We start from the raw sequence: 72,089 nt of genomic DNA, 5'->3' as shown, positions 1-72,089 counted from the left end.
TTATACCTTCTACCAAAAGACCCCTAAGGTTCCTGCTTTATTTAACTTTTCGTAGTCCTAAAACAAGTACATTAACCAGCCAAGAAGGGTGCCATGAGTCCCAAATTTATCATAGAATTATAGACATCTACAATATCATCTGCGCACTTCAATTTCACCATTACTTGATGCAACATATTGAAATACAGAGGGACGGCAGCAAATGAAAATCAAAACGCAAGCATCTAAGGGTACGATCCAGGAGTCAATGAAATGGTTGAAAACTATGGTAAATCAGAGTCCAAGAGACAAAATATGTTAAGATTTGTTCCCAGTAAGCTATGGCGGCAAGAGTACCTGTACTGATATAAGTTTAACAAGTATTCAGTAGTATAGTCGAGGTATTCACAAGCTTGACATAAACACTACCTTGAGACGGTAATACTCTACATTTTCCTCAATAATCCATCAAATCCCAAAGTTGGCCACCGTATACACAGAACTATGATCTAGTATTCACCAAAATCCTAACCTCTCACTCCATGCTAACACCATTTTGATTCTATAGTTAAACAACTAGTAGTATTATCAAACAGTGTTTTTGAATCTCATGTTTCCACAATCAGTAGTATCTGGGACGAGGTGGAGCGTATACCCCGGGATGCTGTGCTCCGGAAGGAAAATTTCCATATGGTGGCCTTGGAGCAGGAACCCCTTGAGGAAAGCCTAACAGAAAGCCAAAAGTGGTAAAATAAGAACTTGTTTGTTCTCTTTCACAAGAAAGATTATGCAGAAATACATGGTGAGCCTATGCTACATGAGTCTCAATCCAATAAGCTAAATTATTGTTTGAAGAGTTTTCTCCAATAAAGTTTCTGCTGCAGTTTTTTGGCTTTTTTCCCTTTTAACATTGTTTTCTACATTCAAGGGGACACTAGTAATTAGAGCACAAAGTCTTAATAAAGCAGAAAATTTGCACACCAAGTCACCGTCAAACAGTCTCTAGTTCCTACTTAGGCAAATAATGCAATACACCACACTTTCTCACTTTCTTCTTACAATCGTGTGAACGATATGTCACCACAAGTTATGCAAAGCTTACAGCGCCATACTACCAAAAGCATTCTAGACTTCCAATGTTTTTTTTTTTCATTCCTAGATTCTTCATTTTTATCGGGAAAAGCTATAAAAATGCAAGTAATATGAAGATGGAGTCAGAAAAAAGGCAATAGATTAAGTTACCATATGGTGTTGGCATCCTCAAGTCAAATGCAGGTCCTCTCAAGTCAGGTGGCAGATATGTAGGACCACCAGACGTCCTCAGGTAGGGATCATTCATGGTGCTCTGGTGTAACTCAGCTGCATTCCAAGCTCCAGAACCCACATGAGGCTCATAGATCCCTCCATGGCTAGCTGATCGAGCTTCCATGTCATATCCTCTTGAATTACCATAGGCATTGTGACTTCCATGGTGACCAAAATCACCCATGGGGTTGTAACTGGAAGGGGTTGAGTAAAAGGTTTCATGAGATACTTGAAGTGGAGGCTGAGCATACGAACTATTTGAATGTCCACCTATCCAAGGTAAAATGGATAAGCGTGGGTGTTCCAAGAAATACAAGCAAAACATCAATACAAGTGTCCACAACAGAAGCAGCAAAAGACCTGGTAAGTTTCTGAGACTCTGCGATGAAGAACCACTATACGACTGCTGGTATGCCTCACAAGGGTACTTCATCGACGGGCTATTATGTGACTGCACAGAACTTTCACGAGAATAAGGGGTAACTTCCCTCTTTGAATTCAAATTTGCTTTCAGCTCATCCAAGCATCTCTGAGCCTCCGCTCTGTCAAGTTCTTCAAACCGTACCTATGACAAGCAAAACAGAGGACTGCATGAATGAGAAACATGAAAGCAAAAATTTACAAGACTGATATTGCACTTCTGAAATCATTCACCTCATCAAAGTACTCATCTGCTCGAGGCATATCTTTGCTTGTAGGTAAAACAAAATTCACTGCAAAGTAAATATTATAGGTTACAACAGAAAAGGGGGGGAATATATCAGAGAGCTAGAAAGTGTGTGCAAAAGCCAAACTCTGTGGTACCTAACATTTGATTTACTGCTTCGGCGGGAACTTCTTTCCCCATTTCTTTGAATCGCTTCTCACCACGGAGCTTGAGCTCTTCAGGTGTTGGAACAATCACAACAGCAATCTGACACAGAGGCAAAACAAACAGAGAGGATTGGTATGATTCGTTAAAGGCCTGTTAGGAGAGTAGTCTGCACAGACTCTTGTTAACCTAAAAGTGCTTCCATTGTGATAACAACTTATGTACCTTCTTATAGTTGGCAAAAGGCTTCAATTTGCGCTTCCGAGCATTTTTGTAGACATTTGTCTGATCAATTATGAAATTGCGAGGAATCTGGGAAGCCCTAGACAAAAGAGTGTTGAATATACCAGTAGCACGGTCCATTAAACGGTCAAATCTTTCACCATAGTTATGTTTGCGCAGCAAACCAGGAACCTGTAAGGAGATGAACTATTTGTCACGGAAATAGCGACTCAAGCACTTCCCTATTTCTTATAAATGAGAAAACACCAGCAACACTCTAAAGGGCAGCCCGGTGCACTAAGCTCCCGCTATGCGCGGAGTCCGGGGAAGGTCCGGACCACAAGGGTCTATTATACGAAACCTTACCCTGCAATTCTGCAAGAGGCTGTTTCCACGGCTTGAACCCGTGTAAACACCAACATCACTCTCTTTAAAAGAAAAAAAGCAGCAGTAAAGTATGAAACCTTCATTAGATCCAAAGCTAAATTAGTTCCCAGCAAAACATATCGCTTTTCTGGATGTTCCGTGACCCATTTCTCAGCCCAGGTGCTCTTTCCGGAAGCAGGCAGTCCTACCAGCATCATAACTTCACAATCGCACAGATTTGAGAAAGTAGGGCCCGGAATGGCTTTCCCATCTTCCATGGCACAAGACCACGGCTTATATCCTTCTACAGGAGCTAGTCCATCATCTATGCTAAACTGCATATGCACAACTACATTTTTAAGCAATATATGAGGGAAAAGAGCTGAATGCCATAGTAGATTTTTCATTGGACAATCCACCACTTCAAGACCAGTTGGACCTGCATTAAATTGCTTTGCTATTCCCAACCACTTTCCATTTTTAGAGAAACCTATGGAAGCCAGAGGGCTAGACTGAAGGTCAACACAACAAACTATTGTGTCACCAACCCCAAATTTTTCGCCATAATCAGAAAACCTTCCTTGACTTGAAAATTTTCCAGTACCCCCAAACCCAAAACTGTGCAGGGTTTCGCCAAGGTTTCCCACTGCATCATCTCCCCTTGAGATGCCAACACGACAGACATGTTGTTGATCTAGTGGTGTGTCTTCCATGTCTACGGGCTGATCTAAAACGATTTTGCAACCAAAGCAGTACTTTCCTCCAGTGATTCCCATATTGGCTCGAGCACCTGACCAGCAATAAGCAAATCCTTGCTCATAAAGTGCTGAACCTTGTAGGCCATTTCCTTCAACATTGAAATCTGAAAGATAACCCACTCGGCATCAAAACACGATACATTGATGATAGACTAATAAATAACACCTACAAAATAAAGACACACAGCACACAGATATGCCATTGGCTAATTGGCTTCTCTAATATTTTCTAGTTCTCCCATCCCCAATTCCAGTCTCAAGTTTAAAGAAGTTGTCCAACTATAACTCAGGGGAATCCATCCAAGAAAATTACACACGGGCAACATATACGGACCCAAACATGGACAATTGTTATAGGACAAAATCAGAGTTTTGTTCAACGATACAAAAGGTAAGTCACAAGGAAGCGCCATAGAATATATGCTATGATTCGTTGAACAGCTAACTCAAAAGAACACACGCTAAGTTATAGAAAAACTGACAAGACCTTTCAGCCGAACCAGATATTCATGCAAATCATAAACTACATCGTTGGAAGTGTTTCAAGCACATAACTCAAGATAGTAACTTTTATGGCAAATTTAAATCCAAACAGGAATTATTGTAATCTTTTCTATTCAGCAATTGTAAGGATACTAGGGTTTGGAAGAAATTAGGGAAATAATCGATCAGAATTGGGAAAGTGAAGACATCGACTTAATAAAATGGGACGACATGTGTATGGAAATAAAAGCTCAGTCGTAGACAAAGGTAAGGAAGGGCAATTTGGCAACTTGCATACGGACGGCTTTGATTAAAATTCATTTAGTAAGATCAGACGGTAGAGACTCAGGTTGACTGCATTAAATAGGGGAAATAACAGATCGAGAGGCATTAACTGAAATCTGGTAAATTTTCCTAACTACTTCTCCTCTCTTCGACTCATCTTCTTCCTCTCTCTCTCATTTCTGCCCTGATTCTCACTTCTTCTCTTCTATTCTTTACAGGAAACCGCCATTGAAGCTCATTTCCATTACACTTCTTCACTAAAATCCTTCCGCTGTTGTAATTCTTGTTCGGACAGTAGTTCGTTGGACTATTGTAATCATTGAGCTAATAAAACTTCCATTTCAGTTGCAAATTCCTATTTTGCTTTCTAGTTCATTCCAGCAACTATGCACCTATGCCCCATCCTTTAGGAAAGAGGAAATGTTGACTATGCTTATGCACACTTTAAAAGTTAACAACAAGATATAACTTCTCCAAGCTTCAAGCACTAGCGTTAATCCACATTAAACGATCGTATTCATGCCTTTAAAGGCGACTTGTCAAACCTCAGCAAAATTCCATCTTTAATCTCTGACCATATTGACATTCGGGATTTATACCACAATTCTATTAGATTACAGTATGTCATATTTAAACCTCCTAGCAAAGGTCACAAATGACCCAGGATACAGGAAAACCAAAGATAATTCAACATCTTACTCCCGCAAGATGAGACCTAAAAACGAAAGATTACCTGTTCTTATGACAACACAACATCAAGGATGAAGGATGAGTTTCGCAATACAAAATTAAAGTGACATAATAAGTTTTTGGTGATAGGTCTTTTGAGATTATTGATAATATTTTCTTTATTGGAAATATATAGTACTCCCTCTATCCCATTTTAGATGATGTAGTTCGAATGGCCAAGGAATTTAATATGTTAGTTTCACTTATGCATTATATCAATGGTACTGGAAAGTATTACTAGTAATTCAAAAGCTCATTTTGATATAACCAAAACCAGACCCTCATGCCAATCTTCCACTTCTAACCACCTTAGGCATCTATCTTTATATCCACCAGATAAGATTTTGACAAACAGCTTCTGTGTAAAGAATGAATTTTGGGCCTAGCCTATGTGGGACACTCTAACGTTCTGAGAATAAAATTAGCATCCCTTTGAAAGGAAAATTTTAATCATACCAATCGAAACCAATAGACACAGGTTAAACAAAAAACACATACAGAGTTGTAAAATTTGGCATACGAAAAGGGTATACAAAAAAAAAAAAAAAGGGAGTGGTGATGTTCTTGCCTAAGTCACAATCGGCGGGGTTAAGGAGTACCCTTGGTGTAGATACTGATGGCCCTGCATCAAATTTTGCTTTTTTGGTATTAGTTTCATCAGTTATACAATAATCACGTTTCTTCGACGCCATTCAAAGGACTTGAGAGAGTATACTGAATATGAACTGAAGTACTTTGGATGGTGGAAATCCCAAAAGACACGTATTATATAATATATTACTTTACTTTACTTTATATTCTATTCTAACTATTTAGAAGAGTGAGTTTCTCACTTCTTCATTGTCAGGTTTGGTCGTCCGTTCGTGGGCCCAAAAAAATTATGAGCCCCACATATTTTAAATAATTATTAATATTTAAAAACAATTACTAATATTTTTAAAAAAAAATTGTGGCTTCTAACTATTTAGAAGAGTGAGTTTCCTCACTTCTTCGTCGTCCGTTTGTGAGCCCAAAAAAAATTATGAGCCCACATATTTTAAACAACTACTAATATTTAAAAAAAAAATTGTGGCCCACATATTTTAAATAACTACTAATATTTAAAAAAAAAAAATACCAACCAGTAATTAAAAAAAAAATGGAGCCCACCACATCCAAACTCACGGGAAAAAAAAAAAGTGGATCTCATATTAACAAAATCAAACAATATTAAAAAAAAGTGAATCCCATATTAAAAAACAAACAATGTTAAAGCAAAAGTGCTTAGAAAATCAAACAATTAAATCAATAATGATGAATTCATTGCCACGTGCGTATCAACCCATTAGAGAGAGCAAATGAAATTATTGTACAGCAACATACTTAAAATATAAAAATGCTTAAAAAATCAAACAATTAAATCAATAATGATGGATTTATTGTCACATGCGTATCAACCCATTAGTGGGAGCAAATGAAATTATTGTACAACATACTTAAAATACTTATATATATACCCGTTTTGCAATTTTTGAGAGGGAGAAAATGAAATTATTGTACAGCAACATACTTAAAATACAAAAATGCTTAAAAAATCAAACAACTAAATCAATAATGATGGATTTATTGCCACATGCGTATCAACTCATTAGTGGGAGCAAATGAAATTATTGTACAGCAACATACTTAAAATACTTATATATATATATATATATATATATATCCGTTTTTCAATTTTTGAAAAAAAAATTGTGGGCCCATATAGCCTGACGGATTCATTGCCACATGTGTATCAACCTATTAGAGGGAGCAAATGGAATTATTGTACAGCAACATACTTAAAATACAAAAGTGCTTAGAAAATCAAACAATTAAATCAATAATGATGGATTTATTGCCACATGCGTATCAACCCATTAGTGGGAGCAAATGAAATTATTGTACAGTAACATACTTAAAATACTTTAAAAAAAAATGTGATCCCCATATTAAACACCAACCAATATTAAAAAATTCAAAAAAAGCACCAACCAATTAAGCATTTAAAATAAAAGTGTGGTCCCCGTATTAAACATCAACTAATATTAAAAAATAAAAAAAACACCAACCAATATTTAAAAAAAAGTGGAACCCACCATCTCCAAACTCACAGGAAAAAAAAGGTGGACTCCATATTAACAAAATCAAGCAATATAAAAAAAAAGTGAATCCCATATTAAAAAAACAAACAATGTCAAAAAAAAGAGTGCAGACTTTGTATTCGTAGCAAACACTAATATAATAAAGTTTTAGATACGGAGCACAAATTACAATGTTATATTAATCGTTTTTTGAACATAGTATCCCATATTGACAAAATCAAGCAATATAAAAAAAAAAAGTGAATCCCATATTAAAAAAACAAACAATGTAAAAAAAAAGTGCAGACTTTGTATTCATAGTAAACACTAATATAATAAAGTTTTAGATACGGAGCACGAACTATAATGTTATATTAATCGTGTTTTGAACATAGTATATATATAAATAAATTATGGGCCCACATATATATATATAAAGCATGGGTTTCGACCTATGCTTCGTCATCTGTTGTCCCTTAAAAAAAAGGGGGTGGGCCCCATACTAAATAACACCAAGCAATAAAAAAAAATGGAACTCACCATCTCCAAACTCATAGAAAAAAAAAGTGGACCCTATATTATCAAAATCAAGCAATATAAAAAAAAGTGAACCCCATATTAAAAAAAATAAAATGTTAAAAAAAAAGAGTGCAGACTTTATATTCGTAACAAACACTAATATAATAAAGTTTTAGATACGGAACACAAACTACAATGTTATAGTAATCGTGTTTTGAACATAGTATATGTATATATATTATATGCATAAAAATAGTACAAACTAATAATGTCAAAAAAAAGGTGCACCCCATACTAAACGACATCAAGCAATATAAAAAAAATGGATCCCACCATCTCCAAACTCACGGTAAAAAAAATGGACCCCCTATTAACAAAATCAAGTAATATAAAAAAAAAATGTGAACCCCATATTAAAAAAAATAATGTAAAAAAAAATGCAGACTTTGTATTCGTAGTAAACACTAATATAATAAAGTTTTAGATACGGAGTACAAACTACAATGTTATATTAATCGTGTTTTGAACATAGTATATATATGTGCATAAAAATAGTGCAAATTAATAATGTCAAACAAAAAGTGCACCCCCTATTAAAAAATCACACAATATTCATATAATTTTCAATGTATCTCATTAAGTCAATAATGATGAATTCATTACCACGTGTGTGTCAATCCATGAAATTGCTTTTCTTCAAAAGGTTAAGTAGTCAAACCATACAATTTTCTTTCTTTTTTTACATTAGCCTGAGATCTAATCTAGATATTAAACTGTTGTATTTGCTATTCCGCCATGTCATTTATTTGTTATGTTTACTAAAATAAATATACTTAAAATATTTATATTTTAAAATAAGATAGAATTTAATTACTTTTTTATTTTTATTCTTACTCTAATAAATGTGAAAAGAAATTAATATCGTAAAAAAATATATATCAAATGCAGATCAAATAATGAATAAGGTAAATTAGTCAAATTATAATTCTAACCGACGTTTTCTTAAAAAACCATGCAAAAGATAACATGACAAGTAAAATGAGCTAAACCGAGAATATTTACTAAAAATTAAAAAATAGTATTTCTTCGTTTAAATAAAAAATCAATTTCTACTTTGTTTCGTTTTAAACATGTAAAATTAATTTAATAATTTGAATTAGAATTGTCCAAATCAAAATTTGATAAAAAAAAATAATAAGTATTTTACACCTTTAAATTAATCAAATTAAAATTGAAAGTATCAACTGATGCTTAAATATTGCTATTGGTTTATCTCAAAGAAAAGAAAATAGTTTTCTTTTAAACAAGTCTTCTCTTTTAAAAAAATATTAATAAATTTGCCGATTTTGTTTTCATAGCGAACATTAATATAATAAAATTTTAGATACGGAGCACAAACTACAATGTTATATTAATCGTGTTTTGAACATAATATATATATATATTATCACTATTCAAAAACAACTACATACACATAAATGCACTATAATCTAAGGTGTTGGGCCCGTGCGCAACACGGGCATAGGCCGTCTAGTACTATTTAGAAGCACCAGTTGGTGCCCCTTCGCCGTCCATTTGTGGGCCCACATATTTTAAAAAACTACTAATATTTTAAAAAAATTATGGGCCCACATATTTTAAACAACTACTAATATTTAAAAAAAATTGTGGCCCACATATTTTAAACAACTACTAATATTTAAAAAAAAATTGTGAGCCCCATATTAAACACCAACCAGTAATAAAAAAAAAGAGAAGAAAAATGAGTGGAACCCACCACATCCAAACTCGCGGGAAAAAAAAATGGATCCCATATTAACAAAATTAAGCAATATTAAAAAAAAAGTGAATCCCATATTAAAAAAACAAACAATGTTAAAAAAAAGTGCTTAGAAAATCAAACAATTAAATCAACAATGATGAATTAATTGCCACATGTGTATCAACCCATTAGAGGGAGCAAATGAAATTATTGTACAACAACATACTTAAAATACAAAAATGCTTAGAAAATCAAACAATTAAATCAATAATAATGGATTTATTGCCACATGCGTATCAACCCATTAGTGAGAGCAAATAAAATTATTGTACAGCAACATACTTAAAATACTGTAAGGCTTGCCTTAGGCGAATCCCACATCGGTTTAGGCGAATCCCACATCAGTAGGGAGGAGAACGAAGAGTGCTTTATAAGTGCTTGGATACCTCTCCCTTGTAGACGTGTTTTAAAGCCGTGCGGGGCGAAGGCTCCAAAGCGGACAATTTCTACAAGCGGTGGCCTGAGCTGTTACAGTTGGTATCAGAGCCGGTGCCGGGCCGGTGGTGGGGCAAACCTCAGCGAGGACGCTGAGTCCTAAGGAGGGGGGGGGGGGGGGGGGGGGGGGGATGAGTGTAAGGCTTGCCTTAGGCGAATCGTACATCGATTTAAGCGAATCTCACATCGGTAGGGGAGGAGAACGAAGAGTGCTTTATAAGTGCTTGGATACCTCTCCCTTGTAGACGCGTTTTAAAGCCGTGCAGGACGAAGGCTCCAAAGTTGACAATTTGTACAAGCGGTGGCCTGGGCTGTTACAAATACTTATATATATATCCGTTTTCCAATTTTTGAAAAAAAAAATATGGGCCCATATAGCCTGATGGATTCATTACCACATGCGTATCAACCCATTAGAGGAGCAAATGGAATTATTGTACAACAACATACTTAAAATACAAAAGTGCTGAGAAAATCAAACAATTAAATCAATAATGATGGATTTATTGCCACATGCGTATCAACCCATTAGTGGGAGCAAATAAAATTATTGTACATCAACATACTTAAAATACTTTAAAAAAAAGTGTGGTCCCCGTATTAAACACCAACCAATATTAAAAAATAAAAAAAAACACCAACCAATATTTAAAAAAAAAGTAAATAAAGTGGAACCCACCATCTCCAAACTCACGGGGAAAAAAAAAGGTGGACTCCATATTAACAAAATCAAGCAATATAAAAAAAAAATGAATCCCATATTAAAAAAACAAATAATGTCAAAAAAAAGAGTGCAGACTTTGTATTCGTAGCAAACACTAATATAATAAAGTTTTAGATACGGAGCAAAAACTACAATGTTATATTAATCGTGTTTTGAACAAAGTATCCCATATTGACAAAATCAAGTAATATAAAAAAAAAAAAAAGTGAATCCCATATTAAAAAAACAAACAATGTCAAAAAAAAAGTGCAAACTTTGTATTCATAACAAACACTAATATAATAGAGTTTTAGATACGGAGCACAAACTATAATGTTATATTAATCGTGTTTTGAACATAGTATATATATATATTATATGCATAAAAATAGTGCAAACTAATAATGTCCAAAAGGGTGAGCCCAATACTAAACAACACCAAGCAATATAAAAAATAAAAAAAATAAAAAAAAAGAAACTATATAAAGCATGGGTCTAAACCCATGCTTCGTCGTCCGTTGTCCCTTAAAAAAAAAGGGGGGGGGGGGGGGGGCATACTAAATAACACCGAGCAATAAAAAAAAAAGAAGAAAAAAAATGAAACTCACCATCTCCAAACTCATGGGAAAAAAAATGGACCCCATATTATCAAAATCAAGCAATATCAAAAAAAAAAGTGAACCCCATATTAAAAAAAATATAATATTAAAAAAAAAGTGCAGACTTTATATTCGTAGCAAACACTAATATAATAAAGTTTTAGATACGGAGCACAAACTATAATGTTATAGTAATCGTGTTTTGAACATAGTATATGTATATATATTATATGCATAAAAATAGTATAAACTAATAATGTCAAAAAAAAAAATGTGCACCCCATAAAGGGTGGACCCCATACTAAACGACATCAAGCAATATAAAAAAAAAAAAATTGGATCCCACCATCTCCAAACTCAAGGTAAAAAAAGTGGACCCATATTAACAAAATCAAGTAATATAAAAAATAAAAAAAAATGAACCCCATATTTAAAAAAAAATAATGTAAAAAAAAATTGGAGACTTTGTATTCGTAGTAAACACTAACATAATAAAATTTTAGATACGGAGTACAAACTATAATGTTATATTAATCGTGTTTTGAACATAGTGTATATATATGCATAAAAATAGTGCACCCCCTATTAAAAAATCAAACAATATTCATGTAATTTCCAATGTATCTCATTAAGTCAATAATGATGAATTCATTACGACGTGCGTGTTAATCCATGAAATTGTTTTTCTTCAAAAGGTTAAGTAGTCAAACCATACAATTTTCTTTCTTTTTTATATTAGCCTGAGATCTAATCTAGCTATTAAACTGTTGTATTTGCTATTCCGCCATGTCATTTATTTGTTATGTTTACTAAAATAAATATACTTAAAATATTTATATTTTAAAATAAGATAGAATTTAATTACTTTTTTATTTATAATCTTACTCTAATAAATGTGAAAAGAAATTAATGTCGTAAAAAAAATATATCAAATGCAGATCAAATAACGAATAAGGTAAATTAGTCAAATTATAAATCTAATCGACTTTTTCTTAAAAAACCATGCAAAAGACAACATGACAAGTAAAATGAGCTAAACCGAGAATATTTGCTAAAAATTAAAAAATATTATTTCTTCGTTTAAATAAAAAATCAATTTCTACTTTTTTTCGTTTTAAACATGTAAAATTAATTTAATCATTTGAATTAGAATTGTCCAAATCAAAATTTGATAAAAAAATAATAAGTATTTTACACATTAAATTAATCGAATTAAAATTGAAAGTATCAACTGATGCTTAAATATTACTATTATTTTATCTCAAAGAGAAGAAAATAGTTTCCTTTTAAACAAGTCCTCTCTTTTAAAAAATATTAATAAATTTACCTATTTTGTGTTCATAGCAAACATTAATATAATAAAATTTTAAATACGGAGCACAAACTACAATGTTATATTAATCGTGTTTTGAACATAATATATATATATATATATATATATATATATATATATATTATCACTATTAGAAAATAACTACATACACATAATGCACTATAATTTAAAGTGTTGGGCCCGTGCGCAGCACAGGCATAGGCCGTCTAGTGTATTTTACATCGGGTTTTCTGTAAAAACGAATCTAGTGTATTTTACATAGCCGATGGACTCCCTCGGTTTTAATCGACAGAATCCGTCGATCTTTGTGTTTCGAGACACTATTTTCTGACATTATCAAGTCTGTGGGTTTTTTCTCGGTTTTTCCATATAACCGACTGGCGTTCGTCGGTTTTGTCCCGAGGTATTTAGTCTTTTCTTTAATAATGTGCACCTCTAAATGTGAGTTCTCGCTAATATATTTTTTTTCCATAGTTCTCGTCTAATCCAACAAACAAAGTTCGATAAAATATTTTGTCGGAGACTAAAAGTATTAACTTTTGGCGAACTTAAAGGACCAAAACTATTAAGTGCATACTTAAGGGACTATTTTTAACCAACCCTCATAGATAAAGGACCATTTTTATTAACTTGTGGCAAACTTAAAGGACCAAAACCGTTAAGTACATAGTTAAGGGATTATTTTGAACCTACTCTCATAGTTAAGGGACCATTTATGTCCTTTTCTCTGTCGATTAAAACTGAGAGAGTCCATCAGCTAAGCAAAATACACCAGACTTTCGAAATATATTAAAAATAGCGTAAACTACAAAAATTGTCACTACTAAAAATAAGCGAAAAAACGATGGATAAAATTGAGGGACGCTATTTTTTTTTTTATTGTTTTTTACAAAAACCAATGGACGTCCGTCGGTTATTTTCGACGAAAAATGCGCGGAAACTTTTTGTTTTTTGTTTTAAAGAATCACTACAGTGGAAGTATTTATTTTTATTCCGGATTTTCAGTAAAAATGAGTCTAGTGTATTTTACTTAGCCGATGGATTCCGTCGGTTTTAATCTACAGAGTCCGTCGGTCTTTGTGTTTCAAGATACTATGTTCTGACATTATCAAGTCTGTAGGTTTTTTCTCGATTTTCTCCTATAATCGACTGACGTCCGTCAGTTTTGTCCGGAGGGATTTGGCATTTTCTTTAATAATGTGTATCTCTAAATATGAGTTCTCGCTCTTTTTTTTCTCTCTCATAATTCTTGTTAAATCTAACAAAAACAGAGTTCAATGAATATTTTGTCGGATATTAAAAGTGTTATCTTTTGGCTAACTTAAAGGACCAAAACTGTTAAGTGCATACTTAAGGGACTATTTTTAACCAAACCTCATAGTTAAGGGACCATTGTTGTTAACTTGTGGCAAACTTAAAGAATCAGAATTGTTAAGTGCATAGTTAAAGGACTATTTTGAGCCTACTCTCATAGTTAAGAGACCATTTATGTTCTTTTCTCTCACTATTTCAACCAAACTTCTGTTTGTGTTTTGTTTTGGGCTTAAAAAACTTTACAACTTATTTTAAGCTATAATTCAGTTTCACGCTTTATAAGGGTGTTTAAAAAGAATCACCACTCTCTCCGTCACAAAATAAGTGCCTCCTGAGCATTAAAGAAGTAGTCATCTTTAATATTGTTCAATTCTAAAAAAAAAATATCTAAAAAATAGGAATAGATTGGTAAACTCTATATTGTAATTATTGTTTCCTTAATAAGCGTGATTTTGGCTAAGATGACACTTATTTTGGGACTAAGAGAGTATCAATGATTTTTCATTCTCTGAACTCGAACCCAGACCTCCAATAGAATAGAGGATCCTATCCAGCTCACTACAATTTTTGATACATGTATTGATGCCTCGACTAAGTTAAATTCGTGCAATGTAAAATCATTAAAGGGAAACCTTTGTCTTGTACTTTTTTTTTTTTTCACTCACTAGGCTCAAGCCCAAGAATAAGGAAAACAGATCCTAGCCCACACTAAAACCATTAATATCAGCTTCGAGGCCCGCCAAATCAATTTGTGCTAGGTAAGGCTTACTAAAAGGGAAGCATTGCCTATCAGAATTTTTTTCAGTTGATGAGCTCGAGCTCAACACCTCTAATTAAACATGAAAAAATTCTTTTTGTTCAACTACAACCCTTGATATTCGCTTTGAGACCATTTGAAGTTTGAATCATAATATACTCATCATTTGAATTATAAATTAAACACTTCAAATTGAGAAAATATTAGCACTAAAATGTTATAGTTAAGTGAAGTACATAAAAGGAGATAGTGAAAATTTATATGACCACATTAGATGGTTTTTGGAATAAGAGGGGCGTGTTTGTAATTTGAATCTAAAATTGGAAAAGTAATTTAATCTTTTAGCCAAAATTAGGGACAACTTTGTTTTCTTTGTCAAGGCGATACCTTGGACGCCAAGTAACTAGGTGACGTCCTCATAATTCCACCATTACAACTGCCCCCAAAATCGACCAATCTATATACAATATAAAACTGGCATAGATAAAGTGATGTGACACCTCTCTATGGCGAAGAATCCTATTTATCTTTATTCTCCTTTTTTGGCCTTTCCCTCTTTTTTTTTTTTTAAATTATTTTATTTATTTTAAAAAGTCATCTTCATAACTTTCACTCTTAATTAAGAATATCCATTACTCACATTAAATCACCTTAATAATTTAAAATAAAACGTGTAGTAATGTGCCAATTAAGATAGTAGATGAATAGATGAGAACAAATCCCATATTGTCGACCAAATCATATGCTGATTCTTCCATTTTAGCTTTACTACAAGGCCGCATTAGAAAATTCTCCAGTACGAGGTCCGCCCTTTTTTTAAATATTTTGTGTAGTAACAATTTGTCTTGTGAAATTCATGTGGGTGAATATTTTATTTGGTTGAATGCATTATCTTTCCAACAATTTTTTCTACTCTGTATTTGTTAAATTTTGATAATTCCGGTCATGTCATCAACATCGAAGAGCTTGATAGGTTGGTATACTCGGTGGTATCTACCTCAATGTTGAATGCACTTTCTAAATTCATAAACTTTCGTCTACTCCTATTAATTTGTTTTAATTTCTTTACAATGCATAGCTTTTTTTTTTGTTAGGTTTGTTCATGAACACAACAAACGAGGAAAAAATTTCAAGTATCTGCTACATATAAAAATCAATTATACAAGCTTGGAATTAGATGCTTGGTGTGCACTTTTTTTTTCCTCCCACCACGTCATTTTGGATGTTTAAAACAAATAGAGAATAGAATATGGAAAGGAACATATGAGGTAGACTGGTTAGATGTAAAGTAAGTCTTAATCAATGCTTTAGTTAAAAAAGTAATGTTTGCTCCAAAGTTATCTAAATTAATGTATGAGGACAAATAATGTCAAAAGGTATTCCTCCGGTCCATGTTATAAGTATTTTTAGCTTGGACACATCCCTTAAGAAATCATGCACCGTTAAAAAGTAATATGTGTTTTCATTAAATTATTCTGAATTAAATAGTACCAATTCAGTATAGGTTCTTGATTACGTAAAAAATCGCTTATTTAAATAAGGTAAATTTAAAAACAAAAACAAAAAAACACCACCTACTCTAAGTAAACTTATACCTGGGTAGATGAAAAATAAGACTGCAGCAAATTTGTGAAGGATTAGAATTATTTTTAAACTTTTAATTGTAAGTCTAAAATTGTTGATTATAAAAATTATGCTATATTTGTATTGAATACTTTAGAAATAGAAATTTAAGTTGATATTGCCTCTGCAGTTAAAAAAAATATAAGAGAAGGCCTTTAAAAGATAACGTTGTGAGAAATCCCCATATGTCATGGTGTGATTTTGATTGCATGTCATCTCTAATTTTTCAGTTAAGCCTTAATATAGAAAGACATGTAAAGTGGTCTTATTTACAAAGATATACAAAGTAATTGAAGTAATAAGATGGAAAACAAGGACAATATATAAATTGCAAATGTGGAATAGAACGTGGGACCCACTGCAAGAAGAAATACAGTTTCACAGTCGTATAATTATAAAAGTACATTGGTTAGTGGTCTTCAAAAATGAGTGAGGTAAGGAATAGCCAAATTACAACAGTCTCACCGCCTATTAGGTCCCGGTGAGGACGACAAAAGGGAGCTATCCTCCCTTGTATAGTACTAGTAATTTGTTTAGGAATTGACACGGTGTAACTTTGAAAACTATAAATTTTGAACTTAATGATTCGAAAAGAGGCAACATCTGAAATTGATGATATGCTAGCATTTGTTATGAAATGGAAAATAAGCGCATAACAAGATATTTCTTTGTTTGATGTAAATGAATTTAATTTTTTAACTGTATTTAGTATTTGCTATTGATAAAGGGGTGACCTTTTGCTGAAAGAGGAATTTGAAGTTATGATCATTTTAAATAGGAGAGGTCATATGGCATAAAGATAAAAAAATTGATTTGGAGAAAATATTTATTTGCAAAAAATCTTAAATATAAACATATTGATTTGCAGGAATTTTGAAGCGTATTTTGTTTCAAAGCTAATTCCAACTTGAGAAATCAAAATACATTGTTTTTAGCATTAGCCTTACCCAATTGCTTTGCTTATTTAGGTTCTTTATTTTCTTTAGTAAATAAATTATATATATTTATTTCTCAATCCATGTTGTAATTTACGTCGGAGGCTGACCGATTATTTTGTTCATATTTCTAAACAGTTACGATAATAAAGTGTTGTAACATTCTTTTCAGTTCTCTCTAATTTTTTCTCATACTTACCTTTGTCAGGACTTTCATAAAAACCTTCTTTTATCTTATAGGAGTATTTTTTGTTTTCACTTTCCTCTTTCCCATTTTTTCAATCTTTCATTCATCTCAAGTACGATATGAAAGAGAGAAGATGTCAATCTTATTAACAAAAAAGAGAGAGAGAGAGAATAGGTGTTGTTCTATTTTCTTGGCCATCAAGGAAAAGGCATGGTCATTTTTCAAAGTTATGAATTTTGTTTTAAGAGATTTTAGAGTTAGATGTGTTGTTGTTATCGGAAAGTAATTTTTATTTTTTGTTTTGTGCTGAGAGAGCCGTGAATCTTTGTAGTTTGAATTCTCTATAGTTTTATTTCAGGTCCATGTTTTTAGAGAAATATTCAGGGACAGGGGCGTCAATAGCAGTAGCTCTAGCATTAGTACTAGCAGCAACGGGAATAGTATGCTCAGAGGAAGCACCCTGCTCAGTACGGCTCGAACTCAACTCAAACTGAGTCTCATCGTCATCACCGCAGTCCTTCGGTATACTATTCTGTTATGTACACATATGGGTATGGTAGGGTCTTGTCCTGAAGGCTAACAAACACGTAATATGTTTTATTTCCGTTTGTTGTCCCTTTTCAGGACCATGCACTATTTTTGACGTTCTATTCAGTGCCTTTGTGTATTTAAATATTATGAAAATTTTCAAGAAATTTGACCAAATTCAAAATTATTTTTTAGTCATTAGAGAGAGAAGGACCATTTTTTGTACGTATTTATTTTTGTGTTTTTTTTTTTTTTTGCTAATTGGTATGTCAATTTTGAAATCTTTTCTTAAATTTTTTGACTTTGCGCTTTTGGGATTTTAATCCTTTTACAATTTTTTATTTTTTATTTTGTATCTAGTCAAAGCTCTCAGTGAGTGACTTAAGGCTCACAAACACGTGTCTTGTTCATTCTTTCTTTCTTTTGAGTCTAATTATAAAGAAAAAATAGATATCTTTATGCTTATTAGCATGTTCGTTCTACCATTTTTGCACTATTTTGTAAAAAATTATTTCTTTGATAGAGCACTAAATGTCCATTAATGTCTATACATTTTATTTTACTTACCGCCAGTGTTTTCTCGATTTCTTATTTCTTTTCATTAAATCTATGATCTATATATTTATAAGAGTTTTGTTTTATGACTGCGCGAAGCGCGATTGAGTACGGTAATAAACTTGTGCATCTAGAGCTATGTAAACCCCCGTCATTTTGGAAAAATAATTGAAAGTTCGAGGAAGAGAAGAATTTTGCATTTCTTAATACACTGAACTACAGAATAATAGTACCACCTGTCACCTTCTAGATTTCACCAAAAGAACAATCGTGACACTAGTAACTGTCATGGTGAACCAGAACGAACAGCAAAATATAGATCATTTTTAAAGAAAGTTCTTTCCTCGAACTATCAATTTCTTGGATTTTAATTGAAGTGTTGACTTCATCTATCCAGATGCATTATCAATCAGAATTCAGAAGCCAGCACTATACACGTGATAAATTGAACACATAATTTCCTATTGTTTCACAAAACATAGGATTCACAGAAAGATCAGAAAAGATAATGTAAATGCGCCGCAACACGATGATTATAATAAATGCTCCAAAATGATCATAACACCAACAAACTACAAAGCAATTAACAAGTCATCATTGAAAGTGGAAGATAACTCTCATTTAATTTACTAAATAGTACCACAACAATGCACGGGTCCTTGCTATGTACAGCCTACATTTTTATGAAATCAGAAGGCGCCAAAAAAAGCCCTTCAAACAAAATCCCTAAAATCAACTCTCCATCTCTCTACATGTACAATAAACAAGCCCCATTCATCTTCAATGAAAGGATTGAAGAACACTAGAGACTATTAAATCTACTGATTAATGTAATTAATCAGATCCAGCCCAAAAAACCTATGACTTGTACAACAGTAGTTACACTTCTATAACTCAGAATCCATCTGCATATTATCATCATCTTCTTCTTCTGATGCAAATAAGGTAACAGAAATGTCAGCCAATTTCTTTCTGCTTAGCTTTAATTTTCGAACTTTCAATTGCCTCGGAGCATTTGGAGCTTCAACATCATTGAATTCACCCAAATCCTTGAATGCATTCTTGAAGCCAATAGTCTTCCTTGGTGTTGCATACTCAAAGTGCAACCTTTTTGCAATTATAGTCTGTCCATTCAAACAAAAAATAACCATTAACTATAGAAACCCAATAATAAAGTGAACTCCACTTGAATATAATTGACACTTACGGCTTCTCGGATTGCCCTTGATACATGAAACAGCCTCTTTAAATCATCATGTTCAACTCCACACACTACCTTTATCTGCACAACAACAAATACTTTTCAGCAATATAATCCACCAGCATACAAGCAAATAAAAATGCTGGCTGCAAATTGATGACATCAACAATACAGTGCATTCAAAGAAAATTCGGTTAATTACTTACCAAAATATCTTGAGGCAAGTCTTCAAGAGGAGACTTATCATAGTTAAAAAATGAATTGTGACTGCACACTTTCTTCATAGGTGTTGTGGGACTAAAATCAACATCCACTGTAATTCTTTTCCTCCCAAATGAGGTACTTCTCACTAGCCCTGACCCATAACTTCCACATTTTTTGCCCAATGCCATAATTGATTCTTCTCACTGAATATAATACCCAAGTCCAAGACCTGATTTTTCCAACAATTCATACAACAAAAACACATCAGATTCATCCAAATCCAAAATGAACAAAACAGGCTAAATAACAGACACCCAAATCCAACAAAACTCTTATCTATAATCTATCACTAACTAATAAAATTTTCTTCCCAACTTTGTAATTGAACTAAATCAAAGATAATACATCTAGGAAAGCAGAGCAGTATATATATATATATATATATATATATAGATACGCACCTTCAAATGAAGCCCTGATTTGCGCTAGAGCAGTAAATTAAGATTGAAGTAACGGATGTTCTCAACAAGGAAACAAATGAACCGCCTTTCTAGTTTCTACAACTTTTTACAGCACTTCATTGGATGCGGGTCAAGTTCCTTATATACAACTGTCTTTTTTTACTGTTTCTCTCTCTCCATCATTTTTTCAAAATAATATTTAAATTGCTAATGGATAAAATCTATGACTGTGAAGAAAGATTTGGTCTTGCCTAGAAGGCACTCGAATATTCCCATAAAAAAATACTACTCTCTCAGGTTTTGTACTTTAAATCTCTGAGAGAGGGAAGAAAACTAGCCGTTTGAGAGGAACACGTGGCAATATGGGAGAGGTGGAATGAATGATAGTGGACTATTTGGATGACGTGGTATGTTGGTCGGTTCCATGTCAGCAGGTCGGTACCTTATCTAACACGTTCGACGTTCTTAGACGTCTCAGTGGATACTATTATAATCACCTGACACGTGGTTTTAGTAGAAAAAAGACTGAATGAGATGCTTACACGTCATTGAATGTAGAGATTAACGGTGAGGATTTGTTGAAGAAGTACACAGCAGTGTGATAAAGGGTCTTTTGATAGTGATGGTTAGCTGTTGCATTGGCGAGGGTTGCGGGGTCAAGAGAAAGTCAATGCGTTTTACAAGTTGTATTTTTTTTTTTTTTTTTTGGCAAATACAAGTTGTGAATTTGTATAATTGAGATGAGAATCCTAAGGAGCCGTGTAGAATTCAAACACGGTAATGGATAGATTTTTAATTAAAAAGAAAATTTAGGATAATAATGGTAAGCATATAGTTTAGTAGTAGGTAATAGTAGTACGGAGTTTTTTTTTTTTTTTTACATAAGGTAATAGTAGTAGTATTGCTTCTATTGAGCTTTTTTTTTTACATAAGGTAATAGTAGTAGTATTGCTTCTATTGAGCCGAGGGTCTCTCGGAAACAGCCATCCTAACTTGGTAGGAGTAAGGTTGCGTACATTCTACCCTCCCCAGACCCCAAGATATGAAATTTCACTGGGTTGTTATTGTTGTTGTTGTTATAATAGTAGTAGTATTAGAATATGGAAATTGTCGCTTAAGTAAATGCAGGGGGAGCAGAAATATAAGTATGTTCATAAATCCATTCGAATTCCATTCGAATGTGTGTCACCTGGTGAAACGAAAATTGCAATGATGCCCGAGGAGCAAAATATATATATTTTTTTACAACAAATTATTTTTTCTTAAATAATATTCAAAAAAATTCTCTAAATGTTGTGTAAGTAGCTACAAAATCTTTTAGAATGAAGATAAAATAAAATAATTAAATTTTGAATTCTTTTTGGAAAATATATAAAAATGTTGACAAGTTAAAACTAAAAATGCATAAACGTTAATTTGAATATCTAGTTAGGTGTAATAATAAATGTAACAAAAATATATTTGGTAATCTCATTCAAGCAAATACTCGTCTAAACAATTGGAAAAAAAAATCTCGTCTAAGCACGATCATATGTTACTTCAGATCAAACAATTTATTTTTTCCAGCTAATAATTAAAGTAAATATATGTCATTTAACTAGTATTAATTGATAAATGTGCGAACGAACGACAGATGCCATATATTCATTTGGTCTGATATAAACATCATGTACGTATAAATTTTTACATAAATCATTATTCGCCACAAAGCGCATAACCATAAGGTTCATATTCATCACAACTTCCTAATTCATGCAAGTCTTCACCAATTGGTTCATAACGTATGTGTGAGGAAGGAATATACCTAAAGTCGCCTCCATGTCCATGGTGGGTAGGGTGAGACTCTTCATAGCCCTCGTTTTCGCCATAGGACCCTTCGTCAAACTCCTCTACTCTTTCATCTTCATAAGACCCGTGAAATGTTGCCTCACAATTGTCCCCGCAGTAGTACTCTTTGCCCTCACATATTGACCATTTTCATTACACGGCCCATGAGCACCATCGTCTTCATAATAATTGTAAGAATAGTGATGCTCACCATCATTCATACGTTGTACCATCTCTCCCATAGCATCCATAACTACCATAGTCACACCTTCCATTACTAGAGGTATAACTCTCCAAATCGTCACCACAAGATTTCGAAGCTATGGATGACATCCTTATATCTTCTCCTCCTTATGACTTCTCTCCTCGTACCTACAAAACGAGCAAACAAGATTAGTAGTAAAGTTCCTCACATCCCTCGTATTTGCACTCAAGCTTACCTCTCAACCTAAAGCTTCTTCCAAAGTTGGTCAAGAATCCCTTATCCAAATCAATTCACAAGGTTGCTAATCTTTGTGGAGGAGTAGATTCTTGTTAATTGAAAGACGGACGACTCGATTAAACTAAAGGACTTGAGCCAAAGAAGTTTCAACGAGGTTAAAACGAGAAAAGCTAAAGAATTAGCACAAAAATAAATGGGACTCAAGAACTAATCAGCAATTAAGTAAGGTCAATTACTAGTTTTAATTAGCTGGGAAGATCAAGGAAGGATGAACAAATACCTAACGAAACTTAGAACTGAAAATGAAGTGAAATCGGGTTGAAGAACAAACTTGCAATGCAATTTCGGGTAAATGCACCCACATTTAGGGGATTGTGCCTTTGCATATGGATTGCTAATGGCATGTAATATGACCCTGCAAAGGGCCGTTGCGGGCGCACAAGAGGAAGAATAAAATGCATTTGAGGAGTGCACTACGATCCGTATTTTGTGACGGTAAATCAGCAACAGTAGACAAGTTTTTGGGGTTAAGATTGATGGACCGTCTTTGATCTACGGTCCGTAAAATGGGACCGTACAATTAGAAGCATAAAATGCATTTGAGGAATGCATTTTACGGTCCGTATTTTTGTGACCGTAAAGCCGTAACAGTGAGCTCAAATTTTGGAACCAATTCACGCCTCAATTTACGGTCCGTAAATTGCCGCAGTAAAAATCCTTCAGTGATGACGTATTGTATTTCGTACCTTGATCTTTAGGCTGGATTTTTCTTAATATTCCTTGTATTTGAGGTACCTTGGGCCCACTGTATCATATGTTTTGTTAAATTTGGCCCAACAAACACCTTTTCGTTTTATACTTTAAATTTTGGATCAAAAGGCTTCTTTGGGTGTCTTCTTCCTTATGAATTTATGAAGATGCTCAAGAACACTAAGAACACCCAAAATTCAATGTACTCCACTTTCAACTCGGATTGGCTTCAAATTTCAGATCTAACCTCCTCTCGACTAGGAGAACAAAGCCTACTCCAAATTGAACTCGGTTAAGCCTCCAATCAACCAACCCACTTTGCGTTCTTCATAGTTTAAAGGTCCTTCAATGGTGATTTCTTCAAAACACCTCCAAACACTCTCAAATTCGAAATCTAGCTAGATTTGATATCAAGGAACTCAAATCTAACCTCAAATCCACACAAAACACAACACAACAACAATTTTTTTTTTTAGAATTTCAAAAATTTCATTTTTTTTTTCAAATATGAAGAACCTAGGATTGAGAATTATAGAAACAACACTCTAGCCTAAGCTCTGCTACCAAATGATAAGAATCGATTTGGGAGAAACACCAAATCAATACCTAACATGAAGAATTAAAGGATAACAAGAAAATGGGATGAGAATTGAAGGAAGGGGATTGAGAAAAGAGGGATAGAAGCTAGACCCTAATGATAATGAATCTACGGACAAACCTAGACCCTTCCAATTAGATTCAATCAAGAGAACCTAAACTATTTGAATTCAAGGCAAGAGAAATTCAATTGAATCCACAAATGAGCAACTCTTCATGAAATCAATGGAATGAGGTTCAAAACCAACAATGGAATCCCCATTATCTATCACTAACTAAAGCTAATCCTAGCTAAGCAATCTATTACTCAACAAGAGTATTCATCTCATCATAATGCATAAGCTAAGTAATGAAATAAACTAAGTAGAGTATTTATACTACTAGGCTAAAGAAGACTAGATTAACTATTACAAAAATACCCTTAATGAAGTAAGGTCCTTGTTTGGTAGCCATCTTATCTTCGCTCCACACGACCAAGCAATCATCCATACGTCATATGCTTGATTTGGCTTAGATGTGCTCCGCGGGATCGTATCAATTATACTCCAAGGTGTTTTTTTTTTCAGAGTCCAGGGTTTGCGGTTTAATGTATTACAGGTACAAAGCAGACTTAATGACAAATTATAAGCAAACATGTCAAGAAGGAGGTGTGCGAGATTCCAACTAGTTGTAGGTAGGGGGGTTGGACTGAAATTGAGCCCATTAAAATGGGCTGAGGTAATAAATGGGTCGGGCTAACATTGACCCAAAAATTATTTGGGCCAGATGGGCTAAAAATTGGTTGGGTCATGACCCGCCCAACTTCACCTAGTTTTTTTTAAGGGTCTATTTTATAGGAAAATATTTCGAAAATTTACTTGTCGCAGCTACCTCTAAGACCTATTTATGAATAATAACTACCTTTTATTTTATTTATTTTTTGTAGCTAAAACATTTTCTTAAATTACACAGTGTAACTAGTGTCTTGTATTTCACAAGTTTCTCTCACCTCCTAAATCTGTCTTTTCTCTCACCCCTCTCTTTCTCTCTCCTACCCCCAGATATGTGAGATCTACTTCCCTTGCCTGAACCTTCTGAACGCCGCCCATGTTTCCCCTTACCTCTTCTTCCTCTTGGAACCAGTAGAGTGTTTGAAAGTGGAGAAAGCAAATGGCTCGACATCGACTTCAACATCCTCATCGTTATCAAACTCTTTAAAATCCTTAAAATCAGCCTCAAAGTCATCATCAAGGGCAACTACTTCAGATCTCAAGTGCTTGGAGTGATAATTTCCAGGATTTTTTTGCTTCTTACTCAGATCGGCTCGACCCCATAGCAACTCGGCTGCGAGAGAAGTCCGGTTCGAGACTATATAATTGGAGATTATAGTACCACCACACATGATTTATGTTCTTTCAGTATAAAGAAAAGTTTTTTTGCAAAGATCAGTTTTCTTAATTTTGATGAATTTTGTGACGGGAATGTATTTATCTTTTTTTGGTGTAAATACAGGGATATTTATGTATTTCACTTTTTTTTAATATAGACCGTACCTTTTTGTATTCGCTTGTATTTCGAAGGAGAAAATGTCTATTTGAATAATCAAATACACTCGACTACAATGTATTTTTTAAAAGGATTTGAATGTATTCATTTTTGTTTTGTGTAAATATAGTGGTATTTTATATTTCGCTTGTATTTTTTTTGTATTCGCTTGTATTTCTATATTTCGAAGGAGAAAACGTGTATTTGATTACACTCGAATACAATGCATTTTTTAAAAGAATTTGAATGTATTCATCTTTTTTTTTTTGTGTAAATACAGTGGTATTTTGTATTTCGCCGAAGATCCGACTGGTTTTGATTGTATTTTTCCTTTGGCTTCATATGTTATTTGAATGTACACAGTATATTTGAAATTTTGTTGAAATACATTCAAATACGATGAATGATGAAAGAGAATCGTGTTACGTTATGGAAGATATAATCGCAAGACGTGATTTGTGGGATATGTTATTATGTTTTTCATTTTTAAAAGATTCCATCCAGATATGGCACTAGAATTTCACCAAAAAAATAGGAATTTCGTCAAAAAAAAAAAACATGTATTTAGCCAAAAGGAAATACATCCATAATAACCCTAAAGGTAGCTATGAATGGTATATTCGTGAAAATTATCGCCGAAAACATTTTTCATGGAATATTTTTGAAAAAAAAAATAATTCATGGAAATATTTTCCACAAATATCAAACACATCCCAAACTTATAAGATACATGATACAAGAAAATTGAATGCATAGAAAAAAATAAAGTAAATTTCAACTAATAAACTCAAATTAAAGTAAATCTTAAAAATGGGATAAAATTGGGTTAGTATTGGACTAAGTTGGAGATCACTTTAAAATGAACTATGTTGGGTTGAACTTAAAATCAGTCAATATGAATTTATCTTAAGCCCAACTTATAAGATTTTTTGGCGAGTCATCAACTTTTGGGCCATCTTTAACACACCTAGTTGTAGGCCTGTAGTCAAGAGTGTCAAATGAACTAACTGTGAGGGAGTCAATATAGATAGAATTAGTGAATAATGAGTTAATAATCGGTCCAAAAGTCACTTGGCTGAGCAAAGATAATTAACGATGTATATAACTCAAATCATTTAATTCTTTTTAAGTTTTAATTTTCTTATAATTTATTTAAGCAACTTCATCTCTCAAGATAGGATTTCACTCGGCATGTTGCTGTTGTTTAAGCCACTAATAAGCCTTTTTCTTTTTATCCTCATATAAAACAAATCAAATTAAAAAATACAATTTAGAAATAATTTGATAAGGGATTTTATGGGTTAATTTAAGTTATATCTTAGCATAATTTTTAAATGAGTTGAATTAAACATATTAAAATAAATTGAATTAATAAATAAATGAATCATTAATCCATTTAAACTTGAGGGTATTGAGTGAATTATATTTCATGAGCCAATTTTGTCCAAGCATGTGCCAAAGGCCAATGCTCATCAAGTTATTACCAATAGGCTACTACTTTTATCTTTTTGGTGCGAGAAAAAAAGGGAAAAAAAAAAAGAAAAGAAAAGATGAACTTATTTCTCACTTTTTCGAGCGACGTCGTCCTGAGAATCCCTAACTAAACCCCTCGTCGTCGGTCTCTGGCTCTTCCGATTCAAAGAACAGAGAGATAAAGAAAAGTATATATGATTCGTCCTGGAGCTTCACTGTTTTACTACTTAAACTCATCAGCATCAACAACCTCTTACCGATGGATTTCTTCCACAACACAACTCAATGCCTCCAAATGGATGGACAAGATTAAAGGCGCTTTCACCGGCCAAAAAACCTCCACCGATATACCCACCTCTCAATCATTCACTCTCCTTCGTAAGCTCCTAGCCTTTTACTCTACATATAAATAGTTCCTAGTAAATGTAGTAGGCGTTTAACGGACATAACAAAAGGTGATAGTCCATCCGTTCACATTCACTTGTCACGTTTCATTTTTCGAGATTGATTTTTGAAGCTAAATTGAATTAGATTAATTTAATATTTTAAAATTAAAATTTAGATGTTCAAAAACCATACGAAAATACTATAACTTGCAATTCTTCTCATACTTATTGACAGAAAAAATATGATAAAAACTATCTGTAAATGTTGGTCAAGTTTCATGAAGTGAAACGTGACAAGTAAAGGTGAACGGCGGGAGCATTTGAGAAAGGTAGTATTTGAAACAAAGTTGATAAAGAGTATTTGTAATTCGAGTTGTGTTTGGACATGCATTTAACTTGAAAAAAAGTTAAATTTTTGTGAGTAGAAAAAAAAACAAAAAAAGTTCACTTGAAAAACCGATCAAAATCACTTTTCCAAGCTTACCAAAAGCATTTTTGAATTTGTTTTTTGGAAAAAGGTGAAAATTTTGTATGAATAACAGGAGCTTAGATTAGTGGCTTCGAATCTGTTGTTTACTCACTTGAGTTTACCTCTTACTCTTCCTATGTTTGTTTGTGTATGTTGACTATTTGAATTTAGGATTTGCGGATGAATTGGGCAAAGCGAGGAAGTTGGGGACTATGAAGCAGTACATAGTAGGGCGAAGTAGTGAAGCTACATTTGCTGATGCTTTTGAGAAGCAAGAAGCTATTCTTCAATATCTTGGTGCATTGGATCCCACTGGAGAGGTTTAGCCTCATTTCCTTTTCTATATACCATTTTGCTTATACCTTCAATCTCGTAGTTTTGTTGAAGTTCAGTTTATCAATGAGATTTAACAACCTGAACATTGAAAACCAGAATTTGTAAATGTCAGTGGTTCTGATACTAATTGAGCTGTTCACTCTTGTTGTATCCTAATTAAATGCCAAGTTGATTAGCTAATAAGTATTGACAAATACTTTATGGAGTTCTTGTACCTGAACTGTTCCCTTTTTTTTGGGGGGGGATGGCAATAGTGTTCCCTCTGGATTCTAGCTAAGTAGATTACTTATATCAGTTATGTATTCATAAAGCAGCTGGATTTGTTATAGGCTTATAGCAGGCAACATGCCTATGAAGTGATTCACTAGGAGCGTTGAGTTGAATAATGGATTTTAGGGGTAGCCTGTGAGGTTGAATAAAGAAGGAACCTATTTGACCAGGAAGTAGATAAAGCTGCTCAATTTTTATGCAGAATTGAGAATCGAAGGTGTTAGTAAATAGACCTAATTCTTTGCATTGGAGACCAAGCGAGATTGATATAGTTCCTATTAAATTATATGACAAAATTTCATGATGCTTATGCAAACAGAGGAAATGAACAATGTTGGCCATGTAAAATGAAATGGAGGTCAAAAGCTTCTCCCAGAACATGTTTTCAATGGATTGCTATGTCTGCGGCATTTGTCACTCAGTGCAATCTGTAGAAAAGAGGGTTACCCCACAGGTTTTCTTTGCGCTTGAGCAGTATAAAAGCCCTTATCACCTAGTCATTCACTGCAATTATAGTTGGGACATCTGGTGTATTCCTAAATATATTTGGAATGTAACGGGTTATGCCAGGATCAGTTAGCCACAGTTGAAAGCTGGCAAGTGCCGAAAGTTGAGAAGCAGACGCGCATGGAAGATACAGTACATCAACATGTAGTTTTTGCAAAATGTCCAAAGAAAGAACACGTAGATCTTTTGAAGACAAAAGTCACGACTATTTTTTGCTCTAGGTATAGATGTTATAGCATCTAATTGGTGTAATATGTCTTTTCTTAATGCTGTAATTCCTTGGTGGACTAAATAGATTCATGGTAGTGCTAAAAGTGAATTCTGGGTCCTTTCTTATGTAGGTGTTTTCACTTTCTTGGTGCGCACTGAAGCGAAATTTTACGATACTTTTCCAGAAATAATGAGTCCCGTGAAATATTTTTGTAAACTGAGGTGATCGATAGACATTTTATTTTATTAAGTGAGTAGTCTTGTGTAGGAGAGACGGAAAAGAAGTGTTTTTCTAGACAGTTAAGGATTTTATAAATGTTAACTACCAAGCACTAAGACTGCTTAAGGATTAAATAATCTGAGATTCCCCTAACAAAAACAAAAAGAGAGGATCCCCTCTGTAATAAAGAAAAAACAACTCCTGTAGTATATTGATGTAATCTAGCACGGTATTCCATCCTTTACATCTTGTATGTTGGGCCAAAAGCCAAAAAAGACAGACTGAAAGCACTTAAATAAATGGAATATCAGAAGGCACCCTTGAAAAATATAAGAAAGCACTGGGAAGAGTTCCAACATTTAATCAAATTTTCTTAGGGGTGAGATAAGGATTAGGATGTGGCAAAATGAATGGAATGAAGAGAAATCCGTAAGGCAAAGCTTCTCATATCTCTACGCAATTGTGATGAATCAGGATGCAACTATTGTATGCATATTGGGACATGGGGCCATAAATTATTTCAGGAGGTATGTAATGACTGCAAGGTAGACTGCCTCTCAACTTTATGCATAATTGAGAAATTGAAGGAACTGCATGATAGCTCTTGATTCTTAGAAGCGCAGACCAATCAAAAATGCTATATTTTCTGTTAAATCATGTTACAACACCCTATGTAGAACTGAGGAAATGGAACGGTGTTGGCCATGGAAAATGGTATGGAGGTCAAAATCCCTTTTCCCCGATAGTCATTATGTTTTTGAATGAATAGTTATGCATGAAGTTTGTCTTACTTAGAACCTATAGAAAAGAAGATTTTGTTTGTATTTGCATAATATCAACATGAGAAGAGTTTAAATGGAGTAACATGGCCCGTAAGGATTCATGTAGCAGATCCTTATTTCTTTGAACTTGAGGCATAGTTGTAATTGGAGTTGTTTTTTGTGCTTGAGAACTAGGAAATCCCTGGTCACTTTTTGTTGCACTGTGGTTATGCTCGGGAAGTCAGGTGTCTGCTCCTAAACATATTTGGAGCGTAATGATCTTGCCAGGATCAGTTAGGGCAGCAGCTGAAAGTTGGCAACGGCAGAAAGTTGAAAGGAGATAAAGACACATGACTGAGAACCAGCATATATTTTTTGATGAACAGTCTGGGGGGAAAGAAATAAAAGTGTTTGGAGGGAAAGTCACAGCTACTTTTTGCTTTACATTTATTTTTTTACAAAGTCTGAACTTTTAGTGTTACATGACTTGAGTTTTTTACGCAACTGTGAAGTATTTATAGATTCCCTTCAGCGCGAAAAGGGAATTGAAAGTCCTTTTTATGTAAAATACTGCGCACCTTCTTGGTGCAATTAAATGAATGTTCACTTAACTTAACCCTAGAGAAATAAAAAAATGAAATTATTTCACAGCGAATAGAATAATAACAACAACAACAACATACCCAGTGTAGTGCCACAAGTGGGGTAAACAGCGAATAGAACATATTAGTAAAATAATGTGAAAGACAATCTTAGTAAGTTAATAGTCATGTGTAGGAGAGATGGAAGAAAATTGTAAAATAATGTGAAAGACAATCTTAGTAAGTTAGTAGTCATGTGTAGGAGAGATGGAAGAACTGTCAACGTGAAATGACTTGGATAACCTATTGAAGCCCTTGTCATTAATTCGTTGTTCTTTTTTTTTTCTTTTTTTTTGATTTCTAAAATAGAATCTTCAAACAATTCAAAAGCAAGCGGCGGCAAAACATTGCAAGTGCACAATAGCTGATGTTGAAAATACACTGGCAAAGTTTACTTGGGCAAAAGAAGCACAAAAGAAAATTGAGAAGCTGAAGGAAGAAGGGAAGCCAATGCCAAAGAGCCTGGCTGAGGTACTGTATATTGCATTTCAGATTTCTTTTTGCTCTTTTTTTAAGGTCCCTACCGGACACTCTCTTTTAGGATGTTCCAGAAAGATTGGTGCCTCCTTGAAAACTATTTAATCGTAAAATCATTTTACTTTTGACGCCATGATGTATTGGGACTCCACTTGATATAAAATGTGATATTTTTATCGGAAGAGAGAAAGATGAAAGGACACATGAAATGTGATATAAAATGTGATGTACTTTACATATACTTAGTGCATGTGTCAAAAGTTCTCTTTTATTTCTTAACTCCTCGTCCAGTCAAACTTCTTCATATAAAATGAGACTAAAGGAGTATCCTTTTTTTTTTTTTTTAAGAATCTTTATATACCGTTTGGGATTTTCTGGTTGTTTGATTCTTTTACTTTCTGGGTGAGATTTTTGGTTGCATTGTGGAGAGATGCCATATGCTATGTGCATACTAAGAAAAGAAATCTTCAGTTGTGGATGTCACTAATTTGGGTGCATGTGTATCATTGGGACGTGCGTATAGTTTTGTTCTCTCTGGTCCACGTGGGAGTTATGGGATGTGGTGGAAATACAGCAGTAGTTAAGATACTTCTCTTCCAATACTTGGATTCTGCAGAGTCTCTATTGAATATGAGAAAGGAACACATACAATATGTTCTACTGTTGGTGCTTCCTTTTCCGTGGTTAGATGATGTTGACTTACTTATATTGGGTTCTTTTGATATATAGGTTCAAAAGTTGATGGGTTCATCCCCGATGGATGTTGCACGATCAAACTTGGCTAAGAGTGGGCAAATTAGTAGGAATGCATTCTGTCCTTGTGGTTCCAAGAAGAGATACAAAAGGTACTTCAGCTTTTGTTATTGTTGAACATGAATGGCTTTTTCTCAATGTTTGAATTACTTAGAGCAGGAAGGGAAATGAGACATGTTTTTATTAGATTTTGCTACTGGCTGCCAATTTTTGTGTCTTCACGCGTGTCCAGTAAAGACTGCCAAACCTTTTCTTTCTTCTCCTTTTGGCCCGTGTTTTGACCAGTCCATATTGCACAGGCAATGTCAGTAGGTTATGAAATGAATGTCCTACGCGATGCAAGAAACATAGACATTTCTGTTTCCATGATGTATGGTCCACATTCCACACTTAAGAGTGGGAGTGGTTTATTTGACTCAAAAAAAAAAAAAAAAAAAGAGGGGGAGTGGTTTATTGATAGGTTTCCAGATGTTTGCATGCTTTTCTGTCAGTCAGGTGATTTATGGTTTACTAACATCCCAATGTCACATCATTGACGATAATCATCTTCTAAGTCATATGGTTCAGAAACCTTGAGCTATTTCGTTTTTGCTTTTGGTGGGTGGGGTGGGGTTGGGGGTGGGTGGGGGTGGAGGGGTTACTGAAGTCTTTTAATCTGTTTTACAAAAGACAACTAAGATCTGTCAAATTTCTTTAGAAAAATCGTCAAAACATGGTACTTTTGGCACGTCTCCGTTTTCCTCTGTTCACTTTTACTTGTCCACTATTCCTAAAATAGATTTTTATTTTTACTTGTCATTTTTCACATATCAAGATAAGACAAACTCTTTTTTCCTGTTTTACCTTTTCTAAATTTATTTGGTGAATTTAAGTTGCGAAAGTTTTTATTGGATGTGTTGGGAGGAGGGTTACACATGGTTTCACCCTAATTCTAGAGGAAAACAAACTAAACATGCTCATCAATATCCAAATGAAAGTTGTATGTTCCTCTACACAAAATGGCTGCAACCATCCATGAAACACATGCTGTTTTTTTGTTGATTCTCCCACATCAGTTGTGGAATGGATGTTTGGTTATATGGTCTTGGGCAATCCTCTCCTCATGAGCTAGCTTTTGGGGTTGAGTTAGGCCCAAGGTCCATTTTTTAAACAGTGTATATACTTGTTTATTGGATATTCAAAATATTTTGTGCACTAGAACAATGAAAATGGGTTATAGATTGTGTATATTATTAGTAATTCACCATATATTGTATAATTTCTTTAAAAGATATTTTTTGTGCTTATTGTCTTGGTGTTGGGGTTTATGTAGGTGTTGCGGGAAGGATTCAACAACATAAAGGAGAAACAGGAGAGATTAAGTCAACAATTAGCTAACGATGAGGGGCAAACATGTCCGAAAGAAGAATTTTATTTTTTATTTTTGGTCGGATGACTTTTTTCTTTTCTGTGAAGTCAACCGATTTCTGTGACCAAAGCTATGTTGTGTTTAATAATATCAATGGAGTAAAATGTGATTGTTAATGCACATCAAGATTCATCAGCTCTCTCTTTTGGTCCTATCTAGTTCATATTACGGTAGGTACCACAACTATTGTTTGCAAACTAGATGTATACTTGGCAACTTAGCTAAATTCAATGTCTGAGGTTGGAATGCTTATTCCCCCCAAGAAGTTAGTGTTATTCTTACGGGGGAAGGCATGCTATGTGAAATTTTTTTATACAATGTTTAGCCAAATTCATTGGATAAAAATGTAGGTGCTTTTACTCAGTAGTAGTAGTTGCTGCTTCTCTCTTATTTAAAAAAAAAAAAAAAAGTTGAAGAAAATATCATTACTTTATAAGCAGAAGCTGTTTTTAATATTATACAGAAATTGTGAAAAAATATAAATAAAATCACAAGAGCTTGAAAAAGTTATTGGAGTTTTGAATTGTGTTTGTTCAAACTCTAGTAAGAAATTGGAGTTATATTTTCAGAATTCAAAATTCCAGAAACTTTTCCTATAGTGTCAACTACATCTCCATAAATTGTTTGAATACTAATATATTGCGTTCTCCGGCACAAAAAAGTTTGTTCTATATTTGAGTTAAGGGTATTTTTGTTCAAATATTATATCTGCCTTAAAAGATTGACCAATTTTCAATTACACTAAAAACGAAAGCTAAATAATAGTAAACGATCCAAAAGTTGACTATTAGGCTGCTATTCTTATTAGGATTTTTAGGCGGGCCTCAAGTAAGGACGAGTCCAGGGTTTAGTCCTAAAATCAGCCCTTTGAAACACTGTGGAAACATTATGTCCTGTATTTTGAGATGGGTCATTCACACAAATGTCCCTATATTAGAGTGGTCTTTATTTTTTGGCCATTCAGCACTTTAATTTAAATAAGAGGATGGAAGTATCCTAACACCGAAATATACAAGAAAATTTTCGCGGGGCATTAATTTAAATATTCACATCATAATATCCCACAAGTTATGCTGGACACGGAAAATGATGATAAATAAATTTATGTATAACAATTCAATCATCACTAATAATCAACGCATAACAATTTTAAATAATTAATTACGACGACATGGACAATCTTTATGTTAATCCACACTTATTAGTACTCTTGCAATTAGAGCTTCTTTCGGTTTTAATTTAAAAATCTTTGATAGAATTCTCAACACCTCGCTGCAACATACAATGCCACCATGTAGTTTTAGAACTAATAATTTATTAGCATGCAATCGCTAAACTTAAATCCTTGTTCTAGCTAACTTTTTGTTTGACATGCTAATTAAATATTGATTTGATGTTTTTAGATATTGCAATTTAGTTCTCATACCCACTGATCAAATGTTTGTGTCTACCATCCATAATTCTTAATAATATTTATAATGTCAGAATCTAAAAATGTTATAATTAGAATTAATCAGATTAGGGCTGTTTTTTTTTTTTTTGAAATATATAATAAAATAAACAAACAATATAATGGAATATAAGTTGTGAGAAGGGAATAGGAGGGGCGAAGAAAGTAGTGGCTTAATTAGAAAATCAGTCAGTAAAATCCGGAGCCATGAGAATTAATAACCTAATAATGATCATGAATTTAAATATTTAATTATTTACTTAAATTTACAATTTAACAATAAAGAAGAACAATAAAAGCTCATATATGAGTTCCGAAAGTTGCAAATATCACTTAAAACCAGGTGGACATATATATATTCTCCAACTTTTCTTATCATAACAAAAACAATATTCATCACTATGCCCCTCCTGCATATTCTCATACAACAACACTGCACCGATTATTTTTCAAAAGAAAAAAAGAGAGAAAAAACACAATTTTTTTTTGTGGATACAAAAATATAAAAAGTATCCTGAAAAGGATTTTTTTTTTCTTTTTAAATTCTGCACTTACAAGACTCTATGTTTAGGGAAAGCAAAACTTTCATCCTTATTGTGATTATAGGTAGAAATAGTAACTACCTTTGAAACTGTAATGGTATCACTTAGTTTAATTTCTAGATGATTTTTCTTTGATTTAACTATAATCAAAGACTCCAAGAACCTCGCATGCAATAAGAAAAAATTCACCAATTTATCTTCAAGCTCAAGTTTCTTGAATCCTTTCACCTTCAATAGCTTGAGTTGTGGGAATTCTGCTTGGCAATTCTCAAATTTTTCCTTTGCCACTAAGTTCCAATAACTTCCAGCTTCCATTGGATAATTACCAAGCTGCATAATTGTATTGATTAATTAGTTCACAATTAAAAGCTATTAAATTAAGAATAATTCTTCTTCTTTTCCTTCATAAATCATGTGATAATTTTAAAAGGAAGTCTGATACATGAGTTTAATGAAGTTTTAGTCTCATTCTCAACCTATTTAAGTAACACATTAACCCAGTGAGACATCATTCGATTTTTTTTTTTTATATATAAAATCAGATCTAAAGGGAAAAAACATTAAATAGAAATCAGTACACGTTTATGGTTTCAATTTTTGTAACTTTTATATTCTGATCTTGTGACTAAAAATATCATAAACAACTTATTTTTCAAGTTAAAAAATGAGGGAAATTTGGTTATGTGGTCCTTTACAAATACCTTTTTTTGTTATATGATAAATCTTACAAGAGATGCAAAAATGAAAAAAACATAAATTTTGTAAATAAAGCAAATAAAATCTTTATTCCAATAGAGCGCAAACAAATTACGAGGACCGAGGTATGTATGTAAGTGAAATTTCTTTCATGATTTACCAAATTAAAAATAAAAAATTCGCAAAAACAAGAAAACTCAAGAATCAATAAATAGCTAAAAATAAAATTTAAATAATATCTTAAGAGTTCGTGATTAATATACTTACATCAAGAAAGAGTCTCTCAATTTGGGGACAATTCTTGACAAAAGAAAGAATATCCCAAGGGTTGATAAAGCTCAATCCACGTCTCACCAATTGAAGTTCCTTCAAATTAGGAAGATAGTACTCCATATCTCTGTACTCAAAATCCACAAATCTAGGAGAAAGCCCCTAAATTAAATATTAAAAAATATTTATATCACCGATATATATAAGTTAAATTCAAAAATGAAAAAATAAAAAGACGGACCATGAGATTACCTCAAGAAGAACATTGATGATTGAGAGAGTTTGCACATTTCTTAAGGCTTCCATCAAATTATCCCTTTCCCTTATATGTTGAAGCTCCGTTGTGGCCCCAAAATTCAATATCACATCCTTTAAGCTTATTGGATCCACAAATTTAATTTTGTTAATCTCACCACAATAATGAAATGTGTTAATACTTGGATTATTAACAGTGACCAAAATTATGTCACTACAGTTCCTAATCAAAAGAGTTCTAAACCTGTTCGAACCTTTAATTGTAACTTTACCAATAAATGAACAACCCTCCAAAGCCAAAGATTCAAGAACCACACATCTTGAAAACAACCTTTTAATCAAATAAGGTACGACGCGAACCTTAGTTAGACTAAGAGATTTCAAGAATCGTAAACCTTTTGATTTTGGCGGTAGATGCAATTCACAACTGATCAGTTTTAGAATGCGGAGCGTTTTAATGTTGATGAAAGCAGAAGGCACATGGTAATAAATCTCATTAGTAGGATCAAGTTCAACTAGATGTAACTTGAGCTCTTCTAGGCCCTTTGATGCAATAAGTTGAATCCACGCTATGAAAAAAGATGAGTACTTTATTGGCTCGTGAATATAAAGCTGAAAACTATGAATTCTCTTGCCCAAATGATTACTTATGATATTATTCATAATTGAGATCTGGTCTCTATCTCTCATAAAACAATTTATCCAAAAAGCTCTGTCAAAACAAAGATTACGAGCATATAACCATGAATTTCGGAATGGTTTAGCAACGAGAGAAGAAGAAATAGCATGCTTGATAGGTAAAAAAGTGAAAATTCTATGAATTACTTCATTAGGAAGATAAACACTAGAACTATTATTGGACTGATCATCCCGATTTGTTTCCATAGAATTTTTTCTAACTCTTTTTCTACGAGATGATACTATTATTTTGGACCCCGAAGCTTCCATCACTATTTTTTCTAAATTAGAAAGAGAACTACTAAAATTTTAAGCCAAGATGTGAGAACACAATGTGACAAACCTAGCATTTATAGAGTGGAAAACCTGTAGAGATGTTTGAGATTTTTAAATGCACTTAGCAAGTTAGCTTGATGTACTTCTTATATATGGAAAGCAAATCTATAGTTAAGGATTACGAAAATAAAAACTACATTTGAGGTCCCTGCTCTATAGCGTTTTTCTTGGATTTGGAGATCGAAAAAAAAACGAATTATAAGAGGCAAACAATTTAATAAAAATTATTTGTTGTTATTAATTTTTCAAGTTTGAAATCTCAATCAACATGTAGTATCTGAGTTCCTTACCAAAAAGAAAAAAATGTAGTATCTGAGTTCCTTACCAAAAAAGAAAAAATGTAGTATATGGGTTTATTGCAGTTGAACTAAAAACAAGATAAGTTTTTGTATGGATGCTGACTGTACCAGAACAAATAATTTTGGCATCAGATTTCACATTGATCTCTGGATTCTGTTTGATTATATTTGATTGTATTCACCCTACAGAATCTCTGTTGTACCGTTGACTCTATCTATTCATAGAATTTTCTTTATTTCATTTTCGATTTTATATAGGCTCGCTCCCTCTTTTTCCAAGAATTCATCCACTTCCCGTTACTTCATAGGGCCTTTTCTAATAGGGAAAAGCCTTCCATTTCCGTCAAATGACCCGGCCTCCCCTGGCTCTTCCACCGTCCGGGCTCCCTTTCCTCCCTATGGTATGCTCCCCCGGCGCAGGCCTACCACGCTTCGCGCCTGCAGCGTTTTCGCCAGACGGTCTTTGCCAGTACTGTCATCCTCCCCGCTGGCTGTATGGGCGGGTTGTCCCTCGCTGCTACGGTTCTTTTAAGCTATGGAAGTGTTTTGAAATGTAAAAGTAAGTGTTACTAATGTCTGCATAACTAATAAAATACCTGACCTTTTTCTATATAAATTCGAGTACTAATAAAGCATTTGGTTTATGTTATTAAGCTCTTTTAATACGTATTGGCATAATTTTCGTTAAATATGGACAAATATAAAGTACAGAACCCAATTATTACCACTTAAAGTCGTCAGTCTTGTCACGACCCAACCCCGTGGGCCGCGACCAGTGCCCGAGCTGGGCACCTATACGTACCCGATACCCCAAATTAGCATATTAACAGAATAATAATATAATAATATTAGTGGTCGCTACAGAACTTAGCAGAAAAGCAGACTTGGCACACATAGGCCGATAAGGCCATCACAGAACAGAATATCCCAGACATATGTACAGAACCCACAAAGATGTATCCACAGACCTCTACAGAACATATCATAATCATAAGACGGGACAGGGCCCCGTCATACCCTGAACAAAGTACATATCCAGATAGCAGTGACAGACTGTACCAAAAGATGGGCTTTGTAGAAGAGAGCGCCCCAAATAGCAGAAATAGGATCCTAAACGTGTGGATCAGCGAACCTGTCGTCAGTACCTGCGCGACATGAAAACGCAGCCCCCGAAGAAAGGGGGTCAGTACGAAATATGTACTGAATATGTAAAGCGGAATCACAGAAGTCAAATCATAATGATTACAGAAAATGGGTACAAAATCCAGAGTGTCAAATGCATATTTCCAAATCAGACAGAATGTGTACAGAAACATATGTCATATCATATCCGATCCCTGCCACGGGACTCGGCAGACAGAACGTGGTCACCCTCCCGACACTGGTGCCACAATACAGAGGAATCAGAAAAGGGGGCGTGGCCCCGTATCATAAAATGTCATATCAGAATGGCCATAACAGATCAGATCAGAATAGGCGGACATGGCACATCATACTCCACAGACCCATGTACGCGTATACCTGCCCCCTCACATCGGGGCGCGGCGAACAATGCAGAGAATTACGCTTGACAACATATCCTGGCCCGGGCTCAGTGTGGGAAACATTGGGACATCCACGAATGGAGTAGTGAGAGACTAATGCAATTTAAAAATATAATAAATGTTTTCAAAGACTCGATGAAGCGTATCAAAGACAAACAAATCCAATGGGGTCAGACGGAATCATAATAAATGTATTTCGGATATCATAATAAATTACAGAAGTATAACTTTCCCGAAGTCATTCCGAGTGTCAAAATAATTTATAATATTTAACAGAATATTTAAAATAATATTCGTTAAGCGATTAGTAAGGTAATTAAAACATTTCTTTCAAAAATCGCTTAAAAAGGAAGCTTTAACACATTAGGGGCAAAACCGTAAATAGCGGGCCCGCCTTGGGACAAACAAGGCGGCGGGCTCAAATTGTGCCCTCTAAGCATATAGTATCACCTAAAAAGGTTATACAAACATTCTATGATTTTCTGAATAATTTAGAGCAAAATTGCATAATTTCAGAAAAAGCGTATCAAAATGGTTCAATTCTACTGAAGGAAAAACTGAAATTTTGTCTTGCGGATTCCGAGGGCCAAGAGGTCCTTCGAGGCCCGGATCCGACCCTAACACACTAGGGGCATGCCAAGGGAAGAATTGGGGTTGCTTTACATACCTTTCGCGCTCCTTAAGCCTTTCCAAACTGACTTCCCGTTTCGTCGAAAAACTGCAATTGGTCAAGTTTACCAATTGTGAATTATTAATGCCATTATTTCAACTTTAAGCATATTTGGCTACCGAAATTTCGGCAGCACTTCCCCTATACATATGACACCCCGAGAATTCAACTCGGCTATAAATCATCAACAACAACCCAAACGACAACAACAATATCAACAATGAACATTAAAAACACAAATATCCTTCAACTAGTCATTTTTCTCACAAGTTGACATAATCTTCAATTCAACCCAACTTTCAACTAAGATCAATAATTTCATATTCAACAACCATCATGATCATCACCATATAGTTCTAGAAACATTTCATATCGTTTTCCTTAAGATATACACTCGATATACATGATATACAATCTTCCGCCAAAATCATAACTTATGCAAAACATCAAATCTTTGGCATACAACTTCATAACAAGTTTCCAACTTCCAAATTCATCAACCATAATCATAATTCACATCTTAACAACTTCATTTCCATAATATCACAAAATTATTCTAAAGTGACATAATCATCTACATTCCAACTTCAACCAAAATTCATTCAACTTTCATTCCCAATATAATTTCCATCATAACCACAACTAGAATGCAACATAAAATTCAACTCATATATGTATACAACATATATACACCCATGGCTACATATATATATACATACCCACTTTGCAAACTTCCTTATTTCCATAATTTCTACTCATTTCCACATACCACAACATAAACAAACCTTCATAACATAAGAAAAAGGAATTGATTCTTACCTTTTTCTACAAACTTCTTCACTTGAACAAGTTGTCAACTTGAAGAAATAAGTGCTCCTTCTTCCAAAACAATTACACCAAGTTGTAGAGGACACTTAATTTAGTAGGAATTCAACAAGAAAATAATTTTAGAGGCAAGATTTTGAGGGGTGATTTTTCTATGGCCAAACCCGAAATGCCCTCTTTTTGTTCTTGTTTTTCTCTTGTTTTTCCTCCTATTCTTTCTCTTGAAAGTTCTATGGAATTTGGATGATTAAGTGGTCTTTTATTCATTGACCACATGACTTAATTCCATGGGCTTGGATCCTTTTTATGGACCATGGCCGAATGGCTCCTCACTTGGGCCTGAATTTTTTTTTTTTCATTTTTTTGGGCCAACTCGGTTGGTCCCGAGTTGGGCCTAGCCCACTGACCTTTCGACCTTAAAACGTTCATATCTCCTTGTACCGACGTCACCTGGGAACCCACGACCTATGGATGGAAAGCTAATTCAATTATCTACAACTTCTATTTCAAGGTATTTTCGAAATTCCAAACTTACAATACAGTTTTTGCCCCCCAAAGTCAGGTCACCCGAAAACGTTTTCTTAAAAATATTCGTTTGGAGGGTTTCCACTTTGATTTGGTCCAAAGGTACTTCATGAGTTGTGTTTAACTTTACATATGCGATTCATATGACTTTTCAGATGTTCCAAAAAAAATCTCGGTATGTGGGCCCCACCCCAGCAGATGCTCCGAGGTTCAAAAATACGGGATATAACATCCTCCCCCCCTTTAGAACATTCGTCCTCGAATGTTAAATTAATCTCATAGGGTTTGAAAATACTTTGGGGGAGTTCATGTTTACAGACATCACATATGACACACGATTGATATTGGAATAAATTAAAGCAGGGATTTAAGGTTACCTGTGGGTATAGAGAACAAATGAGGATATTTCTTCTTCATTTCCTCTTCGGCCTCCCATGTCATTTCCTCCCTATTATCGTTCCGCCACAGTACCTTAACAGAGGCTACATCTTTATTCCGAAGCCTCCTTACCTGACGATCCAAAATAGATACGGGCTGCTCCTCGTACGATAGTTGCTCCGTCACCTAAATATCATCAGCAGAAAATATTCTAGAAGGGTCACCGACGCATTTACGAAGCATAGAGACATGAAATACCGGATGTACCGCTTCCAAATCAGATGGCAAATCTAGCTCATAGGCGACATTTCCAGTTTTTCGAACAATCTGATAAGGCCCAATATAACGCGGACTGAGCTTACCCTTTCTGCCGAACCGCATCACGCCTTTCATAGGCGATACCTTCAGGAATACCCAATCGCCTACCTGAAACTCCAACGGTCGACGCCGTTTATCCGCGTATGACTTCTGTCGGCTCTGGGCTGCCAACAGTCGCTCCCGAATAAGTTTTACCTTGTCCACGGCCTGCTGGACCATATCTGGGCCAATCAACTCTGACTCGCCAATATCAAACCAGCCAATCGGCGATCTGCATTTCCTGCCATATAGAGCCTCGTACGGAGCCATCTGGATGCTGGAATGGTAACTGTTATTATATGCAAACTCAATCAATGGCAAGTGATCATCCCAGCTGCCTCTGAAATCAATAACGCAGGCCCGCAACATATCCCCCAGCGTCTGTATAGTGCGCTCGGCCTGTCCGTCGCTCTGAGGATGAAAGGCTGTGCTCAGACTCACCTGAGTCCCTAGACCCTCCTGAAACGACCTCCAGAAACGCGCCGTAAACTGGGCGCCTCTGTCAGAAATAATAGATATAGGAACTCCGTGAAGCTTCACAATCTCTCTAATATAGAGCCTGGCATAATCCTCGGCGGAATAAGTAGTCCTGACGGGAAGAAAATGGGCTGATTTCGTCAGCCTATCAACAACGACCCAGATGGAATCATACTTCCGTGGAGTGCGAGGCAAACCTGTAATGAAGTCCATATTAATAACCTCCCACTTCCAAGTCGGGATTTCCATCTCCTGCAACAGTCCACCCGGCTTCTGATGCTCAATCTTGACCTGCTGACAATTAGGGCACTGGGCGACGAACTCTGCAATATCCCGCTTCATGCCGTCCCACCAGTATAAGCATCGGAGATCATGGTACATCTTCGTAGACCCAGGATGGACCGAATAGCGAGCATAATGTGCCTCGCTCATAACCTGCTGCCGAAGGCCTGCAATATCAGGTACACACAACTTGCCTCTGTATAACAAAGTACCGTCCGGTGAAAACTCGAACGGAGTCCTCTCCTTATCATAGGCTGTGTCCCTGTACTGAGCTAAGACAGGATCTTCGTATTGACGCCGCTTAATATCGTCCCTGAGGGATGACTCAGAAACCCCTCGAACAGAAATCCGTGTATTTCCAGAATCGGCCAGACGAACCCCGAGACTAGCCAACTGCTGAATATCACGGGCTATCTCTCTCCTGTCTGGCTGTAAATCGGCCAAACTGCCCATAGACTTCCGACTGAGCGCATCGGCAACAACATTAGCCTTACCCGGATGATACAGAATATCCACGTCATAATCTTTCAGAAGCTCCAGCCACCTCCGCTGTCGCAAATTAAGCTCTCTCTGCCTGAAAATATACTGGAGACTCTTATGATCAGTATAGATATCCACATGAACGCCATATAAATAGTGTCTCCATATCTTCAGAGCATGAATTACCGCTGCGAGCTCCAGATCGTGGGTAGGATAATTCTTCTCATGCTGCTTGAGCTGTCGGGAAGCATACGCTATAACTCTGCCATGCTGCATCAATACACAGCCCAACCCCATGCCAGAAGCGTCACAATAAATAACATACCCGTCCGGTCCCTCTGGAAGAGTCAGAACTGGGGCTGTAGTCAGCTTCTCCTTCAGCAACTGGAAGCTCCGTTCACAAGCGTCAGACCACAGGAACTTAGCTCCTTTCTGAGTCAGCCTTGTCAAAGGCGCTGAAATCGAAGCAAACTTCTCCACAAATCTCCTGTAATAGCCTGCTAACCCCAGGAAACTGCGTACCTCTGTGGGCGTCGTAGGTCTGGGCCAATTCTTCACGGCCTCAATCTTCTGTGTGTCCACCCGGACACCATCAGCTGCAATAACATGCCCCAAGAAAGCCACTGAAGATAACCAGAATTCACACTTAGAAAATTTCGCATATAATTTCTGATGCCGGAGTACCCCTAATACCGATCTCAGATGATCTGCGTGCTCCGCCTCAGACCGGGAATAAACCAGGATATCATCAATGAATACAATTACAAACATATCCAAGAATGGCCTGAATACCCGGTTCATCAAATCCATGAATACTGCGGGGGCATTAGTAAGCCCAAAAGACATAACCCTGAACTCGTAATGCCCATATCGGGTTCGGAAAGCTGTCTTAGGGATATCGGCCTCTCGTACTCGCACCTGGTGGTAACCGGATCGAAGATCTATCTTCGAAAAACACTTAGCGCCCTGCAGCTGATCAAACAAATCATCAATCCTGGGGAGGGGGTATTTATTCTTTATAGTTACCTTATTCAGCTGCCGATAATCAATACACATACGCAGCGACCCGTCCTTCTTACGCACAAATAATACCGGGGCTCCCCAAGGCGAAGTACTGGGTCTGATGAAGCCCTTATCCAACAAATCTTTCAGCTGTTCCTTCAACTCCTTTAATTCTGCAGGCGCCATTCTATACGGAGGAATAGAGATAGGCTGAGTGTCTGGGAGTAAATCAATAGAGAAATCTATCTCCCGCTCTGGAGGAAGACCTGGAAGCTCGTCGGGGAAAACATCTGGAAACTCATTAACCACGGGGACTGACTGAAGTGTCGGCGTCTCTGCGTCCAAGTCTTGCACCCGTACCAGATGATAGATATAACCCTTTCTAATCATTTTCTTTGCCTTAAGGTATGAAATAAACTTACCTTTCGGCGATGCTGTATTTCCAGCCCAATCTAAAACTGGCTCCCCGGGAAACTGGAAGCGAACCACCTTATTCTGGCAGTCAACATTAGCATAACAGGAAGCTAGCCAGTCCATACCCATAATAACATCAAATTCAGTCATATCTAACTCTACCAGATCTGCCTTAGTATCACGGCCACATACAATCACAGAACAGTCTTTATAAACCTGTTTCGCTACAACAAAATCCCCTATCGGTGTGGCTACCTCAAATGGCTCTATAGGTTCAGACATAATACCAATTTTACCGGCAACAAGGGGTGAAATATATGATAAAGTCGAACCTGGATCAATTAGTGCATACACAGATCGAGAGAAGACCAATAAAGTACCTGTGACGACATTAGGAGATGCCTCCTGATCCTGGCGGCTGGCCAAAGCATAAATACGGTTCGAAGGACCGCTAATACCAGAAGCTCCACCACGGCCTCTGCCGCGACCCGCTGGTGCTGAAATACCCTGCCCTGTAGGGCGCATAGCCACTGACGAAGATGAAGACCCAGCGGCTGATCCGGTAGGCTGCGCTGCACCACCCGAACTACCCTTATATGGGCAATCTCTCACAGAATGGCCCTGACGGCCACAAGAAAAGCATGCACCGGTGGCTCTGTAGCACTCTCCCGTATGGTATCTGCCGCAAAAAGAACACTGAACCCTGGGTGGCCTCATCTGAGCAGAACCCCTATCTGTCCGTGAACCTGAAGCCCTGGAGCTCTGGCCTGCTCTTGAATACCCTGGGCTCTCGAACCTGCGACCTGTAGGCTGGGGAGGCGCGCTCTGCGCCGGCTGAGATGAAAATCTGCTAGGCTGCTGCGGCTGTTGGGGCTGTCTGCCCCGAAAGTCTCCAGATGACCAGGCCCTCTTGGGCTGTCTCCGATCCTGGCCCCTGTCAGGCTGGTGTCCTCCTCTGCCCCTATCCTCCATGCCCTGGGCATGGGCCTGGATACGGGCAATGTCCATACCGAGCTGAGCAGCCAATACTAAGCAGCTATCAACAAAATACCGATCCAGCCCCATAATATATCTATGCATCCGGTCCGCCATAGTAGCCACCACAGTAGGTGCATATCGGGCCAAGGAATCAAACTCCAAACTATAGTCCCGAATACTGCGGCCCTTCTGCCTCAATAATAAGAATCTATCAGATCTGGCTCGTCGCAACTCTGGGGGCAGAAAGTGTCCAAGAAATGCCTGAGAAAAATCGCCCCAAACTGCTGGAGGAGCGCCGTCCCCCCTGGATAGCCCCCATGACTCGTACCAGTTTGCCGCCACATCATATAACCGGTACGAAGCTAACGCGACTGACTCTGTCTCGGAAGCATTAATCAAATCTAGAGTGCGTCGCATCTTCCTAATAAACTCCTCAGGATCCTCCTCGGGCTTTGTCCCGAAGAACTCTGGAGGGTTACAAGTCAAAAACTCACGGGCTCTCGAACTATCACGCCTGACTGCTCGGTCACCTCCCGGTCCATGCCCCTGAACCTGCCCTGCCACAAGTCTAGTCAGCAACTGGACTGCCTCTCTCATAGACTGATCCTCAGTGCCTGGCCGTGGAGCTGGAGGCTCAGGTACTGGAACTGCGGGAGCTGGCAGTGGAGCCGTCCCCCGATCTGCAGCTACGGCTGCCCCAATCTCCTCCACGAGTGGTGGTGTAGAAGAACCCTCTGTCTGGGGCAAAGTCTCCGGAGCAATATATACCTGGGCCCTGGTAGTCCTCTGGACCCGGCTAGTCTCTCCTACGGCAACTGACTTGGCCTTTTGGGCCGCTGTCGCCGTTTTTGGAGGCATATCTGCAAATATAGCCACTCGTTAGGAAGGGGTCATCCTGATAACACAGCTCTATCGCACGATCTAAGACAGAAAGAAGGGTAGTATCCTAAATGCCCTGTAGCCTCCTGTTTATAGGTGTGGTGCACAACACACCGATAAACAAGACTCTACTAGACACAGTCTGTGGACATTCCGAGGACGAACCGCTCTGATACCACTTTTGTCACGACCCAACCCCGTGGGCCGCGACCAGTGCCCGAGCTGGGCACCTATACGTACCCGATACCCCAAATTACCATATTAACAGAATAATAATATAATAATAATATTAGTGGTCGCTACAGAACTTAGCAGAAAAGCAGACTTGGCACACATAGGCCGATAAGGCCATCACAGAACAGAATATCCCAGACATATGTACAGAACCCACAAAGATGTATCCACAGACCTCTACAGAACATATCATAATCATAAGACGGGACAAGGCCCCGTCATACCCTGAACAAAGTACATATCCAGATAGCAGTGACAGACTGTACCAAAAGATGGGCTTTGTAGAAGAGAGCGCCCCAAATAGCAGAAATAGGATCCTAAACGTGTGGATCAGCGAACCTGTCGTCAGTACCTGCGCGACATGAAAACGCAGCCCCCGAAGAAAGGGGGTCAGTACGAAATATGTACTGAATATGTAAAGCGGAATCACAGAAGTCAAATCATAATGATTACAGAAAATGGGTACAAAATCCAGAGTGTCAAATGCATATTTCCAAATCAGACAGAATGTGTACAGAAACATATGTCATATCATATCCGATCCCTGCCACGGGACTCGGCAGACAGAACGTGGTCACCCTCCCGACACTGGTGCCACAATACAGAGGAATCAGAAAAGGGGGCGTGGCCCCGTATCATAAAATGTCATATCAGAATGGCCATAACAGATCAGATCAGAATAGGCGGACATGGCACATCATACTCCACAGACCCATGTACGCGTATACCTGCCCCCTCACATCGGGGCGCGGCGAACAATGCAGAGAATTACGCTTGACAACATATCCTGGCCCGGGCTCAGTGTGGGAAACATTGGGACATCCACGAATGGAGTAGTGAGAGACTAATGCAATTTAAAAATATAATAAATGTTTTCAAAGACTCGATGAAGCGTATCAAAGACAAACAAATCCAATGGGGTCAGACGGAATCATAATAAATGTATTTCGGATATCATAATAAATTACAGAAGTATAACTTTCCCGAAGTCATTCCGAGTGTCAAAATAATTTATAATATTTAACAGAATATTTAAAATAATATTCGTTAAGCGATTAGTAAGGTAATTAAAACATTTCTTTCAAAAATCGCTTAAAAAGGAAGCTTTAACACATTAGGGGCAAAACCGTAAATAGCGGGCCCGCCTTGGGACAAACAAGGCGGCGGGCTCAAATTGTGCCCTCTAAGCATATAGTATCACCTAAAAAGGTTATACAAACATTCTATGATTTTCTGAATAATTTAGAGCAAAATTGCATAATTTCAGAAAAAGCGTATCAAAATGGTTCAATTCTACTGAAGGAAAAACTGAAATTTTGTCTTGCGGATTCCGAGGGCCAAGAGGTCCTTCGAGGCCCGGATCCGACCCTAACACACTAGGGGCATGCCAAGGGAAGAATTGGGGTTGCTTTACATACCTTTCGCGCTCCTTAAGCCTTTCCAAACTGACTTCCCGTTTCGTCGAAAAACTGCAATTGGTCAAGTTTACCAATTGTGAATTATTAATGCCATTATTTCAACTTTAAGCATATTTGGCTACCGAAATTTCGGCAGCACTTCCCCTATACATATGACACCCCGAGAATTCAACTCGGCTATAAATCATCAACAACAACCCAAACGACAACAACAATATCAACAATGAACATTAAAAACACAAATATCCTTCAACTAGTCATTTTTCTCACAAGTTGACATAATCTTCAATTCAACCCAACTTTCAACTAAGATCAATAATTTCATATTCAACAACCATCATGATCATCACCATATAGTTCTAGAAACATTTCATATCGTTTTCCTTAAGATATACACTCGATATACATGATATACAATCTTCCGCCAAAATCATAACTTATGCAAAACATCAAATCTTTGGCATACAACTTCATAACAAGTTTCCAACTTCCAAATTCATCAACCATAATCATAATTCACATCTTAACAACTTCATTTCCATAATATCACAAAATTATTCTAAAGTGACATAATCATCTACATTCCAACTTCAACCAAAATTCATTCAACTTTCATTCCCAATATAATTTCCATCATAACCACAACTAGAATGCAACATAAAATTCAACTCATATATGTATACAACATATATACACCCATGGCTACATATATATATACATACCCACTTTGCAAACTTCCTTATTTCCATAATTTCTACTCATTTCCACATACCACAACATAAACAAACCTTCATAACATAAGAAAAAGGAATTGATTCTTACCTTTTTCTACAAACTTCTTCACTTGAACAAGTTGTCAACTTGAAGAAATAAGTGCTCCTTCTTCCAAAACAATTACACCAAGTTGTAGAGGACACTTAATTTAGTAGGAATTCAACAAGAAAATAATTTTAGAGGCAAGATTTTGAGGGGTGATTTTTCTATGGCCAAACCCGAAATGCCCTCTTTTTGTTCTTGTTTTTCTCTTGTTTTTCCTCCTATTCTTTCTCTTGAAAGTTCTATGGAATTTGGATGATTAAGTGGTCTTTTATTCATTGACCACATGACTTAATTCCATGGGCTTGGATCCTTTTTATGGACCATGGCCGAATGGCTCCTCACTTGGGCCTGAATTTTTTTTTTTTCATTTTTTTGGGCCAACTCGGTTGGTCCCGAGTTGGGCCTAGCCCACTGACCTTTCGACCTTAAAACGTTCATATCTCCTTGTACCGACGTCACCTGGGAACCCACGACCTATGGATGGAAAGCTAATTCAATTATCTACAACTTCTATTTCAAGGTATTTTCGAAATTCCAAACTTACAATACAGTTTTTGCCCCCCAAAGTCAGGTCACCCGAAAACGTTTTCTTAAAAATATTCGTTTGGAGGGTTTCCACTTTGATTTGGTCCAAAGGTACTTCATGAGTTGTGTTTAACTTTACATATGCGATTCATATGACTTTTCAGATGTTCCAAAAAAAATCTCGGTATGTGGGCCCCACCCCAGCAGATGCTCCGAGGTTCAAAAATACGGGATATAACATCCTCCCCCCCTTTAGAACATTCGTCCTCGAATGTTAAATTAATCTCATAGGGTTTGAAAATACTTTGGGGGAGTTCATGTTTACAGACATCACATATGACACACGATTGATATTGGAATAAATTAAAGCAGGGATTTAAGGTTACCTGTGGGTATAGAGAACAAATGAGGATATTTCTTCTTCATTTCCTCTTCGGCCTCCCATGTCATTTCCTCCCTATTATCGTTCCGCCACAGTACCTTAACAGAGGCTACATCTTTATTCCGAAGCCTCCTTACCTGACGATCCAAAATAGATACGGGCTGCTCCTCGTACGATAGTTGCTCCGTCACCTAAATATCATCAGCAGAAAATATTCTAGAAGGGTCACCGACGCATTTACGAAGCATAGAGACATGAAATACCGGATGTACCGCTTCCAAATCAGATGGCAAATCTAGCTCATAGGCGACATTTCCAGTTTTTCGAACAATCTGATAAGGCCCAATATAACGCGGACTGAGCTTACCCTTTCTGCCGAACCGCATCACGCCTTTCATAGGCGATACCTTCAGGAATACCCAATCGCCTACCTGAAACTCCAACGGTCGACGCCGTTTATCCGCGTATGACTTCTGTCGGCTCTGGGCTGCCAACAGTCGCTCCCGAATAAGTTTTACCTTGTCCACGGCCTGCTGGACCATATCTGGGCCAATCAACTCTGACTCGCCAATATCAAACCAGCCAATCGGCGATCTGCATTTCCTGCCATATAGAGCCTCGTACGGAGCCATCTGGATGCTGGAATGGTAACTGTTATTATATGCAAACTCAATCAATGGCAAGTGATCATCCCAGCTGCCTCTGAAATCAATAACGCAGGCCCGCAACATATCCCCCAGCGTCTGTATAGTGCGCTCGGCCTGTCCGTCGCTCTGAGGATGAAAGGCTGTGCTCAGACTCACCTGAGTCCCTAGACCCTCCTGAAACGACCTCCAGAAACGCGCCGTAAACTGGGCGCCTCTGTCAGAAATAATAGATATAGGAACTCCGTGAAGCTTCACAATCTCTCTAATATAGAGCCTGGCATAATCCTCGGCGGAATAAGTAGTCCTGACGGGAAGAAAATGGGCTGATTTCGTCAGCCTATCAACAACGACCCAGATGGAATCATACTTCCGTGGAGTGCGAGGCAAACCTGTAATGAAGTCCATATTAATAACCTCCCACTTCCAAGTCGGGATTTCCATCTCCTGCAACAGTCCACCCGGCTTCTGATGCTCAATCTTGACCTGCTGACAATTAGGGCACTGGGCGACGAACTCTGCAATATCCCGCTTCATGCCGTCCCACCAGTATAAGCATCGGAGATCATGGTACATCTTCGTAGACCCAGGATGGACCGAATAGCGAGCATAATGTGCCTCGCTCATAACCTGCTGCCGAAGGCCTGCAATATCAGGTACACACAACTTGCCTCTGTATAACAAAGTACCGTCCGGTGAAAACTCGAACGGAGTCCTCTCCTTATCATAGGCTGTGTCCCTGTACTGAGCTAAGACAGGATCTTCGTATTGACGCCGCTTAATATCGTCCCTGAGGGATGACTCAGAAACCCCTCGAACAGAAATCCGTGTATTTCCAGAATCGGCCAGACGAACCCCGAGACTAGCCAACTGCTGAATATCACGGGCTATCTCTCTCCTGTCTGGCTGTAAATCGGCCAAACTGCCCATAGACTTCCGACTGAGCGCATCGGCAACAACATTAGCCTTACCCGGATGATACAGAATATCCACGTCATAATCTTTCAGAAGCTCCAGCCACCTCCGCTGTCGCAAATTAAGCTCTCTCTGCCTGAAAATATACTGGAGACTCTTATGATCAGTATAGATATCCACATGAACGCCATATAAATAGTGTCTCCATATCTTCAGAGCATGAATTACCGCTGCGAGCTCCAGATCGTGGGTAGGATAATTCTTCTCATGCTGCTTGAGCTGTCGGGAAGCATACGCTATAACTCTGCCATGCTGCATCAATACACAGCCCAACCCCATGCCAGAAGCGTCACAATAAATAACATACCCGTCCGGTCCCTCTGGAAGAGTCAGAACTGGGGCTGTAGTCAGCTTCTCCTTCAGCAACTGGAAGCTCCGTTCACAAGCGTCAGACCACAGGAACTTAGCTCCTTTCTGAGTCAGCCTTGTCAAAGGCGCTGAAATCGAAGCAAACTTCTCCACAAATCTCCTGTAATAGCCTGCTAACCCCAGGAAACTGCGTACCTCTGTGGGCGTCGTAGGTCTGGGCCAATTCTTCACGGCCTCAATCTTCTGTGTGTCCACCCGGACACCATCAGCTGCAATAACATGCCCCAAGAAAGCCACTGAAGATAACCAGAATTCACACTTAGAAAATTTCGCATATAATTTCTGATGCCGGAGTACCCCTAATACCGATCTCAGATGATCTGCGTGCTCCGCCTCAGACCGGGAATAAACCAGGATATCATCAATGAATACAATTACAAACATATCCAAGAATGGCCTGAATACCCGGTTCATCAAATCCATGAATACTGCGGGGGCATTAGTAAGCCCAAAAGACATAACCCTGAACTCGTAATGCCCATATCGGGTTCGGAAAGCTGTCTTAGGGATATCGGCCTCTCGTACTCGCACCTGGTGGTAACCGGATCGAAGATCTATCTTCGAAAAACACTTAGCGCCCTGCAGCTGATCAAACAAATCATCAATCCTGGGGAGGGGGTATTTATTCTTTATAGTTACCTTATTCAGCTGCCGATAATCAATACACATACGCAGCGACCCGTCCTTCTTACGCACAAATAATACCGGGGCTCCCCAAGGCGAAGTACTGGGTCTGATGAAGCCCTTATCCAACAAATCTTTCAGCTGTTCCTTCAACTCCTTTAATTCTGCAGGCGCCATTCTATACGGAGGAATAGAGATAGGCTGAGTGTCTGGGAGTAAATCAATAGAGAAATCTATCTCCCGCTCTGGAGGAAGACCTGGAAGCTCGTCGGGGAAAACATCTGGAAACTCATTAACCACGGGGACTGACTGAAGTGTCGGCGTCTCTGCGTCCAAGTCTTGCACCCGTACCAGATGATAGATATAACCCTTTCTAATCATTTTCTTTGCCTTAAGGTATGAAATAAACTTACCTTTCGGCGATGCTGTATTTCCAGCCCAATCTAAAACTGGCTCCCCGGGAAACTGGAAGCGAACCACCTTATTCTGGCAGTCAACATTAGCATAACAGGAAGCTAGCCAGTCCATACCCATAATAACATCAAATTCAGTCATATCTAACTCTACCAGATCTGCCTTAGTATCACGGCCACATACAATCACAGAACAGTCTTTATAAACCTGTTTCGCTACAACAAAATCCCCTATCGGTGTGGCTACCTCAAATGGCTCTATAGGTTCAGACATAATACCAATTTTACCGGCAACAAGGGGTGAAATATATGATAAAGTCGAACCTGGATCAATTAGTGCATACACAGATCGAGAGAAGACCAATAAAGTACCTGTGACGACATTAGGAGATGCCTCCTGATCCTGGCGGCTGGCCAAAGCATAAATACGGTTCGAAGGACCGCTAATACCAGAAGCTCCACCACGGCCTCTGCCGCGACCCGCTGGTGCTGAAATACCCTGCCCTGTAGGGCGCATAGCCACTGACGAAGATGAAGACCCAGCGGCTGATCCGGTAGGCTGCGCTGCACCACCCGAACTACCCTTATATGGGCAATCTCTCACAGAATGGCCCTGACGGCCACAAGAAAAGCATGCACCGGTGGCTCTGTAGCACTCTCCCGTATGGTATCTGCCGCAAAAAGAACACTGAACCCTGGGTGGCCTCATCTGAGCAGAACCCCTATCTGTCCGTGAACCTGAAGCCCTGGAGCTCTGGCCTGCTCTTGAATACCCTGGGCTCTCGAACCTGCGACCTGTAGGCTGGGGAGGCGCGCTCTGCGCCGGCTGAGATGAAAATCTGCTAGGCTGCTGCGGCTGTTGGGGCTGTCTGCCCCGAAAGTCTCCAGATGACCAGGCCCTCTTGGGCTGTCTCCGATCCTGGCCCCTGTCAGGCTGGTGTCCTCCTCTGCCCCTATCCTCCATGCCCTGGGCATGGGCCTGGATACGGGCAATGTCCATACCGAGCTGAGCAGCCAATACTAAGCAGCTATCAACAAAATACCGATCCAGCCCCATAATATATCTATGCATCCGGTCCGCCATAGTAGCCACCACAGTAGGTGCATATCGGGCCAAGGAATCAAACTCCAAACTATAGTCCCGAATACTGCGGCCCTTCTGCCTCAATAATAAGAATCTATCAGATCTGGCTCGTCGCAACTCTGGGGGCAGAAAGTGTCCAAGAAATGCCTGAGAAAAATCGCCCCAAACTGCTGGAGGAGCGCCGTCCCCCCTGGATAGCCCCCATGACTCGTACCAGTTTGCCGCCACATCATATAACCGGTACGAAGCTAACGCGACTGACTCTGTCTCGGAAGCATTAATCAAATCTAGAGTGCGTCGCATCTTCCTAATAAACTCCTCAGGATCCTCCTCGGGCTTTGTCCCGAAGAACTCTGGAGGGTTACAAGTCAAAAACTCACGGGCTCTCGAACTATCACGCCTGACTGCTCGGTCACCTCCCGGTCCATGCCCCTGAACCTGCCCTGCCACAAGTCTAGTCAGCAACTGGACTGCCTCTCTCATAGACTGATCCTCAGTGCCTGGCCGTGGAGCTGGAGGCTCAGGTACTGGAACTGCGGGAGCTGGCAGTGGAGCCGTCCCCCGATCTGCAGCTACGGCTGCCCCAATCTCCTCCACGAGTGGTGGTGTAGAAGAACCCTCTGTCTGGGGCAAAGTCTCCGGAGCAATATATACCTGGGCCCTGGTAGTCCTCTGGACCCGGCTAGTCTCTCCTACGGCAACTGACTTGGCCTTTTGGGCCGCTGTCGCCGTTTTTGGAGGCATATCTGCAAATATAGCCACTCGTTAGGAAGGGGTCATCCTGATAACACAGCTCTATCGCACGATCTAAGACAGAAAGAAGGGTAGTATCCTAAATGCCCTGTAGCCTCCTGTTTATAGGTGTGGTGCACAACACACCGATAAACAAGACTCTACTAGACACAGTCTGTGGACATTCCGAGGACGAACCGCTCTGATACCACTTTTGTCACGACCCAACCCCGTGGGCCGCGACCAGTGCCCGAGCTGGGCACCTATACGTACCCGATACCCCAAATTACCATATTAACAGAATAATAATATAATAATAATATTAGTGGTCGCTACAGAACTTAGCAGAAAAGCAGACTTGGCACACATAGGCCGATAAGGCCATCACAGAACAGAATATCCCAGACATATGTACAGAACCCACAAAGATGTATCCACAGACCTCTACAGAACATATCATAATCATAAGACGGGACAAGGCCCCGTCATACCCTGAACAAAGTACATATCCAGATAGCAGTGACAGACTGTACCAAAAGATGGGCTCTGTAGAAGAGAGCGCCCCAAATAGCAGAAATAGGATCCTAAACGTGTGGATCAGCGAACCTGTCGTCAGTACCTGCGCGGCATGAAAACGCAGCCCCCGAAGAAAGGGGGTCAGTACGAAATATGTACTGAATATGTAAAGCGGAATCACAGAAGTCAAATCATAATGATTACAGAAAATGGGTACAAAATCCAGAGTGTCAAATGCATATTTCCAAATCAGACAGAATGTGTACAGAAACATATGTCATATCATATCCGATCCCTGCCACGGGACTCGGCAGACAGAACGTGGTCACCCTCCCGACACTGGTGCCACAATACAGAGGAATCAGAAAAGGGGGCGTGGCCCCGTATCATAAAATGTCATATCAGAATGGCCATAACAGATCAGATCAGAATAGGCGGACATGGCACATCATACTCCACAGACCCATGTACGCGTATACCTGCCCCCTCACATCGGGGCGCGGCGAACAATGCAGAGAATTACGCTTGACAACATATCCTGGCCCGGGCTCAGTGTGGGAAACATTGGGACATCCACGAATGGAGTAGTGAGAGACTAATGCAATTTAAAAATATAATAAATGTTTTCAAAGACTCGATGAAGCGTATCAAAGACAAACAAATCCAATGGGGTCAGACGGAATCATAATAAATGTATTTCGGATATCATAATAAATTACAGAAGTATAACTTTCCCGAAGTCATTCCGAGTGTCAAAATAATTTATAATATTTAACAGAATATTTAAAATAATATTCGTTAAGCGATTAGTAAGGTAATTAAAACATTTCTTTCAAAAATCGCTTAAAAAGGAAGCTTTAACACATTAGGGGCAAAACCGTAAATAGCGGGCCCGCCTTGGGACAAACAAGGCGGCGGGCTCAAATTGTGCCCTCTAAGCATATAGTATCACCTAAAAAGGTTATACAAACATTCTATGATTTTCTGAATAATTTAGAGCAAAATTGCATAATTTCAGAAAAAGCGTATCAAAATGGTTCAATTCTACTGAAGGAAAAACTGAAATTTTGTCTTGCGGATTCCGAGGGCCAAGAGGTCCTTCGAGGCCCGGATCCGACCCTAACACACTAGGGGCATGCCAAGGGAAGAATTGGGGTTGCTTTACATACCTTTCGCGCTCCTTAAGCCTTTCCAAACTGACTTCCCGTTTCGTCGAAAAACTGCAATTGGTCAAGTTTACCAATTGTGAATTATTAATGCCATTATTTCAACTTTAAGCATATTTGGCTACCGAAATTTCGGCAGCACTTCCCCTATACATATGACACCCCGAGAATTCAACTCGGCTATAAATCATCAACAACAACCCAAACGACAACAACAATATCAACAATGAACATTAAAAACACAAATATCCTTCAACTAGTCATTTTTCTCACAAGTTGACATAATCTTCAATTCAACCCAACTTTCAACTAAGATCAATAATTTCATATTCAACAACCATCATGATCATCACCATATAGTTCTAGAAACATTTCATATCGTTTTCCTTAAGATATACACTCGATATACATGATATACAATCTTCCGCCAAAATCATAACTTATGCAAAACATCAAATCTTTGGCATACAACTTCATAACAAGTTTCCAACTTCCAAATTCATCAACCATAATCATAATTCACATCTTAACAACTTCATTTCCATAATATCACAAAATTATTCTAAAGTGACATAATCATCTACATTCCAACTTCAACCAAAATTCATTCAACTTTCATTCCCAATATAATTTCCATCATAACCACAACTAGAATGCAACATAAAATTCAACTCATATATGTATACAACATATATACACCCATGGCTACATATATATATACATACCCACTTTGCAAACTTCCTTATTTCCATAATTTCTACTCATTTCCACATACCACAACATAAACAAACCTTCATAACATAAGAAAAAGGAATTGATTCTTACCTTTTTCTACAAACTTCTTCACTTGAACAAGTTGTCAACTTGAAGAAATAAGTGCTCCTTCTTCCAAAACAATTACACCAAGTTGTAGAGGACACTTAATTTAGTAGGAATTCAACAAGAAAATAATTTTAGAGGCAAGATTTTGAGGGGTGATTTTTCTATGGCCAAACCCGAAATGCCCTCTTTTTGTTCTTGTTTTTCTCTTGTTTTTCCTCCTATTCTTTCTCTTGAAAGTTCTATGGAATTTGGATGATTAAGTGGTCTTTTATTCATTGACCACATGACTTAATTCCATGGGCTTGGATCCTTTTTATGGACCATGGCCGAATGGCTCCTCACTTGGGCCTGAATTTTTTTTTTCATTTTTTTGGGCCAACTCGGTTGGTCCCGAGTTGGGCCTAGCCCACTGACCTTTCGACCTTAAAACGTTCATATCTCCTTGTACCGACGTCACCTGGGAACCCACGACCTATGGATGGAAAGCTAATTCAATTATCTACAACTTCTATTTCAAGGTATTTTCGAAATTCCAAACTTACAATACAGTTTTTGCCCCCCAAAGTCAGGTCACCCGAAAACGTTTTCTTAAAAATATTCGTTTGGAGGGTTTCCACTTTGATTTGGTCCAAAGGTACTTCATGAGTTGTGTTTAACTTTACATATGCGATTCATATGACTTTTCAGATGTTCCAAAAAAAATCTCGGTATGTGGGCCCCACCCCAGCAGATGCTCCGAGGTTCAAAAATACGGGATATAACAAGTCTAAAGTCCAAAATCTATAAAACTGAAATCCTTACTCGGCCTCTATATAACAAGAAGAACAATTATAATGGGTCAAAAAATCGATCTTCCCTTAATATTAACTAGTACATGTTTTCCCCATAATGGTATCCGAAGAACAAAAAATGAAAGAAAATGGAAAAACTACTTTAATCAAGAATACACTAAACAATTAAAGTTTTCCAAATTTGTAACTTCAAATGACATGTTGACCACATCAGAAGCAGATTACTTGAGCACTTGTTATTGTGAATATAAATTTCATGCTAATCTAAATGATCAAACTAAGAGGGATCTTTTACGATGTAGAAAGGTAAATGATTTGGAAAATTCATCAAAAACATGATAAACTTTTCATTATGTTGATGCGCTTAGTGAAGTAATAGTGTACAAAAACAGGGGGAAAATAATAATAACAAGCAAATCTCAATTTCAAACTAATTGAGTTAGAGTCTACTATATAAATCCTTATTGCTTCATTCAGACCCATTTTTTTCTTCCAATACAATATTTTTATCTTTTTAACACATAGGGGTTTCTCTAACACCGTTACCAATGTATAATACCAAAAGTACTAAGCCTTAATACCAATTAACTAATATCATTTATGTGAATTGTTTTTCATTGTATTCTATTTTTCGTTAAGCATGCACGAATTTTGAGATATTATAGGCACTTTGAAATAATTTTTTCGGTAAGGTTTAGGTCATTCTAGTCCATTATTAACACCTTTAGTCATCACAATGTCACATTTATGGATCGGCGTATTTGGATGTCGACATATATTGGATATGATCAAATCATATCAAACAATCTTTTATTACCTTATGTTTTATATGTGCATGCTACTGATATTGTCTGTAGTGATCTGTCTCTATCTCTGCTATTATCTTGTATGACCATATATCCTTTTTCACATTCACATTTTTATGACATTTGTTTTATGGATACGTTGGGCCTTAGAAGCACAATACTCACTCACATGTAACATTATTGTTCTTACAATCGTTCTATAGAATTGGCTTGTAGTAATTTCTTCTCGCACAACACCACCACAGTGCTCCTTAATTAAAGCCATCCTATTCTTCAATTCTATGTGTCACATCTTACATTTACCATACTATTTTTCAAAAACACGACGCCTAAATATTTAAATCGTCTACGTTTAGGAACCACAATTCCATATAATTTCACTTCAACTTCATTCTTCTCAAAGGGACTAAACTTACATGTTAAAATGTATAGTCATATCCTACTCCTGCTCACCCTAAAAAATTTTAATCGTTAGTATTTTTCCATAGTTCAAACTTATGATTTACTTCCTTGCTAATTTTAACATTATATCTTCTGCAAATAGGTTGCACTTGAAACATCATGTTCTATACCAACATTTGCTTATTCATTATAAAGGTCAACACAAACCAATTAATGGAGTACGGAGCCTAAAGGGTATAAAAATACACGGTATAAACCAAAAGGGGTAGCCTTTTTAGTTACAGACCAAAACGGGTATAACGTGTACCAGTCCACGTTATACCCCAATTTTTTTTTTCAACTGTCAGACTGATCACGGAAAAATTAAAAATAAAATAAAATTAAAAGATATAACGTGGACTGATCCACGTTATACAAAATTATTTGTATAACGTGGATCAGTCCACGTTATACCTTTCATTAATTTTTCCCCAGCGTTTTACAAATAGTTTGTAAGACGTTGCCTCTATTTAAATCATATTCGGCTGTGTTTTTAATAAAAAAAAAATTATTGATTTTTTTAATTTTTAAAGCATATAGTTAATTTCAGTGATTAACTCAAATAAATATTTCAACACATGCAATAATTAAATATGTGTTATATATGCGAACAGAAATAAAAAATAAAATATAAGTTAAATAAACGTCACACATTAACTGAGTAGTAAATGTTAAATTACATACTAACTATTAAACGGCACAAGACATGTTATATATTCTTGGAAGATTACATAAGGAAATAACGATCGTACAACTTAAGAAAAAACATAAAAACCAACAAGTAGCAACAACTACTGATTTCTGTCGGGGCAGCGATTCTTGTTATGACCTGTTTGTTTGCACGTACTACACTTTCTAGCCATGCGAGCAGGAGCTATATCCATTTCATTCCTCCTTCTAGTTGTAGTCCGCACTCCTGAACCCGAAGTAAGTTTTGTTTGAAAAAACTTAGTGTTTGACTGTAAGGTTATTTTAGTCAACTTTATATGTCGAGAAAATTAGTCAGCTTTATTTTCAAAAATTGAAACCACAGAAGTGAAATTGACATTCACAGCTACATTATCCCGAGATTTTTACGTTGAAATCTATTGAGTATCATCATATTATAAGTAAATAAAACTGAAAATTTCACGCCAATTTGAAATTGAATGGGATAAAAGGTGTTTTTTTTTAAAAATCGGCTCGGCGTCCGCGTAGATCTCAAAAAAATACGCAAGTTAAAAAAAAACGCATAAAACGGACGTCCGAGCACAAAGTTATGACCATCTAAAGTTTGACCACTTTACAACTAGTTTTTCAAACAAAACTTACTTCGGGCACCTTTTCAACCCCTAAAATGACGATCCGAACGTCTACGTATCCTTGATGTATTGAGCCTACATTATTGTACGCAGAAAAAAATATCAGGTTCTATATAAAATATTGACGTTTCGGAGTCTTGACACACGACTAATCATTGGTGAAAGTATGGAAAAAAACACTAAGGTTTTTCAAACAAAACTTACTTCGGGCACCTTTTTTTTAGTGCTCGCTATAGCGCAGTATTTTACTGCGCTATGCAAAAAAAAAAAAAAACTTTTGCGCAGTAAAATACTGCGCTAAAGCACTTAACGGCTCCGTCTCCGTAAAACGTTGGGAAAAAATTAATGAAAGGTATAACGTGGACTGATCCACATTATACAAAATTATTTGTATAACGTGGATCAGTCCACGTTATACCTTTTAATTATTTTTTTTAATTTTTCCGTGATCAGTCTGACAGTTGAAAAAAAAAATTTGGGGTATAATGTGGACTGGTACACGTTATACCCGTTTTGGTCTGTAACTAAAAAGGCTACCCCTTTTGATTTATACCGTGTATTTTTATACCCTTTAGGCTCCGGACTCCCAATTAAGGCATATCGTATATGTAAACCCACAGTTACTGAAAACTCCTCTACATATCCTCTTCATTATTTCCACACTCGTGACAACTCCTCCGTCAAAATCTTTGGTCGTTTATGTATTTGATATGAATTTCTTTCTCATCTTCTTCTCTCGTAAAGTGGCTGAGAATGAATAATTCTTCATAATTGACATTATGCATTGACGTTGATTGACTACAATTGTATATGAATACAGTATTAGGATACAGAGATGTAATTCTTTTGGCGTGGAAAACCTTCAGCATGCCTTTCCAAACCATATTACTACTTTAATATGGTAAAAGTGTTGGTAGTTTAAAGACAAATTACAAAAAATGGTGGACTGAAAATAAAAAGTCATTAGCATTGAACTGAAATTTTCATGTTCCATCTTATTCTCCATGCATAGTTAGAGGGGCAGGTTATATCTCTGCCTGTAGCACAAAAAGCTATGGACGAGCAAACTCGATGAAAGAGCAAGAACAAATTCAGCAAAGAACATATAAATATGCAGTATTGTAGTGCTAGGCCGGTATAACAAAAAGTACTTTTTGCTTTTGTTTTTATCATTTGTATCCAGAATTAAGTGGTCTGACTAATTTTGATTCACGTCGGTTATTGAAACATACATAAAATCACATAAATGAGGTAACGGTACAACTATTTTGTATAGGAAGGCTACTGGGTTCACACTCAGATAATTCAGAACTTATACTGCATGAGACTCATGTAGCACGTAGACATGCGTGGACTCGCCCATGCACGATTATCCATTCAGGAATCCTAGTACAAGTTTTGATCAAGGACTGAGATAGTGGAGATTCTACCATATTGATACAGCTCAGAGTCGAAGCACAGTTAAAAAAGCAATACATGAATGATATTTAGTTAAACGAACCAACAAATGGATGCCTTCGCTATTTAAGCATTGACAAAAATTTAAGAAGATATCGAAAAGAATCAAAAGTCATTACCGCACATGGATAAGGCGTTCAAAGAGTAGCAAGTTCGAAACACTTTCTCAAACTTTGATCTGTTTTTCTTTTACATTTATCAAAAATGGAAAAGGATATAAAATAAGTCCAAATGAGACAAATACCAAAAGTGACACCTATGAGCTAACAACTGGTAGAATATTTAAAACAGCAGAGCTGATGAGTATACATTCATAAATAGTGCATACACAGTTTGTTTAGAATGGATTTACTGTGGTTGTATTTTGAGATGTTAAATTAAGGTGATGTCACCCCATGCTAAGATAAGTTTATACACAGTTGGTACATGGATCAAGGTTCTTGACGAAGGTCCTCATCAAGCTCAGATTTACCATTTGAGCCCCCAGAACTGGGGCTAACAGCATTTTCTAAGGATGCTGAATAGGAGAAGCTCCACACAGAAACACAATTTTCATCACCTAAGCAAGGAAAACACAATCATATTTAGAACTTTTCATGTTAACAGGACACAAATGGTTTTGTAATCAAGCAGACAACTAAATAACAAAGAACAATTCAAAAAACGCAAACAGTAACTTGATCTGAGCAGATGATTTTAAGCATTTTAGTGTCAAGGAAGGGAAGCAAATAGGACTAAGAAGTATGGCAGCACATCTGTTTTCCAAAAAGAGGTAAACAGGACTGAGGAACTCGACAGATCAAAGCATCGAAGGAGAAGATATGGCATGAACATTGAAAATAATTTACTTCAGACAAATACAGAAGTGAACACATATTACTCGGGCATTATTCCAACAATATGGGGTGAATGAATTTACCAGTAAGGAGCATATCCTCGTGGGAGTCATCTAAAACTCCAAATCTCCTGTGGCCTGATGAAGAGGCAGCCATTGGCAGGAAGGGATGAAATGAAAAACCATTAACCGTGTCTGAAACAGGATAAGCTGAGTAAGAAATAGAAGAAACTAGGTGTACCTTCTCCCAACTTATTCTTTCTATGAACATAATGAAGTACCTGATGCAGCTCGGAAGCTGGATACCCACTGTCCGGTTTGAAGATTATAAATGTGAACTGAGCCATCCTAGATAGACAAACAAGTACGAAAGATGAGATCTTGAATCGCATTCCGAGTTCCGACACAGAATGCAGCTTTGAGCTAAGCGGAAGATACCTGTCCTCCAGAGCCGAGATGCTGACCTTGAGGTTCAATATCAAAATATATCCGCTGATTGGTAGTTTCTGATGATCTATACATCCTAATTGAATGAAATCAAAACGGGAAGTTTAGAGACTTGATCACTGAAGCACTCAGTCGCAATAAGTCAAACTTACAAAAGTATCATTATAGCTAATTACTGCATTCATGCAAATTGATATTCTTGACATGGATAGTTCGAAAAACTGTGAATATTGGCTGGAGGTTCACTTCAATGTCAAGATAAGATCTATCATTCTCATTATAAAACTGGTTCGGCATGTACGCCAATCTTTTGGAAAAGTTATGGCAACAAGTATTTTCTGCATGAAAACACTTCTTCATGTGTTCGGTAAACAATTAAAGGTGCTTTTAATTTGTAGGGATGTGGAGAGGAAGACTTCTAGTAGAAACTCAAGTTTGCAGCCGTCAACACTTCCTTTCTGCCAAAAACTAAGGCACCATTTGAAAAGATAATTTACCTACAACTAAATTATGCAAGTATTAAACCTTTTTATTAGTTTTATACCAAATCCGCTGCACCTAGCATTTACCAAACTGCTTGTACTTCTTCTAGAACAACTTTATTCTACAAAAAGAGCATCCTCAACGACTAATACACTCCAACATTGGGCCTTAGCTAATTCACAGACAGGAAGACAAGTTTTTTTTTTTTTTTCCGATGAAACAGGCAATTTGAGTACAGCAAGATGCCGTTGTTTATACGGATAAAATAAGAAGGAAGGAAAACACATCAACATTTCCAAAAATTTATCCAACCATCCACACAAGTGGTATTTCTGTTTTACACCAAAAAGACAAAAGAACTAACAATAGAACTTTAGTTTCTAGCCACCAAATTCTCAACCCTTTAAAATCCTACCCACTTGACAGAAAATACAAAATGTAGCATTGCTCCACAACTTCTTCATGCATCTAATATGTTTAATTCCTAGCTGTCCAATTCATCCGCAACAAAGTTTGGTGACATGCAATGAAAAATAAAAGTTGCACGTGTCAACTCCCGTAACTGTCAAAGTAAAATCACAAAAAATAGTAGAAGGTTCACATCACTTCTTACATGAATCGTGCCAACGACAATGAGCCTTCTCCTCCTTAGGTTCTACAGTCAAAATGGCTCACATGCACCACATCAAGAAATGCAACTTTTGTCTGGGCCATAGATTTTGATAATTTCTCAACAAAGATCTAGGATCTTCCCAAATAGATAGGACATAAGAGAAGAATTATTGAAGATGATTCCTCCATACTTTCAATTTCCTAAAATGTCCTACGACTGTACAATCTCAGCAGGAACGGTTCCACCTCATTAAACGCCTAATTCTGTAGAGGTCTTCTAAAGATATGCCCGTTATAAGTGAGAACCATCTTTCTTAAGAACCTCAGCTGCTATGATCAGCTACAATGAAAATAGAGTAGGAACATCATCTTTTCGAGTATTATTTCCGCACCAAATCCCACCAGAATCTTCTTCTACATCCAGCTGCTACAAAGAATCCTATGAATTTTCTGATTCTTTTTATTCCCTTCATGAGTACTTTCCAAGACCTTTTTTTTGAGGAAGGTAACAGTTGTATTACTATGAAACAAAAAACGTAAGCACTCCAAAAAAGGTGTTAAGTTTAGATCTTTACAAACAGCAAAAGGGTATCAAAAACCCTGTCCAAAAACCTATATTCTTATACATTGCCTATCAAGTCAAATAATTAAAAAGAACAGACTAAGACAGTTCATCCTAATTTTCTGGATCGAACTACTAGTGCCTTCAAAAAATCTAGCATTCCTTTCCTTCCACACACTCCACCAGATGCAGGCAGGGATGATCTTCCACCACTCCTCCTCACCGCCTCTCTTCCCTATACTCCACCAGCTGCTTAAAAGTCCCAAAGTAGTGCTAGGAATAACCCAATTTATCCCCAAGATACAAAAGAACATGTGCCACAGATTTAAACTTGTCTTGCAGTGTCAAGAAAGGTGTTCATTGCTTTCAACCTCCTGGTCACATAGAAGAAATCTTGAACAAATCTGGAAACCTCTTCTTTGTAGATAACTTGAGTTAGGCATGCTTTCCTAATCACCAGCCAAACAAAACATGACACCTTCACTGGAGTACTTTCCAAGACCTTGTCCATATGACACCTCTTCAGTGTACTAATATATTGATAGTTCTGCATTTCACATTAATAATTTGATTTTCTTTTATGTCATTTAATATTCAGATGTCACCTAATCCAGGGTGAGGTAGCTTAAGTGACACGAAACATAACACTGAAACAAGAGAAGGCAGATTTCTGCAATTTCTTGTAAATTAGTCTCCAAACTATGCAAACGGTATTTTTAGTGAGCTCATCACTTTCATGTAAACACTATGTATATAGAACCCAAAAGACACTCAAACAACATGGTACCAACTTCCTCTGAAAAGTTACATGCCCTATGGGGCAAAAGAAGGGAAGCTTCGAGCAGTGTGGCTATCAATGAAATATTTTTAGCTTTTGTAGGTTTGGCATCAAAAAGCTTATTCTCTAAAGGGAAAAAAAAAAACAATGAAGAATGTTTGAATCTCATGTAATCATCTAGTATAAGCAGGATCTCGACACTGTCAAGCAATAACCATCTATTCTGCCCTTATGCAAAATAGACCACTTCAGAATATAAAAGCTTCCCTCCAGGAAAAACATCATATGAACATATATAGAGTTATTTTATAGGACAAGGAAGCTGCTAAAGGATTATCACGTTCTAGCAAGTGATTGAGGCGTCTCCTACTTGTGAGATGCAGAAAGAGGAATGTGTTTCATTAGTTTCATTACTGAACAGAAACAGAACCATCCAGCCAATCATTCTAACTTTCCAGTTCCCCGAGTGTCCAATCAGTAGAAAGAAACTTACTTGTAAACAATGTCAACAGTCTTCCGAATGTCCCAGCACAGTATGTAAGGGTCCTAAAACAAGTTGAGATGAACTTGGTCAAACATATGTTTAACAGAACACGCATGCATGACAGGATGGCACTCACATACATGTGACGATAGAGAAGAAGTGAGTCCGAAGAGGAAAGGGTCAAAGTTTAGATCATACATAGACAAGTGAAGGATATCAACAAGTAGCAAACATGCCTTTCAGCTGAACAGGCACAAAATTTATATTTCTCTGGCTGGAGGATACGAAACAGATCCTCTTTTGAAATTATTACTCATGTTTACAAACAGTATACTTAAAAGTCAAGGTAGGAGTTGAATAGTTTGAACTACATGCAAAAGGTCGCAAATATCTGACATAGTTGACATGACGAGTCATCTAGTCAAAGCTTACTATGGGAAGTATATGAGGGTCATCTTGAGAGTGGCATGGGCCTCCTCTCCCTAAACCAGCAAATATCTGAGAACTTTGGAGTGGGTCGACGCATATATTTGAACTCACAGACGAATAAATAACTGAATTATAAGAACAAAACACAGATCTCAAGATTTATGAAACCCACCAACTTTGTTATAGAGAGAGAGAGAGGAGAGAGAGAAGAAAACGTATTAAATCGATGGTAGAAATTAAAGGCAAAGTGGTCAATTCTACAGCGCCTGGAGTCAAGGCTGTTCCGGGTACAGTTTTATAGGTATCGTATAAGGAGATTCGGAGAATATTGTGGGTTCGGAAGAAAGGGATACAAAAACCGAACACCATACACTAGCCAACTTTGTTCTACATTCTCCCTACTAACATCTTTTGGGACTAATTCTACGGTAACACTAAAGTCATAAACTGCTTTCCAGATCTCATTCATCTAAACTCTCAACAAAACAGGAGAAAAATAAAACGAAAAACAAAGCTAAAAGAAGAGATAAGACAGAAGAGTAGGTGCTAGGATCATTAATAAATAGGAAGTATCCAAGTCTGAAATATGGTTACCATTACATATTGATGAATAATCAAACTCATTCTCTTCCATTAATGTTGATTGTGTGAAAGCATTTCTCTGTTTAGTAATAATTTGCAGAAAGAGTTAATGAGTTTTTTTTTTTTTTTTTGAAGTTGGTAACATAAAGTTAATGTGGTTTTATATTTAACTTTTGCGAAAGCAGAGTTGAAAAATGGTAATTGAAGTTTCAATAATTTGGTAAAATCATTGATCAGTAATCGACCTTAAGATTTTCTTCTTGATTGTCTTTTTCAAGTTAAGAATCTCTCATATTATGTGGAGTCATTACAACCTAAATCACTTTCTTGAAGAATTAAGGTAGCTAAAGTGATTTCTCTTTGTTAAACCAAAGATATGTCTAAACTTCTAGTTAACTGTTTAGCACTGAAATAGATCTTTGGTTCCACTCTGCCCAACCCTATCCCAACCAAATAAAAAAACTCAAAACTAAAAGCTTGCACCAAAAAAATGAAATCGACTCAAATGGATAATGTTCTGTGGTCCCAGCTTGTTTTGACTGTCTATCCATTCTGGTTTCTTATCTGCTAGAGATAAGAAAACCAGAAACTCTTTAAGGTGGCAAGTGCATTGTTCCATTATTTATGATGGATATAATGAAATTATAGATCCAGCATTCTCTTTGCAGAGGAAGGACAAAACAAAAGGCCAACCCAATGTTAAATAGGCATTAAAGTAATGAACAGTAATGTACCATCAAATCTTACCTTCCGGCCACCAGTGTACAAGTAGTTTCCGTCTTTTGAGAACTGGACCTAATAAGTGAATGTTATGGTTAAAGAATCATTTGAGGATTTGAGTATAATAAAAACATGCATGATAGCTCTACCAACTTACATGTGTAACCCCACCTTCTTGACCATGCAAGACATAGAGAAGTTCCATGTTATCTTCCCTATGTATAGCAGTAGTTTGGTTATAGGAGCCTGTTGCCAGCAATCCTGAATGGGTTGGACAGAAAGCAATTGAGGATATAATGCCTAAACAGATAAGAGAAAAGGTGTCAGAATAATAGATGTATAATGAGGAATAATTTTGGCACTGAAAGTAGGAGAATTAATTAGCTTCACTGGACTTTCCAGTTTCACTTTGAAATATCTATCAGTTTGATGTGTTTGACACAGATGATTGTTAGCTTATTGTCTTATTCTGGAAAGTGATCATAAAGAGAAGCAGCTCGTGGAATATACCTGATTGCCCTTCTTTATTTCCTTGAAGGGTGGAGTGGTGGGTAAAATCTCTGCCAGGCCGATGAATATCAAATGTTCTTATGGATTTGTTGTAACCAGCAAAGATCCTAATTTGAAAGAATGAAGAGACAATGAAAAATTTCTTTTAAACGTAGCATATTAACCGCTGAAGTACCTAAATAAAGAAAATGAAGCAAATCACAATACCACATAAGAAGTTAGTATTATAGTGCATATGAAGTAAGAAGATACTACAAGAAAAACTGAAAACGCATTCATCTTAAAGTCTATAAAATAAATGAAAAACCAAAAAGGGAAAACCATAGGCGGATCCAGGATTTAAATTTTATGGGTTCAATATTAAGATTTTTAGCATTGAACCCATTATATTTTTAAAGTTAGGGGTTCATATCTACTATTTATTGCAATTTTAATAATTTTTTACACATAAATTTAGTCTCCGCGTCGGAAGTTTGGGGTTCAGTTGAACCCCTACCTTGTAGGCTATATACGCCTCTAGGGAAAACGATCTTTTGTGAGGACAGAGTGACGAGAATAGCAACCACCTAAATCGACAACTAGGCCTCATTATTGTCATTCTAATTATGCTGTCAGAAAATATGGATAGATTACTTTTTCAATAAATCAAAAGAGTTCATTTATGCACTGATGTGTGATACCTATGATGGTATTGTGATCATACATATTGCCTCCCAAACGTCTAGCATTCTAGCCAACCCTCTACACCAGTTGGTATTGTTTTTATAACCGTGGTGTCTAGGCCAACTTGTGCACACCTCGACTAATTCCACAGGATATCTACTATCTCCCACTAGCACAAGCACCGCCACATAAAATGAATCAGAGGTACTAATTATTTGCCAAGTTACTTTATATCCAGATAGGAAATACTACATTTTATTTTCCAAGATAGCTGGAAAACTAATTCTGGATAGCTTCTCTACTAACTCAAAATTACAGCTTGGCCTGATCTCCTGACTAGATTCATTACCCAAGTAAACAGGTTGGGTGGTAATCATATTTGACTAATCTGGAAACATAAATCACGTCCTGTGGAAGTAAACACTTTAATAATCGATCAAATAAGTGGAAAAAGTATTCTGTACTAAACCTAGTAAACTAATGAAAATCAGAGATTATACAGCATCAGTCATTTCTATACTTCCATTCACTGCAAACAAAAATCTATATCGAGTGTGCTATGTTTCTTTCTTTTCCTCTCTTTTAAAAATAAACAAATAAATAACTACTGAGAAATATGAACGAAAAATTGACCAGGTGCCTCTACATGAACAAGTGGACACAAGAGCAAGGAAGGAGACAAGCACTTTGATAAAAGAAGAAATGTTTACTTAGTCCCTGCAGGGTTGAAGGCAATTGAAAAGGCAGCAGTGATCTCATCCATGGCATCATAAGCACGGTATGTACAGCGTAACTGCAACCATCCAAAAAAAGGTAATGTAGGGAAGAATATCTTCCTAGCTAAGCTTGTTGAGCAGCTACACAAGACATGCGCTGCTAGGAACCTATCAAACAGCAGCGAGAGAAAAAAGCATCTGCAAGTAACAGCTTTAAAGACGATGACTCACCTGTCCAGTAGTAGCGTCCCAGAGATGAATAGGGTGATCACGGGTAGTACTTGCAAAAACACATGTCTCTGGACCTGGGTCATGAAAGCAAACTCTAGTTAAATTTTTCTAATCACCATCAATATTACCACAAATAACAAGGCAATTGACATACTTGAAGAAGACATATAAGGATACCAGCAATAGTCATATACAGACTCCCCATCACTCATGACAAGGCTTGCAGCATAAGAATCTGCAAACAATCAGTCAGTCTTACTCACAAACGAAAACATGAGATAGCAAATCATATCAAGTTTAATACTGAACATACATGATCGACAAATTTCCACATTGAAAATAATTACTTTAGCATACTTCCACAATGTTGCTTCACATTCAAACCTAAATAAACTAGTAGCATACAATTTACCTGTATCAGCAGCTGATGAAGAAAAATCAGCAAGCCCTCCACTTTCATCATATGGCCTATCAACAAACCAGAGCCAAATCAACAGAGCAGCTCAATGACAATGGAAATGCTAGAATAACTGAGTATCCTTTTCTACTATGAGCCTCACAGTCAGCCTTACAATAGCACCAAATACTATCTACCAAACAATCAATTAACTGTGTCTCAATCACAAACTCTTTGAGGTCGTCTATATGAATCTCTATATCCATTCCCCTCTATGTTCAAATGATTCATCATATCATGACTATTTCAATACTAGTTGTCAACCTACCACAACCTTTCTCCTTTTTATCCAAGCCTCAACCGAAAAACGCTAAGCTCGCATAGACAGAGTTACATGAAACTCTTATCCGCCAATAAACTTTAAGCCCCACATATCCAATCACAAATAAAATAAAAAGAACTAATTCAAAAGAACTGTATCCATAAAAAGAAAGTACAAAAAAATTACTCCTTTACACTTTACAGTTATTCAAGACTTAAAATTTACTGTTCACAATCATATATATAGTAAAAAAAATGGACAAAACTTACAAGTTAAATAAACAAAAGGTATTATCATCAGAGCAAGTGAGGAATCCAGAACCATCTGGTGACCTGTAATTCCACACAAAAAAGAAAACAACCATGAGACAACATACAAAATATAACCGAGAAAACATGGCATAAAAGAAATGGGGCATAAAAAAAGAATACCATTTGACACCCTTTAAGAAATTATTAGGGTTTGAAGGAGTCTTGAACTGGTTAAAGAAATGATAAGTTCTATATGGGGAAACATCATATTGAATAACAGGCCAAGGGTAAGGTTTATCTGTAGTTTCTTCTACAGCTTCATTTGGGGTTTCCAAATGGTCTACAGCATCTTCATCCATTGATTCTTTAATAAGTTGTTGCTCTGAAGCTTCTTCCTCCATTGATTTACTGTGAACTGTGTTAGCGCCAAAAAAAAGGAAGTGTTAAAGAGGGGTTTTGGGTTTTAGCTTTGGCTGTTTGAGAAAACTGTAAATTGTTATGGATTTTGCTTGGGGTTATTTGCACTTTTCCTCCTATTTTTTGTTGTTGGTCTTCAGTTTTTGCCCTCAAGCAATATTTCCGCAAGGCGTAAATTTATATTTTCGTATCATAATATCCGTCTCACGTTTAAAAGATGAAAGTTGCCGAGATGAGAATGTTGAGATGGATGTGTGGCCACACCAGGAGTGATAGGATTAGGAATGAGGATATTCGGGATAAGGTGGGGGTGGCCTCGGTGGAAGACAAGATGCGAGAAGCGAGATTGAGATGGTTTGGGCATGTGAAGAGGAGAGATACAGATGCCCCAGTGCGGAGGTGTGAGAGGTTGGCCATGGATGGTTTCAGACGAGGTAGGGGTAGGCCGAAGAAGTATTGGGGAGAGGTAATTAGACACGACATGGCGCAATTACAGCTTACCGAGGACATGACCTTAGATAGGAGGGTT

General features: G+C 36.9%; 6 protein-coding genes across 6 annotated transcripts; 1 reads left to right on the top strand and 5 right to left on the bottom strand.

The window, feature by feature from the left end:
• Window positions 1-244: 244 nt before the first annotated feature.
• On the bottom strand, window positions 245-5,704 carry LOC132621936 (uncharacterized). The gene is made up of 8 exons (XM_060336418.1): window positions 5,507-5,704; window positions 2,782-3,545; window positions 2,321-2,509; window positions 2,089-2,197; window positions 1,939-1,997; window positions 1,645-1,849; window positions 1,222-1,554; window positions 245-705 (listed from the first exon to the last, which is right to left on the bottom strand). The coding sequence occupies exons 1-8, from the start codon at window positions 5,628-5,630 to the stop codon at window positions 602-604; spliced, it is 1,887 nt and encodes a 628-aa protein (XP_060192401.1). The 5' UTR covers window positions 5,631-5,704; the 3' UTR covers window positions 245-601.
• Window positions 5,705-18,927: 13,223 nt separating this feature from the next.
• Window positions 18,928-20,478, bottom strand: LOC132622261 (F-box protein At1g61340-like). Its single transcript, XM_060336837.1, has 4 exons — window positions 20,214-20,478; window positions 19,755-19,981; window positions 19,555-19,629; window positions 18,928-19,471 (listed from the first exon to the last, which is right to left on the bottom strand). The coding sequence occupies exons 2-4, from the start codon at window positions 19,938-19,940 to the stop codon at window positions 19,235-19,237; spliced, it is 498 nt and encodes a 165-aa protein (XP_060192820.1). The 5' UTR covers window positions 19,941-19,981; window positions 20,214-20,478; the 3' UTR covers window positions 18,928-19,234.
• A 1,897-nt stretch (window positions 20,479-22,375) lies between these two features.
• On the bottom strand, window positions 22,376-25,210 carry LOC132624593 (ethylene-responsive transcription factor RAP2-2-like). The gene is made up of 2 exons (XM_060339350.1): window positions 24,930-25,210; window positions 22,376-22,412 (listed from the first exon to the last, which is right to left on the bottom strand). The coding sequence occupies exons 1-2, from the start codon at window positions 25,208-25,210 to the stop codon at window positions 22,376-22,378; spliced, it is 318 nt and encodes a 105-aa protein (XP_060195333.1).
• Window positions 25,211-26,879: 1,669 nt separating this feature from the next.
• Window positions 26,880-33,384, top strand: LOC132623151 (uncharacterized). The gene is made up of 5 exons (XM_060337859.1): window positions 26,880-27,204; window positions 27,853-28,001; window positions 30,936-31,097; window positions 31,833-31,948; window positions 33,169-33,384. Exons 1-5 carry the CDS (start codon window positions 27,021-27,023, stop codon window positions 33,194-33,196), a joined length of 639 nt encoding a protein of 212 aa, XP_060193842.1. The 5' UTR covers window positions 26,880-27,020; the 3' UTR covers window positions 33,197-33,384.
• Window positions 33,385-35,265: 1,881 nt separating this feature from the next.
• Window positions 35,266-37,362, bottom strand: LOC132624592 (putative FBD-associated F-box protein At1g61330). Its single transcript, XM_060339349.1, has 3 exons — window positions 36,475-37,362; window positions 36,220-36,384; window positions 35,266-35,586 (listed from the first exon to the last, which is right to left on the bottom strand). The coding sequence occupies exons 1-3, from the start codon at window positions 37,360-37,362 to the stop codon at window positions 35,266-35,268; spliced, it is 1,374 nt and encodes a 457-aa protein (XP_060195332.1).
• Window positions 37,363-62,264: 24,902 nt separating this feature from the next.
• LOC132622244 (uncharacterized) lies at window positions 62,265-71,695 on the bottom strand. The gene is made up of 14 exons (XM_060336818.1): window positions 71,324-71,695; window positions 71,162-71,224; window positions 70,586-70,641; window positions 70,328-70,408; window positions 70,174-70,247; window positions 69,937-70,019; window positions 68,564-68,670; window positions 68,211-68,353; window positions 68,081-68,128; window positions 66,332-66,384; window positions 63,395-63,479; window positions 63,238-63,304; window positions 63,041-63,151; window positions 62,265-62,680 (listed from the first exon to the last, which is right to left on the bottom strand). Exons 1-14 carry the CDS (start codon window positions 71,542-71,544, stop codon window positions 62,553-62,555), a joined length of 1,320 nt encoding a protein of 439 aa, XP_060192801.1. The 5' UTR covers window positions 71,545-71,695; the 3' UTR covers window positions 62,265-62,552.
• Between the last annotated feature and the right edge of the window lie 394 nt (window positions 71,696-72,089).

This window comes from Lycium barbarum, chromosome 12 (assembly GCF_019175385.1).
Source record: "Lycium barbarum isolate Lr01 chromosome 12, ASM1917538v2, whole genome shotgun sequence".
NCBI lineage: Eukaryota > Viridiplantae > Streptophyta > Magnoliopsida > Solanales > Solanaceae > Lycium > Lycium barbarum.
This window is presented reverse-complemented; position numbering and strand designations above follow the sequence as displayed.

Coding starts and splice junctions, on each gene's coding strand:
- LOC132621936 (XM_060336418.1), bottom strand. CDS start 5,630: ATGGCGTCGAAGAAACGTGATTATTGTATAACTGATGAAACTAATACC. Junction 2,198..2,320: donor CTTTTGCCAACTATAAGAAG/GTACATAAGTTG, acceptor CCTCTGTGTCAG/ATTGCTGTTGTGATTGTTCC. Junction 1,850..1,938: donor CAGATGAGTACTTTGATGAG/GTGAATGATTTC, acceptor TGCTTGTCATAG/GTACGGTTTGAAGAACTTGA.
- LOC132622261 (XM_060336837.1), bottom strand. CDS start 19,940: ATGGCATTGGGCAAAAAATGTGGAAGTTATGGGTCAGGGCTAGTGAGA. Junction 19,630..19,754: donor ACTTGCCTCAAGATATTTTG/GTAAGTAATTAA, acceptor GTTGTTGTGCAG/ATAAAGGTAGTGTGTGGAGT. Junction 19,472..19,554: donor CAAGGGCAATCCGAGAAGCC/GTAAGTGTCAAT, acceptor TTGAATGGACAG/ACTATAATTGCAAAAAGGTT.
- LOC132624593 (XM_060339350.1), bottom strand. CDS start 25,210: ATGTGTGGTGGTACTATAATCTCCAATTATATAGTCTCGAACCGGACT. Junction 22,413..24,929: donor GGTTCCAAGAGGAAGAAGAG/GTAAGGGGAAAC, acceptor CTCGTTTTGTAG/GTACGAGGAGAGAAGTCATA.
- LOC132623151 (XM_060337859.1), top strand. CDS start 27,021: ATGATTCGTCCTGGAGCTTCACTGTTTTACTACTTAAACTCATCAGCA. Junction 28,002..30,935: donor CATTGGATCCCACTGGAGAG/GTTTAGCCTCAT, acceptor TTTCTAAAATAG/AATCTTCAAACAATTCAAAA. Junction 31,949..33,168: donor TCCAAGAAGAGATACAAAAG/GTACTTCAGCTT, acceptor GGGTTTATGTAG/GTGTTGCGGGAAGGATTCAA.
- LOC132624592 (XM_060339349.1), bottom strand. CDS start 37,362: ATGGAAACAAATCGGGATGATCAGTCCAATAATAGTTCTAGTGTTTAT. Junction 36,385..36,474: donor TCATCAATGTTCTTCTTGAG/GTAATCTCATGG, acceptor TATTTAATTTAG/GGGCTTTCTCCTAGATTTGT. Junction 35,587..36,219: donor TTGAGAGACTCTTTCTTGAT/GTAAGTATATTA, acceptor ACAATTATGCAG/CTTGGTAATTATCCAATGGA.
- LOC132622244 (XM_060336818.1), bottom strand. CDS start 71,544: ATGGAGGAAGAAGCTTCAGAGCAACAACTTATTAAAGAATCAATGGAT. Junction 70,642..71,161: donor ACCTTTTGTTTATTTAACTT/GTAAGTTTTGTC, acceptor GTTTGTTGATAG/GCCATATGATGAAAGTGGAG. Junction 63,480..66,331: donor ACTGTTGACATTGTTTACAA/GTAAGTTTCTTT, acceptor TCATTCAATTAG/GATGTATAGATCATCAGAAA.